The 72,089-nt window shown below is 40.0% G+C and overlaps 3 protein-coding genes and 1 long non-coding RNA gene across 4 annotated transcripts; 1 reads left to right on the top strand and 3 right to left on the bottom strand.

Annotated features, from left to right (window-relative positions):
• Positions 1 to 589: 589 nt before the first annotated feature.
• twist1b (twist family bHLH transcription factor 1b) lies at positions 590 to 2,366 on the bottom strand. Its single transcript, XM_058084700.1, has 2 exons — positions 1,681 to 2,366; positions 590 to 1,091 (listed from the first exon to the last, which is right to left on the bottom strand). Exon 1 carries the CDS (start codon positions 2,217 to 2,219, stop codon positions 1,707 to 1,709), a length of 513 nt encoding a protein of 170 aa, XP_057940683.1. The 5' UTR covers positions 2,220 to 2,366; the 3' UTR covers positions 590 to 1,091; positions 1,681 to 1,706.
• Positions 2,367 to 20,321: 17,955 nt separating this feature from the next.
• LOC131136823 (uncharacterized) lies at positions 20,322 to 49,475 on the top strand. The gene is made up of 4 exons (XR_009131815.1): positions 20,322 to 20,395; positions 30,742 to 30,794; positions 39,589 to 39,811; positions 48,750 to 49,475. It is a non-coding gene; the product is annotated as an uncharacterized LOC131136823 (long non-coding RNA).
• macc1 (MET transcriptional regulator MACC1) lies at positions 22,005 to 29,176 on the bottom strand. The gene is made up of 5 exons (XM_058084087.1): positions 29,066 to 29,176; positions 27,703 to 27,876; positions 25,594 to 27,614; positions 24,248 to 24,436; positions 22,005 to 23,221 (listed from the first exon to the last, which is right to left on the bottom strand). Exons 2-5 carry the CDS (start codon positions 27,815 to 27,817, stop codon positions 23,018 to 23,020), a joined length of 2,529 nt encoding a protein of 842 aa, XP_057940070.1. The 5' UTR covers positions 27,818 to 27,876; positions 29,066 to 29,176; the 3' UTR covers positions 22,005 to 23,017.
• Positions 31,632 to 34,879, bottom strand: sp8b (sp8 transcription factor b). Its single transcript, XM_058084088.1, has 2 exons — positions 34,806 to 34,879; positions 31,632 to 34,499 (listed from the first exon to the last, which is right to left on the bottom strand). Exons 1-2 carry the CDS (start codon positions 34,824 to 34,826, stop codon positions 33,174 to 33,176), a joined length of 1,347 nt encoding a protein of 448 aa, XP_057940071.1. The 5' UTR covers positions 34,827 to 34,879; the 3' UTR covers positions 31,632 to 33,173.
• Positions 49,476 to 72,089: the final 22,614 nt, after the last annotated feature.

The following is a 72,089-nucleotide window of genomic DNA, read 5'->3' as shown; positions in this document are numbered from 1 at the left end:
CAAACGGTCACGGCTTTCTTTTTGGACAGTGAGAAAAAAACTTTCCCACGTCACAGACGATCTCTCACAAGGCGATGACAGCACCCGTAGCCGTTCGCATCAAGAGCGCCCCAGAAGTCGGCTTTTATCATTTGGTCGAGGTTGGTTAATTAAATTTAAGTCGACTGTTATGACGTCAGCAGAGACGATGCCATGCTAGCATGCTAGCGTGCTAGCTTATTAAAGGAACAACAAAACAATCTGCAACGACGTCATTCTTATTCGGGATGCTGGTTTTTACTTCACTTTCCTAAAAACAGAAATGTTATAATCGTTTATTTATGAATTATGTAAATTTTAATTTAATTTTTACGTTTTTTAGCAGTGTATTTTCCCATCAGTATGCTAATCTAATTATGTCAATGTGATTTTATTATGTGAAGTACTGTATTAAAAACGGTATATTTTTCATTTTATTTTTCATTAGGTTATTCTTGTGTTTTGCCACAAAAAAGGTAAAAAAAAAATAGGCCAAATATTCTGGTTTTCTTTATTGCAAAAAATATATACAAACATTTACAAAAATTGATAATAAAAATAGGAATGTATTTGTATTTCAGACACAGGATGTAGTCCCTAAATGTACCATCAATAAATAAATAAATGTATTCTGAAAATATTTTTTTTTCTTGCACAGGTTGGATCCACAAAGAAGACAGCCATTTATAATGTGAGTTACACCAACACACTCACACTCACACACACACACACACACACACACACACACACACACACACACACACACACACACTGTCTCATTCCACTTAGGCAGAAATGAGTACAAATACATGGTGGTTTAAAAAAAAAAACAACAACTCTTCATCAACCGTGATATTTTCAACATTCGTCGTCAACAACGTTGTACAGACACCGTCGTCATCAGAGTGGGGGGGGGGGGTGTTTTGGAGGGGGGGGGGGGCTACAAAAACAATAAAAAAAAAATCCCCCGCAGCACCTCCGTGGTCTTTGCTTTAAATAGTGATCCCATGTATCCAGCATTGGACTCCAGATTTGTCCCGTCAAAATGTGAGAAGTATAGAATCAGCAGTCACCTGTAAAGTACACGCAATGATTCACTGTTAGTGGGATTTAAAAAAAAAGCAATGCATGCAGAAAATATGTTTTTTTTTTTTTTTTTGCAGTTTGCATTATATATTGTGGCTGGAAAAAAAAAACCAAAGGCCTGTTTGACATTTTGAATCTTGCATTTGAGCAAAAAAAACATATTTGAGCAATTGATACATGCATTTCAGCAAGGAAACTATTTATATTTTGACATTTTAACTGAAAAAAATACATTTGCATTTTGTATTGTTTATACTGCATTGTGTATGGTACATATTTTTGAATTTGCACCATGCCTTTTAGCTGAAAACTCATATTTGATATTTGGCATAGTTGAAAAAAACATATGCTGCAGTTTGCATGTGCATTGTAGATAAAAAAAGTTGTATATCCGGTTGTTTGTATCATGCATTTTTACTGTAAAACGATATATTTATAGTTTACATTTTGTATTTGGGTGTAAAAATATGTTTTGTTGTTTGGATTGGGTGTTTCAGGTGGAAAAAAGTATTTTTGACTATTTATATTATAGTTTTGGTAATAAAAAAAAAATCATAATAATAAACGGTTCCCTACCGTGTTGGGCTTAAGTCGTCCTGGTGCTAGTGAGATGTTGACATGGACCAGGCGCCCTCCATCCTCCACACGGAGAAGGCGTAGCTGAGCCTTTCGTGGGCCACATAGCTACAACTGGACATCTTGGAGTCCAGCTCGTCGCTCTGCAGCACCTGGCACAGGAAGTCGATGTACCTGGCGGCGAGTTTGAGCGTCTGTATTTTGCTCAGTTTATCCGAGGGCAGAGTAGGTATGATTTTTCTCAGGGCCGCGAACGCCTCATTGAGAGACTGTGTCCTCTGTCGCTCCCGCACGTTTGCCATGACTCTCTGACTCTGGAGGTCCTCCAGCGACTGCGGGCTTCCGCTGCTGCTCGATTTCTTGCCTCTTTTGCCCCCCCGCACGGGGCTGTCGGAGTCCTCGGCGTGTTTCCTACTCGGCCTCCGCTTCCTCGCGCTTCTCTTGGGCTGCGTGTCCGCCTCCCCCTCGCTGTTGCTCAGGCTGTCCACAGGGGAGACCGGGGAGCTGCTTGACTCTTCCCCCAAATTTTCCTCGGACATCTCCACTCTCAACACTGAAACAGTGCCCCCCCCTTCTAAAGAAGAGTCCCAGACCTTATATCCCTGTCATCAAGTCCACGGGTTAGTCCACCTGTAGGTCTGTGTGCTTCGAAGCCACCAAAGTATCCATAGATGGGCCTCCGGGAGGACAAGTCTTTTCTGACACTTGAGAAAGTTAGCGTGTTCTTATAGGCTGAAAACTTTGCGGGGAGGAATGCGATTGGTTGAGAAGGCGAGTGACGTCACACGAGGGATACTCTGTCTTCTTGCAAAAGGAACCCAGATAACGCTGCTGTATCATTACATCACAACAGAAAAAGATTATGCATTATTGTCATTAAACATGACTGATTGCATAATCTAATGATGCAATATAGGAGTTATTTATTAAAAATAATACATTTTATTGCTGTGTGTGTAGTTTGCAGTTCTATAAAGTAGACCTAAGACAACATTAGACTGTGGTGTGCTTTGGATTAGGGGTGCATAACAAAATGTAGCATAACCAAAAACCTATTTTAAAAAAAAAGTGAGATTACTCATATTTTTCTGTAGGTGGTTTAGCATGAGCAAATCAAACGCTCCTTTTCTGTAACATGCTCATAACTTCTCATGATCTCCATTGACAACACATCAAATCTTATCAACCACATGAAACCTCAACCGCCAGTTTCGCTACGATGCCCGGGGCTTGTTTCTATCGCTGCAGGGTTTGAAAAGTACAACAACATCGCCGAATGATAAGCCCTTTACCATTAATGAAGTTATACCTGCTTTTGTCATGTTTTGTTATGATATTTAAGGACAAAGTTACACAATCTAGTATTAGTATTTGTATCGTTCTTACAGGAACAGGAAGTTGGTACCAGTTTTGGCTCCGTACCATATGTTGTGGTATGCGTTGGATGGGGACCTGTTCTTTCTGATGTAAGATATTGTAGTATAGAAATAGAATTAATGTTGCATGTTATTATGTTTTATAGGAGTAAAATACGGACATATTATTCTTCCGCTGATTAATCCTCATTGAAGTTGCTGCACAAACCAAAAGAAAATACTAAAAAGGGAGAAAAAAAAGACTATTCTATTATGCAACCATGCATGCAACCCGCATGACGTTTGGTAATAATGTTTCCATAGTCTGACCTAAACCCAGTGAGATCAAACGCGCCTCATTATGCAACACATGAGCCCGAACTGACACATTTGTAATGCAGCCAGGGTTGCAGATTATCCAACTTTTCCCCCCCATGCTCTAATTATATCCCCCACAAGAGGGCATGTTTTGGTTATAAGCCACAAATGTAGTTTTAAACACATTATAAATCTTTGTCGGTGTATGAAACAATGTGTGCATCAGGGGCCTCCTGTTGGCTACTGCCAAGAGGTGAGGAGAAAGCGGCTTTGTGTGTGCGAGACCCTCCCGTATTTACTGGCACTGTGATACAATACCCATCTTGTTTAGTGGAGGATTACTTTGTTTAGTTTGAGGAGGCTGTAAGTCCACAGGAGCAGCATCTGGTTCAGGAAACAGGGGGGGGGGCAGTGGAGGTCAAAGGGCACAACACCAGCCGAACATCCATTTACATCTTCACGGGGGCCAGAGAGTGATGTATTGTTCCAAAGGGAGCACCTCCAGGTACCGACAACACACACAGGCTTGTTTAAGTGGCAATGGACTGTTTGTATGGTCACTAAGCAGTTCATATTTGAATTCTATTCCAGAGTACTACGGTCAATATGAGTTAATGAGCAGCTTGAGCCTTCTCAAGGTGAGCTTACCTGTGTGCTGTCCCTGTCCATGGTACTGATGCCAGCATGCATGTGAGTAACATTCATTCATTCATTTTCTACCACTTTTTCCTCACGAGGGTCACGGGGGGTGCTGGAGCCTATCCCAGCTGTCTTCGGGCGAGAGGTGGGGTACACCCTGGACTGGTCGCCATATAGACAAACAACCATTCACACTCACATTCATACCTATGGACAATTTGGAGTCGCCAATTTACCTAGCATGTTTTTGGAATGTGGGAGGAAACCGGAGTACCCAGAAAAAAAAACCCACGCATGCACGGGGAGAACATGCAAACACCACATACAGATGGCTGAAGGTGGGATTGAACTCGGGTCTGTGCGCTAACCACTCGCTCGACTTATAGTCCGGTATATATGTACATTTGTTGTGGATATTTTGATGTATAAAAACAACTTTGGTAACGAATGTGTAAATAATATTTTCAAATGGCCGAGGGTGGAATCGAACTCGGTTCTCCTAGCTGTGTGGCCTTCGTGTTAACCACATGCAGCCATCCCAAGGTCGTATTTAGGCAAAAAGAGGTGATGATGCAAATTCATAATAGAAAAGATCATGTTTAGTTTCGAATCATGTTTTTGTAACCGCCTGCATGGTGTGGAAGTGGTTAGCATGTTGGCTACACAGTCAGGAGATCGGGAAGACCTGGGTTCGACTCTCCGTTTGGACATCTCTGTGTGGTGTTTGTATGCTCTCCCCCTAGGTGCGGGCTCCGGTTTCCTCCCACATTCCAAAAACATGCTAGGTTAATTGGCGACTCCAAATTGTGCATAGGTATTAACCTAGCTTGTTTTTTGGAATGTGGGAGGAAACCGGAGTACCCGGAGAAAACCCACATGCAAACTCCACACAGTGATGGCCGAGGGTGGAATCGAACTCTGGTCCTCCTAGCTGTGAGGTCTGCGCGCTAACCACTCGACCACCGTGCCACCTAGTAACATTCATTTTACACATAAATACACCCCTGATGCAACTGTTAAGACCAGTGGAAAAACTGCTAATGTTATTCTACACGATGTGTTTTACTAAGTTTTTTTTAACACAGACTCCTACTGACATCACTGTAACCAGAACTTCCTTACATGGGCATGCCCAATTGCGCAATGACTCCCTTGTTGTTTACCTTTCCTAAAGAGGCAAGCATCAGGCAGAAGTGATTAGAGTTTCAGATTCCCAGCCAGCAAGAAAAAAATATGCTCATATGTTTAACAGCACAGCTTATTGGTTAGTGTGCAGGCCACAAAGCTAGGAGACCCTAGTTCGATTCCACTCTCGACCATCTCTTTGTGGAGTTTGCATGTTCAATTTTTCACAGGGCACATGTGCTGGAAGATACAGCCATCCCAAGGAGAGCGGACATTGTAAGTGTTGTCGCTGTGTAAGCATAAGTACTAGCATAAGTATGTGTATCGCTGCACCTAGGAAAGAAGTTTCGGTAGTGTTTTCAATCATCAAAATAGGGCAAGATACTGCAACGATTACATGTTATCATGCGTGTATATGTTAATGCATGATCACAGCATGGATATCAAACAATGCAACATTGTTGGAGGATTTTTTTACAGGTCTTCATAGTCAAAATAGGTGTGTCCCAATGACTTGCATTGTTAGCTAGCTCATATTAATTAGTTTTCTTCTGTTATAATGCACAGAAAAGTCCAATGAAAACATTCATTCATTCATTCATTTTCTACCGCTTATCCTCACAAGGGTTGCAGGGGGTGCTGGAGCCTATCCCAGCTGTGTTTGGGCAAGAGGCGGGGCACACCCTGGACAACAACCATTCACACTCACATTCATACCTATGGACAATTTGGAGTCGGCAATTAACCTAGCATGTTTTTGGAATGTGGGAGGAAAATGCAAACACCACACAGAGATAGCCGAGGGTGGAATTGAACTTGGGTCTCCTAGCTGTAAGGCCTGTGCGCTAACCACTCGTCCACCGTGCAGCCGTTTTACCAAGTTGTCATGTGAATATAGCTTCCTATGCCCTACTATTAGTTGTTTTGCTCCGTCACAATGACTGTTGTGAAAAAGGTCTCTAAAACAACAAAGCTCTTGGTGGCCTAAGACTCTTACTCTGCACTGTATGCACATTAAAAAAAATAGAAGCTTGCGTCCAGGCCCACTCTATATTTATAATCCTTGGCAGATTGTGCCACAGAGGTCAGTTCTTTGCTGCTGAAGTGACTCTGAGAAAACACAGCTGCTTCTCAGCTACATGATGTCAGCACCGGACAACTCCTCCAGTGTTGATCTTTAATAAAGACCTAACCTTCATCAGACTGTCAGGAAAGGACGCGTATGAAAGCAGAAATCGATGACGTGTGCCCACACTCGCCCATTTAAATCAAACCTTATCAATGAATTCCGCTGCGGTGCTTTACTACACACAGTCAGCCATGAGCGAGCGTCCTTAAGCACCTCTTCCTGAGGTCACATCAAGGCAGACAGAACTCAGATTCTCACTCACTATACCATCTAAACCAGGGGTCTCAAACTCAATTTACCTGGGGGCCACTGGAGCTAGGGTCTGGGCGAGGCTGGGCCGCATCAGGTTTTACAAAAAAAAAACAAAAAACAGAAAAATTAATAAACTTTGCTTTGGTTCCGATTTTCTACAATAAAAGCTCGGATAAAACATTCCACTGTTCTCAAATATCTTACTTTTTATTTTTCTACACAAAATAAGATGGAAAATAACAAGAATAAAGAAAATCAATCAATCATTAATAAATAAATAAATATAATAATAATAAAACGGCAAATAATTAAAAATTAAGAAACCACATATAGTTGGTGGGTAGACAAATTATTTTTTTCAGATTAAAATGAACAAAGCATTATTAGAGCCCTGTAGACATGACAAAACACGACTATAGTCACATTTATACTTTTTTTATTTACAACATATTGCGCAACTGCAGGGTCTTGAGACACATGCTAACTCGCAAACTAGAGCGCTAGCGACCTAAACGGTAGCCTCCAAGTTATTTCCTTTAAACTTAAAAAGCCAAAAACTTACCACTTCCACACGGATAGGGAGGATAATTATTAACAGTTATTTAAGCATCCATATCAAACTTGCGCGGGCCGCACTAACATTAAACTTTCCTATCAAGGCCGGGGCCTCAACCTAGTGTCCTGCGGGCCACATTTGGCCCGCGGGCCGCGTGTTTGAGACCCCCGATTTACAACACATTGCGCAACTGCAGGGTCTTGAGACACATGGTAACTCGCAAACTCGAGAGCTCGTGACCTAAATGGTAGCCTCCAAGTTATTTCCTTTAAACTTAAAAAGCCAAAAACTTACCACTTCCACACGGATAGGGAGGATAACTATTAACAGTTATTTAACCTTTAACATGAACATTAATCAAACGTAATCATTTTTTCTGGGTACATGATACCATACAGCATCCATATCAAACTTGCGCAGGCCGCACTAACATTAAACTTTCATATCAAGGCGGGGGCCTCAAAATAGTGTCCCGCGGGCCGCGTGTTTGAGACCACTGATCTAAACCCAAGCCAGATCCACAGAGACCTGTCTATTTTCTCTGCCGGGGGGCCTTTAAAGGCAGCATTTCTCTATCGGCCCACTCATATCTGCTGCAATAACAAACCACAGTCCCCCCACATGTACGAAGCTCCCACAGTTGCCTGTGATATCCGTGTTCACTCCATTTAAGCCGCCACCGCAGCCAGTCTGATGCCAGCTCGCCAAGATGGATCAGCTGCATGCTGTGAGGAACGACATGGCGCTTCAAAGAGAAGAAAGCGCCCAATCAACTTTGAGGGGGGGCTAATGAGGTCATGCAGCGTGGATGACAACATTTTTCCTTCGTAACAAAATGCGCCATTCAGTCGAGCAATCCATATCTTTCTTTTTTTTTTTTTTTATTCTGATACCAGCCGTCCTGTGAGAGTGACAGAGGAGTTGGGGTGTTGAGGAAGGAGGTGACTCTTTATAAGCTGTCTGGACATGGAGGAGCCAAGACTCCTGGACCAAGTAGTAAAAGAAAGCCTTTAAAGCAACAGGCTTTGATGTTGCACCTTCTCATCGGGCCTCAAGTCAGTATTCCTGTAGCACAGCTTCACTTTGTGGGAGAGGTCTGACCCAAAGCCTGTTGTCAGTCTCATAGTCGCAAACGGCATTTGGCACTTCATCGGTGGAATCCTAATTCAGAGGCTGCATTCAATTTATAGCTGATTATCATAATCCTAAAGTTTTTTTTTGCAGAATAGTACAGATTGTACTCTTAAGTAATAACTTTTGACAATTTGAATGTCTTCTGCCAAATGCTGCATTTCGTCAATAGCGTCCTCCGCCCTACCTAGAACTTCTTGATTGTTATCCACTTACAGGGTTTTTGAAGCTGCAGTGGTGGACAAGTAAAAATATATATATTTTTTGCTGTAGGGGTGTTCAGTTGCAAATTGTAAATAGTTCAAAATGGTTGTTTTCATGTAAAGCAACTATTTTTGTGTTGTTTATGTTGTGGTATTGATGTTTGGACATTTATATACATATCCATCCATCGCGGGGGTATGCTGGAGCCTATCCCAGCTGTCTCCGGGCGAGAGGCGGGGTACACCCTGGATTGGTGGCCAGCCAATCACAGGCCACATATAGACAAACAACCATTCACACTCACATTCATACCTATGGACAATTTGGAGTTGCCAATATAACTGCAATATAACTGCTATCTCCAATACTACTCCAGTTGATGAAATATTTCGGATTAAGTCAGGTCAAGTCAGGTCATAACAGTATTGCAATATAACGTCTACCCCCGACACTACTACACTTGATGAAATATTTCTAAACAAGTCAAGTCAGGTCCTAACAGTATTGCAATATAACTGCTACCCCCAATACTACTACACTTGATGAAATATTTCTGATCAAGTAAAGTCAAGTCACGTCATAACAGTATTGCAATATAATGTCTACCCCCAATACTACTCCACTTGATGAAATGTTTCTGATGAAGTCAAGTCAAGTCATAACAGTATTGCAATATAACTGCTACCTCTAATACTACTACACTTGATGAAATATTTCTGATCAAGTCAAGTCAGGTCATAACAGTATTGCAATATAATGTCTACCCCTAATACTACTACACTTGATGAAATATTTCGGATTAAGTCAAGTCATAAGAGTATTGCAATATAACTGCTACCCCCAATACTACTATACTTGATGAAATATTTCTGATCAAGACAAGTCAAGTCAGGTCATAACAGTATTGCAATATAACTGCTACCCCCAATACTACTACACTGAATTAAATATTTCTGGTCAAGTCAGGTCATAACAGTATTGCAATATAACTGCTACCCCCAATACTACTACACTTAATGAAATATTTCTGATCAAGACAAGTCAAGTCAGGTCATAACAGTATTGCAATATGACGTCTACCTCAAATACTACTACACTTGATGAAATATTTCTGATCAAGTCAAGTCAGGTCATAACAGTATTGCAATATAACGTCTACCCCTAATACTACTACACTTGATGAAATATTTCTGATCAAGTCAAGTCAGGTCATAACAGTACTGCAATATAACATCTACCCCCAATACTACCACACTTAATGAAATATTTCTGATCAAGTCAAGTCAGGTCATAATAGTATTGCAATATAACTGCTACCCCCAATACTACTACACTTGATGGAATATTTCTGATCAAGTAAAGTCAAGTCACGTCATAACAGTATTGCAATATAACTGCTACCTCCAATACTACTACACTTGATGAAATATTTCTGATCAAGTCAAGTCAAGCCAAGTCAACAACAAAAGATCCTCAAATAGCTTTGCAAGCTGGCAACAATAGACGATAGTACTACTGAAAGATACCATATCTTTATAACCAAAGAACATAATATTAAAAATGTCCAGTACTGAGAGGGACAGGTACTGTTCGGACTCCATGTGACAATGTCGAGGGTATCCACGCTTGAGCAGCAGCAATTCCTGCCTCCTTAGAACCTAAAACGTAATTTAAAAACCTCATGTTAGCATTACCAAGCTAATAAAGGTTAGGGTGGAAACTACACAGGAAATTCCTTCAAGGCGTGCCCTCATAGGTGTTATCTTCACAGGCAACGGGGTCTGGGTCCTCCGAAGGGTGTGTTTCATGTTCTGGTAAATCTGTTCATGTCATCCCAGTGACTCTTCGGGGGTGTGAGACAGCTAAAAGGGAACAATGACACCTTATTAGCCACAAAGACGCAACAAACCTACAGTATGTTTTCACAGCTTGGAAAGCGACACACACACACACACACACACACACACACAAAGTTTAGACTTTGTTCACCAAACATCGCAAATGATGCATGAATCAAAATCTCGCCCTGGTGTATCCCTGCATCTAAGCATCATGGAGTAACTTTTTCCATGGAAAGTCCGTTTGTGTATTTAGCTCCCCCTGGCCACTGCTAAATCCTAAAAACCTGGACACCACTGAGCCGTGCCTTCTGCTGTCTATAAAGCTTGCTGGCATCCAGCAGACCACACACGTGTTCACCCCGGCTGCTACGGCAAGCTGTCCGGTGCGGTGACCCACGCAATGAAAACGTCTGCTAGCAGAGTTCCAGTAGCTTTATCGTGACTCTCCTATAAACAGGTGCTGTGGTGGAGTTTAGAGAGTGCTGCGTTTGTGTTCAGCTTCTTAAGGAACTGTGTTGGAAGACTCTGGTTTATTGCAAACTGGGCCTTACGGGTGCAGCGGTACTATTTTTAAATGGCGGCTCAAAGTTGTGGTGCAATAAAACTTACAATGCACTATATTTGTGTGTATGCAGAAGGATTACATAAACACTACATGACATAGTATCTTCTTTTTGAAATAATGCTTTCTATAAAATATTAAAATACAGTAAAATCACATAGGGGTACTTTCCCCCATGTGGTGCAATAAAACTTACAATGCACTATATTTGTGTGTATGCAGAAGGATTACATAAACACTACATGACATAGTATCTTCTTCTATTGTATTGAAATAATGCTTTCTATAAAATATTAAAATACAGTAAAATCACATAGGGGTACTTTCCCCCATGTGGTGCTATAAAACTTACAATGCACTATATTTGTGTGTATGCAGAAGGATTACATAAACACTACATGACATAGTATCTTCTTCTATTGCATTGAAATAATGCTTTCTATAAAATATTAAAATACAGTAAAATCACATAGGGGTACTTTCCCCCATGTGGTGCTATAAAACTTACAATGCACTATATTTGTGTGTATGCAGAAGGATTACATAAACACTACATGACATAGTATCTTCTTCTATTGCATTGAAATAATGCTTTCTATAAAATATTAAAATACAGTAAAATCACATAGGGGTACTTTCCCCCATGTGGTGCAATAAAACTTACAATGCACTATATTTGTGTGTATGCAGAAGGATTACATAAACACTACATGACATGACATAGTATCTTCTTCTATTGCATTGAAATAATGCTTTCTATAAAATATTAAAATACAGTAAAATCACATAGGGGTACTTTCCCCCATGTGGTGCAATAAAACTTACAATGCACTATATTTGTGTGTATGCAGAAGGATTACATAAACACTACATGACATAGTATCTTCTTCTATTGTATTGAAATAATGCTTTCTATAAAATATTAAAATACAGTAAAATCACATAGGGGTACTTTCCCTCATGTGGTGCAACAAAACTTACAATGCACTATATTTGTGTGTATGCAGAAGGATTACATAAACACTACATGACATAGTATCTTCTTCTATTGCTTTGAAAAAATGCTTTCTATAAAGTATAAATTCAGTAAAAACACATAGGGGTACTTTCCCTCATATGGTGCAATAAAACTTACAATGCACTATATTTGTGTGTATGCAGAAGGATTACATAAACACTACATGACATAGTATCTTCTTCTATTGCATTGAAATAATGCTTTCTATAAAATATTAAAATACAGTAAAATCACATAGGGGTACTTCCCCCATGTGGTGCAATAAAACTTACAATGCACTATATTTGTGTGTATGCAGAAGGATTACATAAACACTACATGACATATTTTTATTAAACTTAACAATACCAACGCGCAGATACAAGTATTTATGTCCACCTTTTTCTCGTTACAGTCCACTTGCATTGCGGCCAAGTGGGGGAGTGACCATCCAGATCCAGCAGATACAGCCACACTCACAGAACCTTAGCCAAACTGTATGTATGGCTTTGGATTTCCATGTTAACAAGTCAATGAAGTGTATGGAGGATTTTACTTTTATGCGTATATTTTTATGCAAAACTATTGTCATTTTAGCTGCATAAGATTTGCAGTACAACAGATACCACGCTATTTTGTTGTGTAAAGAGGCAAGAATGAGATTTTAGTGGCGTCATAAATATAATGCAACAGCGCTATACAGGTTCCTGATGATAAATGACACAATTCATAATAGAAATAAAATACAAAGACTCAAAATGAGGCCAAGTGGTTAGCATGGCGGCCATACAGCTAGGAGACCCGAGTTCAATTCCACCCTTGGCAATCTCTGTGTGGAATTTGCATGTTCTCCCCGTGCATGCGTGGGTTTTCTCCGGGTACTCCGGTTTCCTCCCACATTCCAAAAACATGCTAGGTTAATTAGCGACTCCAAATTGTCCATAGGTATGAATGTGAGTGTGAATGGTTGTTTGTCTATATGTGCCCTGTGATTGGCTGGCCACCAGTCCAGTGTGTGCCCCACCTCTTGGCCGAAGACAGCTGGGATAGGCTCCAACACCCCCGCGACCCTCGTAAGGATAAGTGGCGGTAAATGAATGAATGAATGAATGTTTTCATTGGACTTTTCTGTGCATTATAACAAAAGAAAACTAATTAATATGAGCTAGCTAACAGTGCAAGTCATTTGGACTATTTTGACGATGAAGACCTGTAAAAAAAACCCTCTAACAACGTTGCATCGTGTGATATCCATGCTGTGATCATGCATTAACGTATACACTGATGATAACATGTAATCGTTGCAGTGTCTTGCCGCATTTTGAGGATTTAAAACACTACCGAAACTTCTTTCGGAGGTGCATTGATACACATACTTATGCTAGTTCCGTAAACAACAGCAGCATATGTAGATACAGCGACAACACCTACAAAGTCCGCTCTCATTGGGATGGCTGTATCTTCCAGCACAAGACATGTGCTCCAGCGATTAGCGACGCGTCGTGTTAGTCTGCCAGATAAAAATAGTTTTTCATGTTAGCTGCTACAATAATAATATCACTGTAGCTCGGTTAATATACAAATCAGATATGTAAATGGAACACCTGAACACTGTTGGTGGTTTTTTTTAGTTTTTTTGTGAGGGCTATAGTGTCTAAATAGGTACTTCCCATGACTTCCTTTGTTAGCTAGCTCATATTAACTGTTTTTCTGTTGCTACAATGCACAGAAAAGGGAAAGATACATGTGTCATGTTTCACATAAGGAATTATTCACCTATAATATTTGCACTGTCAAAATAAAATCAAGGACATGAGCTATTTTTGCTATCAGAAATAAAACAATAGCATACGCATTTGTATCCCGATGGAATGAACGTAGCAACCACATAGCACACAGGGACTATTTCATCAGGTGGAACAAAAACAAGCCAGTCAAATCAGTTGGTTGATTGCAAGGTCTGTGGACTGTCAAGAGTACGGAAAGGAAAGTCCCACTGCTGCCGAGTTTCGTGAAAGTCATTTGTCATTCTTGTGAGGCCTCGGGTGGGAAAGTATTGTATGCTAAGAGTGGTGGCTGGTTTGATTCCCAGCTGAGATCTGCGCTGTTCAAGTGTGCTAAGTAAGGGGCGTACCATACTGGACCCCTTGTCCTGGCCCCCCCACTGCACATTTGAGCCAATTTCTGTGACTTTGTGGAATATTTCCAGTCTTATTTACAGTCAGGAGATATATTTTGTCATTCAGCAATAATCGCATGAACCCGAGCGGGTTTGACTTTTGGATCATTTTGAGTCATTCATTCATTCATTCATTTTCTACCGCTTATCCTCATTAGGGTCGCAGAGGATGCTGGAGCCTATCCCAGCTGTCTTCAGGCGAGAGGCGAGGTACACCCTGGACTGGTGGCCAGCCAATCACAGGGCACATATAGACAAACAACCATTCACACTCACATTCATATCTATGGACAATTTGGAGTCGCTAATTAACCTAGCATGTTTTTGGAATGTGGGAGGAAACCGGAGTACCCGGGAAAAAAAAACACACATGCACGGAGAGAACATGCAAACTCCATACAGAGATAGCCGAGGGTGGAATCAAACTGGGGTGTCCTAGCTGTGTGGCCTGCGCACTAACCACTCGTCCACCGTGCAGTTCAGTTCAGTGTTGGTTATGACGTACCCCCCATTACTGTATCTATAGTGCACCTTATCAAAGTGATGAGTTTAATGTCAGTGGTACTTCCCGTTAACCACAAGTACATTGAAGTTCTGTATGAGGAGAGAGGAGGTCAAACAGAGTGCTCCAGCTGCATATGAGGATAAATAGCATGGGGGGGGGATGATGGGCAGAGGTGTGGGGGAGGGGTGTCAGGACCTGGGGAGTGATCATGGCGGAGGAGGGTGTCCCATCCCCGGCCAAGAACAACACAGGAGCAGTGCATAGGATCCCGCTGACTTCTATATTAAACAGCGAGGAATCTTATCTTCCATCATTTTTTTAATCAAGTCCGTCAGAGGTGTTCAAAACCCGACGCACGGATCGAAACGATGCGACACCGATGCCCCTCTGAACTGCAGCTGTGCTCTCATCTCTGCTCACCTTTGCTCATCCCGGAGTGTCAGTTGGAGGCGACCTCTTCCACAATGGGCTACCTTCTCCAGCTATGTTGTTTTTGGAACAGGAACCCTTCAGCCTTGCTTGTTCTCCCTCTTGGTTGACAGAAATTAGCTAAGACTTCCTCCAAGAGATTTACCCCCCACCCTTTTACCCCGTGGTCTCAGCTGATTGTAGATTTTGGTGTATTTGCTCTGAGGGGTTTTATTTGTTTGGACTCATCACTGAGGAAGTGGTGCAGTCTCCCAGATGGGGATTTTCACCGAAGCTTCACATCATTCTGCTTATATTCTTATAATATTTCCCATATAACTACTCTAGGAGTATATTTCATTTGTTCCAGGTTCTGTCCCCATCATAAAACCTTTTATTAACTGTACTGACACCGTTTACAGTTATTTTTAAAACGTGAGCCCTGGATTCAAGGACTTCAAGGGAGGTGCAGTAGCTTGAGAAAATGGTATAATATTCATATTCATTAATTTTCTACCACTTATCCTCACAAGGGTCGCGGGGGTGCTGGAGCCTATCCCAGCTGTCTAAATAGTCAAAATAGGTGTGTCCCAATGACTTGCATTGCTAGCTAGCTCATATTAATTAGTTTTCTTCTGTTATAATGCACAGAAAAGTCCATTCATTCATTTTCTACCTGTCGCGGGGGTGCTGGAGCCGATCCCAGCTGTCTTCGGGCGAGAGGCAGTGTATAGTAGTGCTTTCAGATTCGGTAGTGTTTACAATCATCAAAATAGGGCAAGATACTGCAACAATTACATGTTATCATGCGTGTATATGTTAATGCATGATCACAGCATGGATATCAAACAATGCAACGTTGTTAGACGTTTTTTTTTTACAGGCCATCATAGTCAAATAGGTGTGTCCCAATGACTTGCATTGTTAGCTAGCTCATATTAATTAGTTTTCTTCTGTTATAATGCACAGAAAAGTCCAATGAAAACATTCATTCATTCATTCATTTTCTACCGCTTATCCTCACGAGGGTCGCGGGGGGTGCTGGAGCCTATCCCAGCTGTCTTCGGCCGAGAGGCGGGGTACACCCTGGACTGGTGGCCAGCCAATCACAGGGCACATATAGACAAACAACCATTCACACTCACATTCATACCTATGGACAATTTGGAGTCGCTAATTAACCTAGCATGTTTTTGGAATGTGGGAGGAAACCGGAGCATGCAAACTCCAGACAGAGATGGCCGAGGGTGGAATTGAACTTGAGTCTCCTTAGCTGTGAGGCCTGCGCACTAACCACTCGCCTACCATGCAGCCTGTGTTATTATTATGATGACTAAATTCATGTTTTTGAGCTGCAATAAAAGCCTGTTGTTCTGGCGATCAAGTCAGGTGCTCATCTCACCGAACAATCACTGACACCTAGTGACCAATAGAGAATACTACATTCACTATTTCAATGTATTTTAGTTTGCTTTGACATTTTTATGCTTCAAAATACTCAATTTAGGCCAGAAATATATACAATTTCCTTAAAGATACATTTTTTTTCTTCGGGCAAGAGGCGGGGTACACCCTGGACTGGTGGCCAGCCAATCACAGGGCACATATAGACAAACAACCATTCACACTCACATTCATACCTATGGACAATTTGAGGTCGCTAATTAACCTAGCATGTTTTTGGAATGTGGGAGGAAACCGGAGTACCCGGAGAAAACCCACGCATGCACGGGGAGAACATGCAAACTCCAATATAATATTTATATATTCATGCTAATTCATGCTAAAAGCAAAAATGATCGTTTTTATGTCCACTGACTGGTACAGAATTAACCAGGGATGTCACAGTGAGGGGGAACTACCACTGTAGCTAAGTAGCTAAATATCCAATGTGGAAAGTGAAACAAACGCCTGCATGGTGGTGTTGTGTTTTCTTCTTTGGGCCAGTGGTGGGATTTGAGTGGAGTGGAGTGGGGCCCAGAGTTACGAACCTAATACGGCAACCGGATTGTCTCAATCTCGTGATGGAAGCCGATTTTATCCGCTCTTCAAAATACAGCGAATCGACAACTGATGCCGATTGTAAAATTCACAATAAATAATATGTTGTTTAACAATATCTGACGGCAGTGCCCCCGTCCCATGCAGGTTGGGAAAGGGGGGGGGCAAGGTGGCTATGAACATTTAACATGTATTATTGCTGTGCTCATTATCACAATGTGGAATCCTTCCCATTCCGCATTCCCAGCCCTTCTCCATCTGTTTTGTACATCATCGGTGGACTGGGAGTGTCACGGTTGGTATATCAGACCTGTCAGCAGCCACGCTCTCAACACCCCCCCCCCCTCCGGCCCCCCTCCCAACACCCATTATGGGACACCTGACTAAACTTACCACTTACCGCTACATAGGATGAGCACAATTAAAATAAGGTTTAATGTGCCTTAAAGCAATGATTCATATTTATGTCTTGATGGTCGTCATCTGTACAGCGGAACTCAAAGTCCCAAAAGTGGAGTTCGACATATTTTTTGTACCATTAACCATTAACTGAATACCAGTGACACACGGCTCCCCAATCCCACCAATTGACGTTCTCCTCTGATTTTGGATCAACATTTGTAATCGGATTCTTTTGTAATTTGATTTGATTTAGCCACCAGGCCTCACGTTCATTTTATTAATCCTATACCGCTTTCGTCCTCATTAGAGTCGTGGGGGTAAGAGATGAGGTACACCCTGGACTGGTGGCCAGCCAATCACAGGGCACATATAGACAAACAACCATTCACACTCACATTCATACCTATGGACAATTTGGAGTCGCTAATTAACCTAGCATGTTTTTGGAATGTGGGAGGAAACCGGAGTACCCGGAATAAAAAAAACCACGCATGCACGGGGAGAACATGCAAACTCCACACAGAGATGGCAGAGGGTGGAATTGAACCCTCGTCTCCTAGCTGTGAGGTCTACGCGCTAACCACTTGACCGCCGTGCTGCCCTTAAAGAGGAACTATTATGCTAATTTTCCGAACCTTTGTATTGAGTTGTCGACCCCTACAGAGCAGCTACATACAATAACCAGCTCAGAAAACTTTGTAGATCTTCCAGAATCTGCACCTATTCCAGCTGTATTTGTGTTTCCCGCCACCCATGGCCCACCTACGGGCACGCCCACCTCCGCTGTGATTGGTCACATGTGCAAAGTGCTTCCTAACCGTTCACCTGCCCGAGGAGGAGCACTCATTGTCGCAGACACTTTGTCAAAAGCACCACTAGTGCTGAGGAGCTCAGGAGAACTGGGACATGTGACCACTGCCTCCAATCTTGACTGCCCGAGGAGGAACACTCATTGTCGCAGACACTTTGTCAGAAGCACCGCTAGTGCTGTGGAGCTCAAGAGAACCGGAACATGTGGCCGCTGCCTCCAAAATGAAAATTAATGTCTGAAATTATTGAGTTGTTTGCGGCTTCAGCAACCATTTGGCGGATATTTCGCGTTCATGTTCACAAAAACAGTCCCGTGTAAAATACCGTTGACGGATTAAAATATTTTTCTCTTGCCCCAATAACCTGAGCTTCCCTCGTAAACCTTGTGTGTATCATGCCTATAGCCATGCCCATAAGGAACCCAGCTCCTCTGTGACATCACAAAGGAACAGTTTTGCAACGCCCTCTAAAACCGAGTATTTGGAGCCATCCCAAACCTCTTTTAGGGCTAACTTCCAAATGTGCAAATCTGAAACTTTGGCATCGTTTAACACGAGAACACAACATCACAACTTTCTGATTAATTACCCCCCCCCCCCAAAAAAAACTTGACTTTATACTGTAGCATCATAAAATTCATCTTCTTTGAGGCCGAATGGTGGAAAATGTGAGAGTAAAGCTAGGCGTCCAAGGATGTAGATTACGCACAAAGCTGCTCGAAACACTGCCAAAACACTTCACGTTGTCTTTTTTTTTTTTTTTCTTTCCTTAGTGAGTCATTTGGTAATGGAGCTTCCTCCTTCCCAGCGGTGGTCAAGGGAAGAGGCTCCAAGCAGGCTGTTACTCAGACGAAAGGCATGGAACACCTTGTAACGCCACAAATATGCCGCTTCAAAAATTGCCAACATAATATAGTATGTACTACTGTCAACTTCAGCCGTTAGTTTATATTCGTTGTTGTGTTGATGACCACTTTGTTTATTAAGGCTAGCATTAGTTGAAATTGCTGTTGTTTTACTCTCCAATCCGAGTGACTAAATCCCCATTGATAAATGACGTGCTGTCTTGTAAACTCTTGTTGTTTTTACCCTGACTTTCCTAATTAGCCAACAGTCTCAGCTTTCACATCATCCATTACTAAATTATTAGGGTGTAAAGTGAAAAAAGGGATGGGTTGAGGGGGGGGGGGGGGGTGTTGTGGTAGGAGTCACCATCAGGCCTCCGCAGTGAGCATAAATCAGCAGGCTAATAAATTGAAAGCCAAATGACTTCTTGCCCCCCAGCATATATCATGGAATCATGATCATGAAGCGTCGTACACCCAAGGGGGACAGAGGAATGCTTCTGTTCAAACAAGTGATTTGTGGGGGGGGGCTCCCGTGCTTGTTGGCTGCATACCTACACAAACTTCTGCGCTTATTTCAGGGCTGGTCGAGATGCAAATATTAAGGTATCGATCCGATGCCAAGTAAATACAGGTCAGTATTGCTGATACCGATATCGATACTTTTCAATTTTTAATTTGATTTTTTAATTTCAAACAGAATCACACACAGGACAACAAAAATATATATTAATCAGGAACAATTATTTATTATTATTATTATATTAATTAATATATTATATTATATTATTATTAAATTATTATTTTATATGATTATTTTTTTATTTTTTATTTTATTCTCTCAATTGGTATACAAGATAACTATAAATATATAACAATAAGAACAACATAAAAGCAACAAAAATCACACAAATATTTGTGAAAGTAACTTTCACTTTATTTGTTGTGTTTTGTTTTATTCAATTCATGCATCTTAATTATGGAACTTCAAAGATGTTGTTATCAATGCATTAGTAATAGTCTTAATGTGTTTTTTATATCAATTTAGACAATATTATTAACAGCTTGCATACGGTCCTTGGTAATTTGGGTTTTGTTGGTACAATTGCGTCGCCTACTGGCTGAAAACGGTCATGACATCTTTAGGTTCTTTTTAATGTTGGCCAAAGTAACAAAAACATATTAAAATCATATGAACTTAATAACATTACAGTGTCCTGCTAGGATTATACTTCACCAATCAACTTGCTAAAATTAATGACTTTAATCGCAGATAAAATTATAATCTGGTCGGTGGGACAGAGACGAACTCAACGAAAGGAAGGCGGAACCTTTATATGAAGGTCGTGTTGCGCTCGGCCACGTTTTCTACCTGTACAAACCCCGGAAGTGAAGGGAAAAGGCGGGCAATTTCGATTCTTCACTCCGGCCACCACGTCTAAAACACCGATTGTCAGGTCAGTACAAAAAAAGTAATGACAACCAGTTGTTGCCCAGTAAATAATGTCTGAATGTGATTATTTTCGGCTAAGAATATGGAACTCAGGTTTGTACTCAATAGGTTTACCATAAAGGTGAGTGGTCAAGCAAATGAACCCCTTTTCTTAACAGTTCTGTGTACTGGTTATGTCTTTCAATAACGCTCTCACATTTAAATAAAACTTCACACATGCTGATTTGGTTTTCATTCATAACAAGTCAAAGAACTGTAAAAAAACCCCAACCCTTTCTTGTGTATTTACAGTTTTACAGCGTCATAGTTGAAATTGGTATATCCCAATGACAGCATTGTATGCTAGCTCAAATTAACTAATTTTCTCGTGTTATAATGCACAGAAAAGGGAAGGAAATGTGTTCATGGTTCACATAAGGATTGTGAATGATGGGCAGTACCCTTTTAACACATCATAATGTCTGTGTAGCTTGTCGTTACAACTCCATGCAGTAGATGATATCATAGTGATTGACTTCTTAACACACCTCATACACACCTGGTTTGCCAGAGAATAAGAATATGTTGCAGGAGAGTTTGGTTTTGCCAGCTAAACAACATATTTGGTGAGTATCTAGACCCCCTTTAGGTTCATTCATTTTCTACCGCTTATCCTCACAAAAAATATATTATGGGGACATGACCTCAAATCACTGGCAGGCGGCTCTGTCTTCTATGTGACACAAAAAACCCCCAAAAAGAAGCAACAGAAGGAAGTTAATTTGTATTTCTGAATGTATTTGTTTTGCTTTTCATGGTTTGTCATGAATTTTTGTCATCCGGTTCTTTTCACTAAATGTGTAGCCATGTAAAGATTTAGCTCTTCTAAATATTAATGGAATGTAAACACTACACCCAAGGCAGGTACATCTTACAGCAACTACGTTTCACAGATGTTTTAGTGTCACATTTATTTCCATGAAGACTGAGAGCATGTAATTTTCTTTTGTGACCTGGAGCCGGAGCATAGCTCGCAGACTTGTCAACATCCGTGACATGCGTGTGTTAGTATGTTTGTGTTGCGAGTTAACGAGTCACCCGAGAGAAGGCATGTGCAACAAGATAGCATAGGTCTTCCTTGCAAATGCACACCGATGAGCCAATTCAAGAAACAATACAAGCAGTTGATGTTTGCTAAATACAAGGATGAAGAGTCTTGAACCAGTCATGATGTGCTATATATATCACTATATTGACACTTACTATGGTACACATTATGTCATTGGATGGTCATATCACCTCGTACTTTGGTATGTGACAATAAATAAATAAATAAAATAATAAAAATTTATTAAAAAAAATATAATAATAATAATTAAAAAAACTTAAATTATATGAGGAAAGCAGGAAGTGAACAAATGTAACTGTTACTGTCATTATGTCATTGTATGGTCATATCACCTCATACTTCGGTACGTGACAATCTCCCCCCCCCCAAAAAAAAAACTTAAATTATATTAGGAAAGCAGGAAGTGAACAAATGTAACAGTTACTGATTGTAAAAGTACCAGATGGAGGGGTAGGATTTAATAAGCTTTGCTTCTTCTTACTCGTTTTGGACATGTGGAACTGTGAACTGATTATGTGATGCATTCAATTGTAATCTGATAAAACCATTACCATTACCAAATATGTTTTCCAAACTAACAAGGCTCTATCTACTATCAATGCACGTATTAATACCAGCATTATTAATAATTGGCAGTGTAGTTCAGGCGAAACCTTCCTGTTCCTTCTCCATTTTATGTCTGTCCGGTGTATTTAAAGGGTGAGTAGTCTTACTTTGTAGTTTTATTGCACAGTGGTTAATATCTTTTTATACAAGTTGTGCATCAGGAGATGCTTGTGGCACCAGGGTGTCTGGGATTGACTTTTTTTTAGAGATTGAATCAGTTGGCTCTGTAATGTAGCCCTCTATACATTCCAGATCTATTTAAGTTAGCCTCCGGCGTCTTTCGTCAGTTTAAGTAAATTCAAAGTGTTCAGCATTGTCTGAAACAGAACACGAGGCGGCCCACGACTTAAGCTAAAAAAAAAAAAAAAAAAAAAACACTGTTAGCAAAGACAAATGTGAGAAAAATCTAATTCGTTTCAACGATACTATTATTTATTACAGTTCATATATGTACTAAATATAACACTTCAATTCAGTATAGCACATTACAAACTTGTATGGCACCACTCTAAACAACGATCTATATTGCAGTGAAGTATAAAATAATTTACCATGTCTATAAAATAATAAAATATCAGTCTAATATATTTCATTACAATTTAAAAAAAAAATCAGTAAATTGTCACTTTACAAGAGCTTTTAGGAAAATAGTGTATAAAAGTTGAAGGCAGTCAGTTTATCAGCAACATGATTAGTTTTTTCACATTTTTTTGGTGATGACTTCTATTATTAAAAAGACTCAAATTGTCTACAAAGTACATTTGAGTAGCAAAATATAATGCATTAACAAGTAATGACTACCTTCATCTTTGTCATTTTCTCGGATCTCACAGCTGCAGTTTAGAAGAAAGACTTCAGTCCCATCTTAAAACACTTATGCTTACTTCCTGTAGAAGTGCACCGACATTTTTCTTAGGTTTTTGGGAATGCCGATGCTCGAAAGACATCGAGGCAATTCACCGTAATGAGAGCGCCGGTCAGCTGTCTCCACTGTCTGGCGACGGGGTTCTTCATCTTATCTAGGATCAGGTGGAGATCCTGAATCATGTCTTTGTAACTGGATCCGTAACGCTGACTCCAGGAGAACAGGAAGTCGTAGGCAGGTTTCCACATTAACTGAAACAAGCAGTCGTAAACGTTTAAGGCAATGCGTTGAGAAGAAATCAACAGATTTATTGTAGCGTGTAGTCAATTTTAAGCACCAACCGTTTCCCAGCATGCACCACGATCAAAGGCCACTAATGTACCGTAGCGACCAAAAATATGTTCGAGTACGTACTACAAAGGATACATTTCTTAGCTCCTCAACAATTGTCGTGGCTTCATCAGTCCAAGTCACTAGTCTGTGTGCGTGTGAGTGATGGGAAGAAAAGCTGTGACTCAGAGTGAAGTTACTTGGCACAACTTAGTGGTTGGCATGCGACCCTAATGAGCACAAGCGGTAAAGAAAATGAATAAAAGAAGGAATGACTTTTCTAGCAAAAGTTGATCCAAAATCGGAGAACGTCAAAGTCAAGCAAGCAGGAAGGTTTAGTTGTGCCTAAAAAAAATCAATATCATCCATTCATTTTCTACTACTTGTCCTCATGAGGGTCGTGGGGGGTGCTGGAGCCTATCCCAGCTGTCTTCGGGCGAGAGGCGGGGTACACCCTGGACTGGTGGCCAGCCAATCACAGGGCACATATAGACAAACAACCATTCACACTCACATTCATACCTATAGACAATTTGGAGTCGCTAATTAACCTAGCATGTTTTTGGAATGTGGGAGGAAACCGGAGAACCATGCAAACTCCACACAGAGATGACCGAGGGTGGAATCGAACTCCGGTCTCCTTGCTGTGGGACCTGCGCGCTAACCACTCGATCACCGTATTTAATTGCTATCAATGTTGTCTCAATGTTGTGAGCATAACAAACAATCACATTATAGTATTACTGTTATGTTACTTTAAACTGAAACATACGTTCTGAAACAACGTTCTGCGGAAACATGAGTCCAATCTTTCTTTTGGTATGTTCCATATTTATATAGCCTGGAATAGGCTATATAAGTCATGCCTGGCTCGTGTATGATATTATCAGCGGTTGACTCTTCATAATTTTCCAAGAAAACATGTTAAAACGACTAGACCAACTAACCTGAGGCCCAACATCTCCAGTCTTCCCTCTGTGTGGCGCCTCATAGGCAGCTATCTGAGCGCTGGTCAGTTTTCCCACTTTTTCAGCGAGTTCCCGCCATCGAATCCCCAGCTCCACAGCAGTGGATAGGATGACTGTATTCTGAATCAGCTGGGCCACAAGATAGATGCTGTCCATCTTTAACAGGCCCTTGAAAGACAGGAACAAACAATAAGCTAGCGGTAGAAGAGTTGGTATGTAGGAAGAGTTTGTATGAAGTATTGTTTGACAACAAAATATTCACCCGCTAAATGTACTGCAAAAAAGGTCAGTAAGCATAATTCATAATGCCGCCTACAGAGAACATACCAACTCCTTATTTCTAAAATAACAAATACTTAAACTTGCTAATATAGTTAATCTTCAAACAGCTAAAATAATGCATAAGGCTAAAAATAACCAATTAGCTAAAAATGTCTTCCAATACTTCTCTACAAGAGAGGAGAAATATGATCTCAGGGAAGAACTACATTTGAAACACTTCTATGCTAGGACTACGTTAAAAAGCCATAGCATGACAAAAATAAATAAAAAAATTACAAAATTACAAAAAATAAATACATTTTATGAAAAAAAAAATAAATTATATAGAATAAAATTATATTGACTAAAATTAAATTATATAGAATTAAATTATATTATATTGTATAGAATCATATCATCATTATATTATATCAGAATGGTCATATCACCTCGTACTTCGGTATGTGACAAAAATAAATAAAAAATTACAAAAAATAAATACATTTTATGAAAAAATATATATATTAAATTATATTATATAGAATAAAATTATATAGAATAAATTAAATTATATAAATTTAAATTATATTATATTGCATAGAATCATATCATCATTATATTATATTAGAATGGTCATATCACCTCGTACTTCGGTACATGACAAAATAAATAAAAAATTACAAAAATAAATACATTTTATGAAGAAAAAAAAAATATATATATATTAAATTATATAGCATTATATTATATAGAATCATATCATCATCATTATATTATATTATAATGGTCATATCACTTGCTACTTCGGTACATGACAAAAAAAACCCCTTAAACTATATTAGGAAAGCAGGAAGTGAACAAATGTAACAGTTACTGATTGTAAAAGTACCAGATGGAGGGGTAGGATTTAATAAGCTTTGCTTCTTCCTACTCCTTTTGGACATGTGGAACTGTGAACTGATTATGTGATGCATTCAAGTGCAATCTGATGCATGTTCAAATGAAATAATACCATTACCATTACAAAAACGTGTTCCTCAAGCATGAGTCATTTATCTACTTACAACCATGAGCTCGTGAAGGAATTTCTTCCCGCTTTTTTCGGCATGGCAGTCTTCCTTCAGCTTTTCCAAGACGCATGCCACCTTATCAGCCTCTGTTTCAGCAAATCTACGAGTGATGGTATCCAGCGATAGATTCTTATAACCTAAAGCATTTGCAAAACTTCTCCAGCTTGTCACGTGTTCTGTGACCAGCGTCTGTATAGCGGAGTACATATACGTAAGCTTCTTAAAAGGTAGTGTCATGTTGTCCAGGAGCGTCTCTGTGGTCACGTGAATGCCGGTAAAGTCAATGACTTGATCGGACGTAATGAGCTTGATGTTTTTGCAGTGGACTAAACCAGTCCTGCCTCGGAGGAATCCAATGTACCATTCCTTTCCTCTTGAATTCCCCACGGATCTAACGGTCTGCTTGGATAGGAGAGCCACTGTATCCCCTTTGAAGTACTCCAGTAGGTAGTCCACACGTGGTTGACGGAGAACTGACTTCAGGGCTACACCGTACCATTTTAGGTTCACGGGTCGGTCGTTAAATTTGGGTAGATCTGGAATTTGTTCCTCGGGAATATGGGAATTTCCAGATATTTCAGCTTCTCTTTTTCTACTTATCTGTTTTGAAATTCGTTTTTCACATCGTACCGGTGCCACAGCAGGAGAAGAGACCCGGAAATGAGTAACATTTGAAGAATTGGACTCCGCCACTTGCAGCTCCGCCTGAAAAGACGTCATGTCTTTGCTGTTTTTACACAATAAGCCAACCGGTAGATGCAAAACTGAGCCGATTTTCAGTTGACTTTGCCTGACTTCTTTCACTTTGTCCTCATGTTGGATTTGAAATTTGGAGCCTATGAGGCTAACGGTGATAAACAGGTCACGCAGGTTGTCGGTTCCAAAGCGATGCATTCCCCAGAGCTGCAGCACCAGTGGAGGCAGATGCTTGTTTCCTCTGCAGATATCCGAAAAGGGAAGCTTCGGTGGTACGTCCTCGTGACAGCACACCACTATTACAACCTTAAAAGACGGGTGGATGTACCTGGGGCCGTAAACGGCAACCGTGATTTGGCGGTGAAGGTAATCCCAGACCGATGTCGCCGGATACTGGATAGCGGAGGCTTCAGCGACTGCTATCACGTAAAAATGCGTCTTCAAGTGCTGGAGCTTCATGTGCATCGTGTTTTTTAAAACATGGCAGTCGTCTACGCTGATATAAGGTCCTTCTCGTTTGCTAGACAAAAGTCCAATCACGGTGGTCATAACCTGGCTTAAGGGGTCACTCCGAACCTCTCCGGATAGCTTAATCCTTAGGGAAATCATACCCTTTGTGTTAATATTACTAAGCACCACTTCCAGAAGTGGACTCATTGTGGTTGTGTAGTTGTTGTTGAGTCCAGGAGGAGGTTCTAGCATCGCTTTCAGTGTTACTTCCTGTACTTCACCTTGAGGAACATGTCCCTCTGGGAAATGAATACTGATTTCAGAGTCTGGCAGCCGAACCGAGCCTCCGGAATGGCTGATCTTGCAGATGACTTGAAAATCTGTCGCTTGAGTCTGAGCCCATCCAGGACTTTGGCTCATCAGGTTTAGGTCCAAGCACGATCGGGTTAACTGCCTGTGGCTCAGCCAAGCCATCTTATAGGCTTCTCTGTCATTTTTTAGCCACTCGAAATCAGGATTTAAGACGGGTTGGGGTGGTTTGAAGCTGTTCACCCTCTTTGGTACCTTTCGTTCAAATTCATCCAGAATGTCAGTGGCGCTCCTCCATCTTCCAGATCTGTTGTTGGCTTTATTTTTCTTTTCCAGAAAGCTTCCCACATTGCCCTCATCTGATGATGTGCTAATGTTGTCTGCATTGTCTGTTTCCAGTTTTACAGTCCTTGGGAATGTCTTGGAAGAGTTGGAAATAAGCTTTTCCGTGTTGTTATGGACAATATCATCTAAGAAAGGATTAGATCCAGACAGTTTGTTCCAAAAAGGGTTTTTTGTTGACTTGTCATAGTTCTGAATCCCCTGAGACACATTTCCACCTATTAAAGAAGTCATACATTTATCAGTAACTGCGTGAAAAAAACATGTGAGATTGTATTGCTTACAATTTTCAAAGATTATGTTTACCTTTTGGAATTTCACCACACAATGTGTTTTCATCCAGATCAATCAGCGTACCCTCCGACCTGCTTCGAACCAGACTTCCCTTATGAGGGAAGCAGGTTTCTCTTCCAGTTGCCATATTTTCAACTGTAAATGCTAAAGATGGCAGGAAATCATCTTAAACGTCTTCCCGAAGTTCTGAAAGAGAAACAGACAAGCGGAAATGACGGCACTCCAAATTGTCCATAGGTATGAATGTGAGTGTGAATGGTTGTTTGTCTATATGTGCCCTGTGATTGGCTGGCCACCAGTCCAGGGTGTACCCCGCCTCTCGCCCGAAGACAACAGCTGGGATAGGCTCCAGCATCCCCCGCGATCCCAAAATTTGCGTGATACATATGAATGAAATGGGGCTGCACAGTGGTTGAGTGGTTAGCACGCAGGCCTCACAGCTAGGAAACCCGAGTTCAATCCCACTCTCGGGGATCTCTGTGTGTAGTTTTCCACGTGCATGCGTGGGTTTTCTCCGGGTACTCCGGTTTCCTCCCACATTCCAAAAACATGCTAGGTTAATTAGCGACTCCAAATTGTCCATAGGTATGAATGTGAGTGTGAATGGTTGTTTGTCTATATGTGCTCTGTGATTGGCTGGCAGATACAAAACTAGTAAATAAATAGCAATCAACATAATATAATGTCTTATACTTCTAATTTGTAGAAATAATCATCATTAGTCACAACAGTACTATACTCCTCTGAGCTATGGCCCTAAAATACTCCATTTCTAAGACTGTTTACATATGGCAACAACAAACCACCGCCATTATAATCCACTGTTCAAGTTATTGTTGCGTCAAAAGCATTTGTTTTTCAATACAGTGAACCTTTTGTGTGTCTTGCATGGAAAAACGGTGCTCACACGGAATAGTAGCCTGAGCCTTCAATCTGTCACTTGTTAGGTTCAAACCCCATTCATGACCTGTCACAGTGATTCAGTCATTGATAATGTGCTTTCTTTTTTTACACCAGTGCACAAAAACAGGTTTGTCTTGTCAGGCTTATGAAACACTTCCCTCTGTGCCAATCTTGTTGTGATACAAGTACTACTGTGACTTTCTAGTTTACAAAAAAAAAATACTAAAATCTAATACTTTTAATAGTAACACACTTGAATAATACATGATATCATCATAGTTGAAATCAGAGCAGCACAGATGTAGTCAATGTAGAGATAAGCTGAGCTACACTGACGTGGGTATCACTGTCACAACAGGTGTGTGTATGCAGTGGTTACACATTAATGACGCGTTAGCTAAACCGGCGCTTCCGGTGGTGACAATAAGTGTACAAAAATGATGGAATCGAATAAAAAAAAAACAGCTCTCACCGTCTTCATTGGGGATGTTTTGTAGGTTTGTCCACTCACACAGTCAGTAAAGGAGACAGACACTCATCCGCCTCCGCGCGTTGTTTGAAGTGGGGCAGAGCAACTCTGCTGGGAGGAGTGGCTATGGCTAGTTACGATAAGACACTACAACTCCCACAATGCACTTCTGTGTTTACGCGCGAGCGGTTACGACACCTGAAACCGAGCGGCGGTTTCGACCCCTGAAAGATAAGCAGTGGCGTGAGGTATTTGGATGACAAAAAGTAAATATAAAAAGAAGAAATAAACTAATAATTGGCTTACATTTTACGTTTACAAGAAACTACAACGAAACAAAGAGTGCTAATCTAGTAGCATCTACCATGGCTTATTGATTTTACTGTTTGGCCGAAGAGCAGTGTTAGCTGATCAAACTTAAGCTATCAGAGAGGTTAACTGGAGTTAATCACATCAAGGCCTGATGTCATGTCAGCTGATTAACCATTTACCCTGAAGGTTGTTTCATAAAACAGTTGTTACGATACTGCTACTCACTGTATGACCTAAACATCTAATTATTTTGTATTTAAACATTAAACATTTGAATTCTTCTGCCCCCCCCCGCCCTCAAAAATGCAGAAACAAAGCAGTTTTATTTAAATAAGGCAAATTCGTAACACCTATAGGTTCATTTTTGTTGATAGCAAACATTAATATTGTATTTTATTCTGAAGGCTCGTATTGACATTCCGCTTCCGGTACCTTGCTGACATTTGGCTGTAGGCCCGCAATGCTATTGCCATTATTATGCTGTGTTCACGTCCTGCTTCCGTTAATACGTCATTTTTACAGTATTTTGTTGCTTAAGCTATGAGTACAAGTACAACATCCATAATAAGTCATAATACGCCTTTATTTTTGGACTATTGTGTCGGTTTTTAGGTTACATGTAAAGAAAAAATCTATAAAATAAATGTTCATATACTTCTGAAGCTAGCTTTTTAGTGATGTATAATGTGTGATAATGATGTCATTACATATTTTAGCCGCTGAGTGGCGCCGTTTCTCTACCCTTCAGTTCGAATGGCTGTCTTCAAGCTAATAAGCACACTTTTATTTTGATACAAGCTGATATTTCATTATTTGGGTTTTCTATTTGGGTTTTTTTCACTCATGATTTTGACTGCTGAGGTCACAATATATACTAAAAATATTAAAAACTGCAAACTTGTCAGAGTTGGGGTGACTTGTTTTGATTGACACTCCATCCAATGGTACTGCTCTTGGTCGCTTTAACCACAAAACAGAGTCCATTTATCACAAGTGTGGCAACAAGTCTGATTTTCTTCTGTTGACTTGATTGAATTTCAACACAAGTGTGAAGGGATTGCACTTTCTTATTACAGTTGGTCGAGTCAGTGTGGCCTCTTTTTTTTCATCCATGATGGTCAAGCTCGGCTCTCTTATATATATCGTGTTTCTCCTCTTCTGTTCAAGTGAAGTGGCCGCAAAGCCCCTATTCAAGATACTTGAAATGCAATTACTGTCATGGTGTGGAGTAAATTGAACAAGAGGTTACATAAAGCCACACAGCTGTGATGCATTTGCAGACCATTCACTTTGGGGTGAATGTAACTTAAATGTAAGAGTGCTAATTGTACAAATAATGTTTTGTTATTCTCTGGTGTGTCTTGCAGATGTATTGGCTGCACCTTCAAGGAAAGGCCAGGAAGAAACCCCAAGTTCTCATGTAAGTATTGCACACAAGGTAATTATAACTTTATTTATATATATAATTGTTTAAAAGCCACTGTCCAAAGTTCTGAACAGGAGCAAAATGGGAAACTCTTTGATTAAAACTGGGGAAATGTACTTGTAAAGTATTCAAGGAGGTCTTTTTTTTTTGCTTAACATGGATGCCAGTCAAATATTTGAACACTAGAGGGCGCTGAGAGGTTGTGCATTATATGTTGAAACCGAGCCTCACCAAAGTTTACGGTTTGTTCTCCGAGAGCTTCAAATAATCCAATAAAAAAAATAATTTGTACAAATAACAATAAATATTTAACACATATCTTGATCGTTTCCAGTCTGGGAGAAAACATTTTGATGTTATTTTTGTAGACTTTCCCCAAACTTTCATCGATTTGAGTTGATTGCTGTGAAATGATGAACATGATTTCCAATAGAACACTTTTTTCTATAGTTATAGTGCAAAAACAAAAAAATAAATCTCCACTTCTACAGGTCATATCAGTCAATAAAAGGCTTTAGAAGTATTAAAAGGAATGATTTTGATAGTAAAGTTAAAAAAATCACCCCCAAAATTTTGGAAATATTTGTTAAAAATCATCACAACAATGTGTGCATGTATCAAAAATGAACAAAAATAACTATTATATGACATTATTCCAAATTATATCACATAGGGTAATATGTAAAATATAATGAAAAAGTTGGCAATGAGCTCATCCTTGAAGGACCGTTCACGATCAACAGGAAAAAAAACACCTTCATAATAAAAAAAATAACCATAATTCTATCCTAAATTGCAATATTGTATTTTATTACGTGTATTACCCTTCATACTTGATTTAATTCAATGAATGATCATTTTCAAAGAAGGCCCAGTTGATGGCCTTCACATAAAACTCTAAAAATGCCATAAATTCCTTACACTGAAATAACATCTTTATCATCAGCAAAAAAAAAAAAATAATAAAAAATAAAAAAAATGTTTAACCGACCCAACAAATTCTGAGTTTGAGTCCATAGTGACTTTATTGAGTGGCTCACATAAAAAGCCATTCTCATGAGGAGGAAACAAAACAAAACCAAAAAAAAGATATCATTGTAAAATTAAAATCACTTTACAACATGCTTACTTAAATAAAATAAAAAAAATTATAACAACAGCAGGTAAACAGTAACTCATTTCCAAAGTTTACAAATAAATTCAAAAAGTGCGCCTAATGATATAGACCCCTACATACAAGAAAAAGTCGTGGTTAAATATAGAACTCCCCCACAAATACGTTTTCATATCATGTCAAAGCAAAAAAAAAAAAAAGTACATCTCCGTATATTTTCAAATATTTACTAGAGTCCATATACAACTAGAAATAGCTATACAAAAAAAATCGTCTCCTGGACAAATACATTACTCACTTTTTTTTTGACATTAGGGCGTATATTCTAAGCTACACTTTTTAATATTTACAGAACATTTTTTGCCGTAATATCAGGAAACTATACCAACTTGTGGACTGGACAGAAAGTGTGTGTGTGTGTGTGTGTGTGAGATCTAATATGATCACGTCCATAACAAAAAGCATCTTATCATTTGACTCCATTTATTCAATATACCGAGTGTCCATCATCCATCCATCCGTCCATACATCTCCATTGCTCGGTAATAAAGTGCCAGAGTTCGTTCTCCTATGAACTGTATAATATTCCAAAAATATCAACAAATGGTGCCCCCTTTTTTTTTTTTTTTTTTTTTTAGTAGTGCTCTTACAACTTTTGACCACTTTTACACCTACAGGAATTATTTCTATCATGGAACAGCAACAGCATGACCTCTTTTTCTTTATATCAAAATAACATGATGCGTTATGTATTATGAAAACACTGTAAATCCTTACCCAAAATAATAATAACAGTACAGGCCTGTTTACTGAATGAACATGATAAAATATGTCCATTTTAGTGGACATATTTCTTCAATTAAACGATTTTATGGAGTAAAATAACCCTAACTGTAAAATTATTAAAGTTATTAAATGACATAAATAATGGGTGTACTGTACCTTTAAAAAAAATCACAAGCCTATTTTATTAATGAGTGGAGCCTTTATGCATACACTGATATCCTTTACAAATAAAAATCCCTGTTTGTTGACAAAATGTATATAGGACACATTTATTATATTTGGAAAAAAATGGCACGTGACACCCCAATGAAAATGATGCATATGATAAGAAAAGTGCATCCACTGTATGTCCTTATTGAGAAATGTATAGTAGACACTCATCATGGCGCATTAAATGCATACAGTACAGTATGTCCGCCGCCATTTTTCTTACCAAACTTATTTTTCTCGGGGGTTCACACGCTTTCTGGAGTTTACAGGCCGTTCATGCCGACACCCTGGCTCGTCTCCGCCGGGTGCAACAGGTCCGGGGAGTGGCACGGCGGGCTCCCCGGCGCGCTGTGCTCGCTGTCGGTATCGCTCCCTCTCTTGCCTCCGCTGCCCCCGGAGCCTGAACCCGCGGACCCCCCGGCGCTGTGAGTCTTTACGTGCTTACTCAGGTGATCGCTCCGCATGAACCTCTTGTTGCACACCGGGCAGGCGAACCTCTTCTCCCCGGTGTGAGTGCGCAAGTGTCGCTGGAGCTCGTCCGAGCGCGTGAACCTCTTGCCGCAAAAGAGCCAGTTGCACACGAACGGTCTCTCGCCGGTGTGCCACCGCAAGTGCGCCTTGAGGTGCGACGTTTTGCCGTACACTTTCCCGCAGCCGGGGATGTGGCAGCTGTGGAGGCCCTTCCTCCGGAGGCTGGCGCCGGCCGGTCCGAGTCTCTCCGCCTCCTGGCAGTTGGGACAGTCGCAGGTAGCTCTGCCGGAGTAGCGCCTGGCGGATGACCTCGGAGACCCCGCTAAAGTGGAGGGCGGACCCCCTGAGAGCATGGTCCCCCCTGCACCTGTCAACGGAGAGGGGGTCGTGTCCGGGTAAGAGGAGAGAACCGGTTTGAAACCGTCCATCAGGTGCTGGCCGGTGGTCAACAGGTGAGGAGAGGGATTCGAACTAAAGGCCGAGTGGCTTAAAGTGGAATAATCAGAATTATATCCGCCCAGAGGAGAATGCAAGGACGTCTGGAGTCCACCGGAATGTAGGGATGCTCCGTTCGGGTTTTGCACGTCAATCCACCCGGCCCCCACGTCCCACCAAGCGGATGCCCCAGTGGTTCCCACCTCTCCCGCAGGGATACCGGGATGAGAGGACTTGAACCAGGACTCGTACGGGTGCGCCACGCTCATCCTGGGATAGATGCCCTGCAGGCTGTCCACGGACGTGTGCACCTTGGAAATGAACACCGGCTGGTGACTCGACTCCTGGGAGCTGTTCGACACGGAGGCTTGGAACACGGAGTAGTCGTTTCCAAAGTGGGAACCGGACGAGGCGCCGGACGTGAGGGAAAAGGCGCTGGAGCCCGTGGAACCGTTGGAGGCGAAGGTGTCCGAGATCCCCGAGCCGTTGCGGGACACCCCGAAACCGGACAGTCCGGAGCCGAGACTGCAGCTGCTCGCTGCGGCTCTCTTCCACGGGTGGAAGCCTTTGCCGAAGGACGTGGAATTATCCGAAATGGTGGACGGCGAAGGGCTCGGACTCCCGATTTTGTTGCATGTTGCCGCTAACATGGCTAAAGGAGTCGATCCCAACCTCGGCTCCTCCTTGAGGGACAGAAAACACGCAAGTTAGTGGCCGGGGTTCACTTTTTTTTTCCACGCTGCGAATAATAAAAAAAACATTTCATCCAATACACACAACTCTTAATCTCGATCCTCCTACCTGGATAAACTTTTACAAGCAAAACACTTTTGCGCACCGACTTCTATCCCATCAAATGAAAATAGAAGCTAAACAAACTTTTCCACGCAGATTTTAAAGTTGAATCCCTCTCCACGCACGCAGAGAGTAGCAGCCAGTGACAAGAACTAATTGAAGCAGTAAGAAAGTCCTTTTTTTAGGAGACTCACCCCTAGAAGTGAAGTTGCCATCACACACAAAAAAACACAGCCCTCCTCTGAGGATCTTTTTATATTTATGAATCCGAGCAGTGTTTTTTTTTTTTTTTTTTTTTTTTTTTTTTAGAGGTGTGCAATACAATGATGCGTTCCGCCCATTCTTCCACGGTTGTGGGCTCCTCTCTTGGCTTTGAAGTGGCTCTGTGACACGGGCATCCAATCAGGGGCTCCGGCGCGCCGCGCGGCTAGCCGCACGGCCCTTCGTGAGGTCATCAATAGACAGGGATCTCCACCCCCCCATAAGCCGCCCCCTCCATAATAAAAGACAGCGGAAGGAAGGTAAAGTTAAATGAGAGTGAATAAGGAGGAAGGAATGGAAGGGGGGGGGGGGGTAGTTATTGAACATTTTTTAACTGAACATCACGTTCCATAAATTAAAAAAAACAATACAAAAAGTTGTCTATTTTAATAACAAGAAATGTACTTTTTAATTCAATTTCTATTAAATATTTTTATTAATTATTTATTTATTATTTATTTTTTTATTTATGTTTTTATTTATTATTTTTATTTATTATTATTTTATTTGTTATTTTATTTTATTTTTATTATACATTTTTACCCTGTTTGCAAGCATTTTCCTGTTATTTAATATAACTTAATATACACAAAGGCTGCTTTGTTCCTGACCTTTCTGATCCTAATCATATATATATATATGAAAATAACTTTCCCATAATTGAAGTCAATTATCTTGGCAATTTTGATTGAAAAAAAAAAACCCACTCGATGATTTCACAGGCGGATGATTCATTTTATGAGGAAGGTGAACTGGCTTTATTTCTGCCTCCAAATTTCAATAACTGTGATTTATTTATGAAACTAAGCGATCAAACCGGATTTTAAGAATCGAACCTGTTCATCAATTCGTTCACTGACATTTGGTTAAATCCACGCAAGAAGGTGTTGTTACGTAATAATAATAATAAGAAGAAGAAGTCGACTCCATACGTATTATACATTTGCATGCAAGCCCCCCCCCCCCGCACTGGAAGCATACATTTCATTTGAATTTCAAATTTAATAACGCGGGAGGTTTTTAATCATCCGCACTTTTTTTTATTTGTTTGATATTAACATGCTTATTGACCGGCTCTGTTGACCAGCTTGGTCATTACAGGACAGGGAAAAGTTAATTAAAACGACCAGGGATTATTCATCACATCATGTTGGCTTGGCCACGTCGCTTCCTTTATTACACAGGCTGATAGATGGGCTGCCTGATTAATTCTTGTGTTTCTACCATTGGACACAAGAGGTTTTTTTTTTTTTTTTTTTTTGGATGAGCTTACAGGTACTTTACTTTCACGTGCAAAAAAAACCAAAAAAATAAGATTTTTTTAATAGTGATACATTATTTTAATTTTACATTTTTTACATAATTTTATTTTATTTTACATTATTTTTATTATATTTTTTTATTGTGATACACAGGTGGGAATATGAATAAAAGTGTTGTTGTCACTTTATACACCTGTTGCTAATATTTCTTTAAATCATTAAAATTGTAAAATCCAAACATGCAAACCTTCATTTAATTATAAAAAATTAAAAATATTTTTTTAATTATTTATGAAAATTTAATTACGCATTTTTAAAAAGTGATCATAGGAACAATCAATTTATTTTTGCATGTAAATGAATGACTCAGGAAATAACAATAACAATACATTAAACTGAATGAACATTTTGCATGTTACAATAAATCAATAAATAAATAAAAAGGTGACTATCAGACTAGGGAATTGAACTATACACATACCGTCTTTTTCTGCAGTGCATGGATTTGGACCCTCGGTTTCTGCTCCCAGCACAACACAACACAACACGACCGGATACAAGCTGCATGCCGCTGCGACTGTGTTGTGCACGGTGCAGATAAATAATACACCTTTAATCCCATAGCTGTAAGTTCATGGGGTGGGGGTGGTGGTGGGGGGGGGCAGTCCACCCACCAAACTCACCTACATTACAATATATGTAATTTAGATTTATAACTATGCTTCATTTGAGTGATGTATATATATATATATTTTTTTTTTTATGCATGATTGTGATTTTTGCACATGTAAGCTCTGTGTGTGGGGATGTGGGGGTGGGGATGGGTGTGGGGGTGCATGCTGCCCCTTGGTGACAAATTAGCAAGTGATCATTGCAGCAAGCCAGAGGTGAAAGGTCAGTGTGACAGGCAGCATGTTGCTCCTGCTAAAAGACAACATATAAACGGAGGTGGGTGAGGATGTTGGGGGGGGGGGTCTTCTCTGATTCATTTTAGCGGCCTGTTGAGGTGTGTGTGTGTGTGTGTGTTCAGATGGTTCACAGGTTGCCCCGATATAGCTCTGTAACTGTAAGCCACACTGAACAGATGTCCCCCCCCCCTCCACCATTGAAGGCTTTCTCTGGGTTATATATATTACCATCATGGAATCAAACTCAAAACCTGTCCCCTTCTGCAGCCGTAATGACGCGACTTATTCTGGGACGCTGAGCACGAACAAAGTGGGTGCAATATTGCGTGCGGCACAATCACTACCCACACACACACACACACACACAAAACAACCGTGGGCCGTGGATGCAGACGCTACACTTTGATGGGTCGCTTCACCCTGGTTAGATTCTGGACGGTAAAAAAAATAAACACTTGTGACCTATATAATGTACGTTTTATTATGTACAAAATAAGGTTGCATGTGTATTATTCTGTTATTATTATGTAAAAGTATACACAGGAAATCATCCCGTCTGGATGCAGTAATTTACTAATCTGCCACAGTGTGGACGCACATTTTTTTTTTTAACATTAAAAAAAAATATCTCAGGATCTGTGGACGGGGCCGTAATACAAGAACCCATTTAATTTTGGTGCCAGATTTTGGTTTATTTTTTCTTTTCCCCCCCAATTTGAATTGCAATGTAATCCCCCTCCCCTACACACACATGTAAATGGTAGAGTCCCATCAGTCTAATCTAATCTAATGTTTTACATCATTCCATATGAACCAGGAAGTAGTACTGACAATAACTGACTTTTTTTCCACTGTTGGTAACCTTCTGAAACCTAGCAATGCATCAGTTTACTATTATTATTATTATTATTATTTGTCATGAAAAACTCAAAAAGTATCAATATGGTTTATTCGATGAGCTATCTTCGTAATATTGTTGAAGTATTTTACTTTTAAAAGTAAATAAATTCTTTAATGAATATTTTTCAAGTGGTTGTGGCAGTCATTTTTAAGATACTGAAGACATATTTTTCCATTGTCATTTAAGGTGGACATGTGGATTTATTATATATTCATATAAAATGATGAAGCTGGCTAATGCAACAAATGTATAATAGATTTGTTATCATTTTTATTCTTCTAAGACTCTTCTAAGAGTTACCAGAGTTAGATCCCGTTGTCCACTGCAAAGGACATAGTGTTAAAAAGCTTCTGACCCCCTCGAATAATTATTGTTTTCACCCAAGATGATTATAATTGATAATTATTATGATTATGTCATCCTCCATAAACCAAGAAGTGGAGTCCTAACAGTCAGACAAACAGAAATACTGAACGTTTACATACAGACAGACCATTGCTTTTTTCTATAGGAATACTCCATCAGAGTTTTAATGCTACCGTATTGGCCAATACCGATCACATCGATTAACCGTAATGGTTGCTATTAGCCAGAGATGTCATATAAGGGTGGGGGGATGTTAGCACAATCCCGAAAAAATACTTAAAAATTATTTAAAAAAAAATAAATAATGGGGCCCAGAATTCCTGGTTGTACCCGTCTTATTAAATTATATGGAAGATGGAAGCATAAAATCACCTTCATTCACACACAATTCATAACTTCTCACAGTCTGGGCTCCCAGTCAGAAATTAGTCGTCAAACCTTGTGTCTTCCATGTTCCAGAAAGTCTGGCGATCGAGTCCCATGAATTAATTTATTCTCACGGTTCTGACTGACAGGCACATCTTGAACCTTAAAAGGTCACCAAACTCCATCAGGTGTGTGTTCCTCAAATCATAAAGGAATAATTCATTCATTCATTTTCTACCGCTTATACTCACGAGGGTCGCGGGGGGGTGCTGGAGCCTATCCCAGGCGGGGTACACCCTGGACTGGTGGCCAGCCAATCACAGGGCACATATAGACAAACAACCATTCACACTCACATTCATACCTATGGACAATTTGGAGTCGCTAATTAACCTAGCATGTTTTTGGACTGCACGTGGGGGAACATGCAAACTCCACACAGAGATGGCCGAGGGTGGAATTGAACCCTGTGAGGTCTGTGTGCTAACCACTTCACCACTAAAGGAATAATCAATTCCTTAAATGAAGGCTTTTTAACATGGGTAGAAATGTATATCACCTTCACAAACAATAGGTAAGTTCCACATGGCAGACATGTTTGTTTTGGGTTTGGCACGTCTGTGGAGTGTGAAGGAAAGTGGGCGGGGGTGGAGGGGGGCATCGCTACAGGCTGGAGGCTGCAATAGTCAGAACCGGAACCTGATTGAACCTGATTTTTCCAATTTTTACTCCTCGGTCTTGGGCTTTCTCCAAGGTAGTAGCCTGACAAACAAAATCCCCCAATAAGTTCCCCCCCTGCCCAGGATGCAACATAGTACAGCCCTGTTATATATTTGTGTTATTGACATATATTTGTTATATGTGTATGCATAAAAAAATAATACTGTTGCATGTTGTTGTGCTTATCCACCAGGAGGTTCCGTCAGGGGGGTCCAGGGTGGGGGGGAAGAGCAGATGTCCATGTGCATATAGAGCTGCCAAGTGGTTCCAGAGCGCCGGAGCAGCCACATAGACACAAGGGTCCCCAAATGGTGTGACAAAGGATGTGCAGGAAGCCCCTCTCTGCCTGGGTGAGCCCCGGAGTTGGTGCCAGCCTGTTGGAACCCGAGCCTTGTGTTTCTCAGCGGGACCAAGAGGTGATACACGAATATTATGCACACAAATGAAAAGATGATGTTTTAAAAAAAATCTCAGTTTGTGTCACACTTTTGTGTTCGTGACATTATAGTTTACAGGAATATGATAGATCAGAACATATTAGACATAGAGCGTTGATCATTGAGTGTCACGGTTAGCTTTTAAATCAGCTGATCGTGATACCACATAACATCGGGTTATGTGGTAATTTTATCGGGTTATGACAGGGGTGGCCAAACTACGGCCCGGGGGCCACATGCGGCACACTAAGTGTTTGAATCCGGCCCGCTGGTTGCTTTCTAAATATTTCAATTTTTAACATACAAACTGGCAACATGACTTGCAAGTCGGGTGTCTTATTTTGTAAAAAAAACCAACAAAAAAAAAACTGTAAAATTAAATAACATAATTTGATGTTAAAAGTGCTCCTGAAAAACGGCACATGAGAAATCGGTTTATGCCAGGGGTGGGCAAACTACGGCCCGGGGGCCACATGCGGTCCACTAAGCGTTTGAATCCGACCCGCCGGTTGCTTTCTAAGTATTTCAACTTTTAACATACAAACTGGCAACATGACTTGCAAGTCGGATGTCTTATTTTGTAAAAAAAAAATAAAAATAGATAAAACTGTAAAATTAAATTACATAGTTTGATGTTTAAAGTGCTCCTGAAAAACGGGACATGAAAAATCGGTTTATGGCAGGGGTGGGCAAACTACGGCCCGGGGGCCACATGCGGTCCACCTTTTTAAGTATTTCAACTTTTAACATACAAACTGGCAACATGACTTGCAAGTCGGATGTCTTATTTAGTAAAAAAAAAAACAAAAAAAAAACCCACAACAAAACTGCAAAATTAAATTACATAGTTTGATGTTTAAAGTGGGGGTGCTGGAGCCTATCCCAGCTGTAGAAAATGAATGAATGAATGTTTAAAGTTCTCCTGAGTATAACACTTTTACAGATAAAATTAGACAAATAATTCAATGGAAAATTATAAGCATAAAATAGTGTGTGTGTTAAATTTAAGTTAATTTAAGTTAACTATAATATTAAAAAGTCTCCCCCAAAACTCCCCATTTATCATGAAATGAATTCTGGCAATTTAAATTCTTGCCATATTAAGTGTAAAATTAGTAAAAAAAATAAAAAAAAACCTGTAGTTAATAAAGTAGTTAATACTATCTGTTAAAATATCTACCACATATAAATCTAGCTATCGCCATCCATACGGCCGAACCAGGTAACCGTGTCACGAGGCGATGGAGGAGGGGCTGGGGGGGTCTTGACCGTGTTCCAAGCACAGGTGTGCGGCCCGGTCCAAAGAGAAAGGGGGGTGCAGTGAACCATAAACAATGATATAAATGTCTGACAAATAAAATGGCTAGTTAACAGTCTTTTGACTGCTCTAACCTCTCAGCCTTTGTCAGGTATCGATCAGCCAGCTGTTCCCGGCTTTGTGTGGCAAGACGGGAGCTTCTGGTTTCTCCTTGGTTCAATGAGAGCCGCCAAAACACTTTTCTCCTCCTCCTCCGCCTCCTCTCGAGTGAGCCCCATCCCAAACAAAGATCTAAATAGAGAGCTTGTGAGTAGATCACATATTTAATAAGCTGCTCCTCTGAGCTGCGTGAATGTTTTAAAGCAGGTCTTTCCAAAATGTGGCCTGCCTTTAGACAGTTTAATATGGCTTTAATATGGCTTCTCTATATTCCCAGAAAAGCTTATTTTATGGAGCATCATTTCCACTCATGTATTCTCTCACTGTAAGAACTAAAAAGGGAATCCATATGCCATAGCATTTCAGTATGTGGAATCAAACTATGGAATGGATTGAGTAAGACCCTCAAACAATGCACAACGATGAGCCAATTCAAGAAACAATACAAGCAGTTGATGTTTGCTAAATACAAGGATTAATTAAAAATTAAAATTAAAATTAAAATTAAAATTAAAATTAAAATTAAAATTAAAATTAAAATTAAAATTAAAATTAAAATTAAAATTAAAATTAAAATTAAAATTAAAATTAAAATTAAAATTAAAATTAAAATTAATTAATTAAAATTAAAATTAATTAATTAAAAATACAATTAGGAAAGCAGGAAGTGAACAAATGTAACAGTTACTGATTGTAAAAGTACCAGATGGAGGGGTAGGATTTAATAAGCTTTGCTTCTTCCTACTCCTTTTGGACATGTGGAACTGTGAACTGATTATGTGATGCATTCAATTGTAATCTGATGCATGTTCAAATGAAATATAACCATTACCATTTTGCTTTTAACTACCTGAATTTTAACTTAACAGGTTTGGAAAATGTATTTTGTGTACCCGCCTCTAAACCAAAGTCAGCTAGGATAGGCTCCAGCATACCCCCTTGCCACATTTTGTCAAGTCAGAACAAAAAAAAAAACAACTTGACTTCAACACAACTTGTTTCAGTGTTTCTTTATGCGTGAAGGGGAACTGTATTTATTTTGGGAGTGAATTTTGCCCATCATTCACAACCCTTATGTGAAACATGAACATATTTATTTCCCTCTTCTGTGCGTTATAACACCAGAAAACATGTTAATATTGGCTAGCTAACAATGCACATCACAAGGTCATGCCTATTTTGCCTATGTCGACATTCATTCTTTCTTCTTTAATGAATTTTGTGTCACGCGGTTCAGTCTGCGTTCCTGTTATTCCGACTTTTTTTTTTCACCCCCCCCCCCCCCCAAAAAAAAAAAAAAAATCCCATGAACCTTGGATTCAGGGCCTGAATGAATTTATTTTTCTCAAGCTGCTGCATTGGTCTAACATGGCAAGTCATGACTCACACAGGTTTATCGTCAGCTATTAATAGTGATTTGGCAACGTTTAGCGCCAAACATTAGCTATTGTCAATACTAACCACAAATTGAAGGTTGCTAAGTTTAACGTTGTGACACACATTCTTATATTTTTTGACCGAAGAGAGACATGCCGCTTTATCATCTGCTATACTGTATGTTTAGTCGCCATGGCGACTGCGTAACTGGTCACTTGGATGAGCATAATCTGTCTCCCGTATTAAGATAATGGCATGCTAATAGTGAACACGCTCGGAATTGAGGCGCGACCGGTCTTGTCACGCGACTATGTCGAGATAGGCCCGCTAATGATCCATCCCGGCTCTTGTCAATCAAAGCCCGGCGGCTGCAAGGCCTCGGCGCTGCCTCGGTGTTACAAATGATTCTTCTTCTATTAAGAAAATTAAATGTTTGGAATAATTTATGTGCGTGTTAGCCTGTTGGATGTTATGATCTGCTTTTCCCTTGTGATAGATGGCCGTGTTTGTTTATCATAAAGCCCGCTAACGGTGTGCGCTCCTTATTGACTTTCACTGAGGCCAACGTTGCACTTTGTCAGCAGCAGCAGCCTTGCAGCCTCGCAGACAGGCGGCGGAGGCCGTCACACAAAAGTGGAGTACTTTGGATTAGCATTAGCTCTTCAAGTTTCACTAATTATCCTCCCGGAGGCATTCTTTCTTTCTTTCCGCGGAGGATAATAATGGAAGTGCGGGTGTACGCCTGTCACCTCTCAAGTGTTGCTCATGGGTGGGTTGGCGAGGTGCGGAGACAGGGAGAGGGAGGGGAACAAGGCAGAGAAATGTTTGCTTTTCTGTTATGTCATCCGAGGAGCACAAGAGGAAGACAAACTGGTCGTGTTTGCTGAGCCCCGGCTGGAGCTTGCACACAAACACGCGTCTCCTTGGAATCCTTTCAACTGGGAAGGTGATGACAAAACAAAAGGGATTACCAAACTGTCATGCACGGCTGTTTCTCCGTAAGCAAATATGTCGACATGATGCTTGTGTTTGCTGAGAGATAATGTCATCTAAATGGTGATACATGCATTCCACAAGCTGTGAAAATGCGCTAATAATGATGCTCGTTTGATTGACGTTATCAGGGAGGCAGTGACGTGCCGTGGGGTCCATGACTGGTGACGCACTGATGCTTAAGCAGAAAATGTGCAACTTGACATCCAGAAAATACATTAATAACAGTTCACAATATTTATTTAGTTTTTATTTTATTTAGTTTTATTTAGTTTTTATTTAGTTAATTTTTTTTTGCGTCACAAGAAATAATTCAACAATGTTTATAATGGTTATTTCTGCCCTGCATCATGATGCAAAGAGCTGTTTGTCATATTTCACCCGCAGTATTCGGTTCAATTCCAAAAACCATTTTGGGGGTCAATTTAATGTAACAAAAAATTAATTCATTCATTTTCTACTGCTTATCCTCATGAGGGTCGCGGGGGATGCTGGAGCCTATCCCAGCTGTCTTCGGGCGAGAGGCGGGATACATCCTGGACTGGTGGCCAGCCAATCACAGGGCACATATAGACAAACAACCATTCACACTCTCATTCATACCTATGGACAATTTGGAGTCGCTAATTAACCTAGCATGTTTTTGGAATGTGGGAGGAAATCGGAGCATGCAAACTCCAGACAGAGATGGCCGAGGGTGGAATTGAACTTGGGTCTTCTAGCTGTGAGGCCTGCGTACTAACCACTCAGCCTGTGTTATTATTTTGATTACTAAATTCATGGTTTTGAGCTGCAATAAAAGCCTGTTGTTCTGGCGATCAAGTCAGGTGCTCATCTCACCGAACAATCACTGACACCTAGTGACCAATATAGAATACTACATTCACTATTTCAATGTATTTTAGTTTGCTTCAAAATACTCAATTTATGCCACAAATATGTACAATTTCCTTAAAGATACTTTTTTTTTTTCCTTCGGGCGAGAGGCGGGGTACCCCCTGGACTGGTGGCCAGCCAATCACAGGGCACATATAGACAAACAACCATTCACACTCACATTCATACCTATGGACAATTTAGAGTCGCTAATTAACCTAGCATGTTTTTATAATGCGGTAAAAAAACGGAGCATGCAAACTCCACACAGAGATGGCCGAGGGAGCAATTGAACTTGGGTCTCCTAGCTGTGAGGCCTGCATGCTAACCACTCAACCACCGTGCAGCCTATGACATTAAAATATGATAAATAAAAATGTACATCTCTGATAATGTTCATCAAAACATGTATGTTTGATAATTGTGGGTGCTGATTATTATCGGACTGATATCAGCATAAAAATGTGATATTGGTCAACATCTGTATCATGAAAATCGATAATAAGAACATGCTGTATACAACACACATGTATATATCCGTATCGGCGGATATCGGTGTTGGAAATTGAGAGTTGGACAATATCTCAATATTGTCCAAAATTATCTTTTTTGGACAAAATATTGGCCAATATCGGACATCCCTAATATTTTTGTTACAGTAGAATTCTTGATGCAACGCTTGTATTGTACAGTGTACAGTGTACTATGTCTTTCATACATGAATAGTTACTGTAATGTAACTCTAATGTTGTGGCCCTTGAGTATTTAGCGTCACTCCTAATTCAAAGATCATGTGATCATAACAAATGATTCTTTGTTCTTGTAGTTCCAGCTAAGTCCTATTCTGGTGCATGTTGGATGAGTATGGATCACCTTCTCGGGAGCAGAGAAAACAATGATTTAATTAAGAGTCGGTCCGATTTCCCCGAGGAGAGATTGTCGTCTTCCATTAACTTAGTTTATCATATAATAAAGAGGTTGCCTTGTCCTTCGTCACCCACACAATTGGTTTTAATCAGCCAGCAGGTCTTCCTTGGCTTATAATTTATGCTAAATTGATAAGAGTGGAGGATGTCAGCGAAAATCATTATGACGGGTGACTCTTGTCACCGCCTGTCACAATCTACTTTTAGCCTGTCTTCCCCGCTCAGGGCTGACAAGACGGACCCTGAAGCCGCATGTCGTCACAATTGTTATTTTAATATTAGGCACATTAACATGCATAGAAGTTGCATTGGACTACATCACGTAGTAAAATTCACATTTCCAAAACGGAGCAGGAGTCCTAAATCGCTGCATTTTTAGTGCGTTGTTTGAGTTCCTTACTCAATTCCGTTCCATAATTACATTCCACATAATGAAGGTTTTAAGCATTCTAATGTATGAGCGTGTTTAGTTAAAATCTTCCCTAAGGTCATATTTCTCCTCTCTTGCTGAGAACAATTGAATGACGTGTAATTCATAAATGACATGATCAGTGACAATTTAAGGCCTATTTTTAATCGAGAAATGACCTTTCACACCACAGTATGGAGACCGAGCCGAGCTCAGTAACATCCGCACAATGTGATGTAAACAAGTACAATAGGAGCGTAACAGTGTTACTTCATATCTACAGGGCTCTAATAATGTCAAAACCTGTATTTACAAAGTCATAAAGAGCCTTTTTATGCTCTAATTACAAAAATATTCTGTTTATTAGTATTGAAATTCATTTATCGCAGTCATGTCTGGAACCAATTAACCGCATGGCAAGCAAATGGAATGCTAACAGGGACATTTTGGGCTAAAAAAAAAAAAAAGAAAAAATTAAGAACACAGTTAGACTCACACTGTGTATTATTATTATTATTATTATTATCATTTTGAATGCAAACCGAGGCAAAATTGTGGCTTTAACCAAAAAAACATTCTAACCAGGGCGGACGCTAACCAAGGTTTTGAATTTTGAGGTATATTTTTTTGCGAAAAATCTTCAAATTGTATCACTTTAACAAGTTCCACCGTACCTGAAACAACATTTTATAACACGTAATGACAACAAGCACATAACACTAAACATGATCATGTTTTGACACTCTGCATATTTTGTTACTTTCTTTGTACTTTTTTAGCGAAGCTTTGCAAGTGTTAAAGTGCAAATTGCGACGTAAAGGTGATGGGGTGGTGGCGGTGGTGGGGTTGTGGCGTATTTGGATTTGCCGCATGTTGTCAAGTCAGAACATTCCTGATTGACAATCCTTATGTGAAACATGAACATATTTATTTCCCTCTTCTGTGCGTTATAACACCAGAAAACATGTTAATATTGGCTAGCTAACAATGCACATCACAAGGTCATGCCTATTTTGCCTATGTCGACATTGGTTCTTTCTTTTTTAATGGATTTTGTGTCACGTGGTTCAGTCTGCGTTCCTGTTGTTCCGACTTTTTTTTTTCAACTGCATATTTTGTTATTTTCTTTGTACTTTTTAGCAAAGTTTTGCAAGTGTTAAAGTGCAAATTGCAACGTAAAGGTGATGGGGTGGTGGCAGTGGTGGCGCATTTGGATGGCTCCTTGCCGCATGTTGTCAAGTCAGAACATTCCTTATTTAGAAACATGAACATATTTATTTCCCTGTTCTGTGCGTTATAACACCAGAAAACATGTTAATATTGGCTAGCTAACAATGCACATCACCAGGTCATGCCTATTTTGCCTATGTTGACATTGGTTCTTTCTTTTTTAATGGATTTTGTGTCACGTGGTTCAGTCTGCGTTCCTGTTGTTCCGACTTTTTTTTTTCAACTGCATATTTTGTTATTTTCTTTGTACTTTTTAGCAAAGCTTTGCAAGTGTTAAAGTGCAAATTGCGACATAAAAATGATGAGGTTGTGGTGGTGGTGTATTCGGATGGCATACACTCCGGGATAGGGGGAGCCGTGGCACACTTCTTTGCCGTGCAATTTAATCACTGTATAGCCAGGCGAGTATTGACAGTTGTCCTGTGGAAGCTATTAAAGTTGCTGTCCAAGGTTAAATGAAATTGCAGTTTATCAAGGCAGCATTGAGAAAATAAGGGAATCTGTTCGTGGCTGTTGATTTAATGTGGAGCGCGATCAACACAAGGGGTTCATTAAGCTATACATCACGGGGGTAATTTAACATGTCATTGCGCCTGCTGTCGCTCCCCTTTCGCACGTTTGGTGAAATGTGTGTACACTACGAGTGTGTTTGTTGTCGTGTTTACGAGATCTTGTTTACACCGTTTGGCTTCCCAAAAAAAAAAAAAAAGTGTCTTGTTGGAAGATGTTATTTTTAAACGCACGTTAGAATTCAATTAAGGTTTGCAACAAAGCACGTATGTGATTGGCGGTATTTTCATCGCTTGTAGTTTGACACGCATACACAGACTTATGCTAATCAGGCATCAGACCCTGGATCTGCAGCTGTCTTTTTTTTTTTTTTTTTTTTTCTTCTTGTGCTCGGTGGATTTGTTTGCCGGCGGATAATTGATGGTGCTTGAGGGACAGACGTGAGTCGGACATGAATCACGGGCGACATGGGCTCATGATAAGGAGCTGAAAGTCGCCTGTAATTAAGCCGGGCACTAGAGACCAATTGTTTGTAGAATGATTTGGTCGGGGGCTAATTGACACTAATTGTTTAATCAGATTTTCTTGCTAGCAGCACTTGACACCCGCCGCACACTGCTAGTCCGCCTCGCTTCTTGTTTATATTGTCTCAAATTGTAACATCCCAAAAGGGAAGCTCAACTTTTGAACATCCATTATTATGGATTATTATTATCAGCCAGTTCCTGTTTACATGCTTCATTCATTCATTCTTTTTCTACCGCATTTTCCTCACGAGGGTCGCGGGCATGCTGGAGCCTATCCCAGCTGTCTTCGGGGGGTTGCTGGAGCCTATCCCAGCTGTCTTCGGGCGAGAGGCGGGGTACACCCTGGACTGGTCGCCAGCCAATCACAGGGCACATATTTTCAAACAACCATTCACACTCACATTCATACCTATGGACAATTTGGAGTCGCTAATTAACCTAGCATGTTTTTGGAATGTGGGAGGAAACCGGAGTACCCGGAGAAAACCCACGCATGCACGGGGAGAACATGCAAACTCCACACAGAGGGTTTGTCGAGGGTGGAATCGAACCCTGGTCCTCCTAGCTGTGACCGCCATCTGTTTACATGCTTATATTTTATATTTATATTTATTTTATATTTATTTGCTGTTTTGTTCTCCTCTGTTTTCAGCCAACTTTACTTCACAATTTTCATCTGCATTGGGTCCACGCCTCCGCATCTTGGGGTCAGCCATGACGGGTTACGTTCCGAGCCTTCCAGCGAACAGCAAAAGAAGGTGAGATCATACACCCATAAAAATGTTTATACAAGGTTCCCTCGTTTATTGCGGGGATAAGCGACAGGTTCCCAAAATAGCCTGCAATACAATTATTATTATTATTATTATTATGTGTTTTAAGGCTGCAAAACACCTCACCATACAATTTATACAACTTTCTCACACCGGCATTGTTACACCCACAAATGTAATGAACCACAAACGTAATATCTTAAAAGGTTTTCTCCGGGTACTCCGATTTTCCTCCCACATTCCAAAAACATGCTAGGTTAATTAGCGACTCCAAATTGTCCATAGGTATGAATGTGAGTGTGAATGGTTGTTTGTCTATATGTGCCCTGTGATTGGCTGGCCACCAGTCCAGGGTGTACCCCGCCTCTTGCCCCAAGGAAAAAAAAAGTATCTTTAAGGAAATTGTACATATTTGTGGCCTAAATTGAGTATTTTGAAGCAAACTAAAATACATTCAAATTGTGAATGATTGATCGCCAGAACAACAGGCTTTTATTGCAGCTCAAAAACATGAATTTAGTAATCATAATAATAACACAGTCTGCATGGTAGGACGAGTGGTTAGTGCGCAGGCCTCACAGCTAGGAGACCCAAGTTCAATTCCACCCTCGGCCATCTCTGTCTGGAGTTTGCATGCTCCGATTTCCTCCTACATTACAAAAATATGCTAGGTTAATTGTGAATGGTTGTTTGTCTATATGCGCCCTGTGATTGGCTGGGCCACCAGTCCAGGGTGTACCCCACCTCTTGCCCGAAGGAAAAAAAAAAGTATCTTTAAGGAAATTGTACGTATTTGTGGCCTAAATTGAGTATTTTGAAGCAAACTAAAATACATTGAAATAGTGAATGTAGTATTCTATATTGGTCACTAGGTGTCAGTGATTGTTCGGTGAGATGAGCACCTGACTTGATCGCCAGAGCAACAGGCTTTTATTGCAGCTCAAAAACATGAATTTAGTCATCATAATAATAACACAGTCTGAGTGGTTAGTGCGCAGGCCTCACAGCTCGGAGACCCAAGTTCAATTCCACCCTCGGCCATCTCTGTCTGGAGTTTGCATGCTCCGATTTCCTCCCGCATTCCAAAAACATGCTAGGTTAATTAGCGACTCCAAATTGTCCATAGGTATGAATGTGAGTGTGAATGGTTGTTTGTCTATATGCGCCCTGTGATTGGCTGGGTGACCCTGCCTCTCGCCCGAAGAGACCTGGGATAGGCACAAGCTGTCGCTACCATAGCAACACATGCAGGAAAACAAAAACAAACGGTGCTCTGTGATTTTCATTTTTTATTTTTTTCTGGTTCACAGTTCAATCTTGGCAGATGTCTGTATTTTACTGGGTGCTATCGTAGGTAATCATCTTTTATTGAATGATGACATCACCTTAAAGCGTTCACTGGTGTTGCTGTTGCAGCAGCGGCAGCCGTGTCTGATGAGCGGCAGAAAAAGCACCAGATTTACGACATTTGTAGCGGGGGGGGGGATATAAATTAGTGCAGTAATACGTGTGATCCTCCCACACAGGAACTGTCCCATTTGGGTGTACTTTTGCACAACAGCTGGTTTGGAATTCTTTTGCAGTACAGAATAGAATCCCAATAGAATGCTGCAGGTTATTTTCATGCCTTGTTATGGGCATGAATGAAAATGTAAATATTTACAACTGGTAAACTAATTATTTTATTTGAGCATGAATATACTCATACATAAATACAGGAAAAGCCTAATGAGTAAACAAACTAAACAACACCATTTAATAACTGTATATGTATTGACAGACTAATATACAACAATATTTCATCATCCGGAGCCTGCAGCACACACGGGAAGCCGTTTTAAAAAAGATGAAATGATGAAGCAGAGCAGATAATTAGAGAGAAGAATTCCTTTTCCATCTGATTAAATCCCGCAAGTGTGGATAACGAGCCGGCGCTGGGCGGAACCGCAGAAACGCATGAACACGAGATCTAACATCATTATGTTTAATGGCAATTACGCTTTTTAATTAACACAAACTATGATGGGATATTAATGGTTATTAAATGTGGCCTGGCAGTGGGGACACATGGGATATCCCCTCACTGCATGTAAAGCATACTGAGTGGGGGGGGTGAAAAGTATACAAAGTATATAGTAGTTAAAGGGCAAGGATAGTCTGAAATTACAAGTTAATGCATTATAGATTAATTACGATAGGCATGTTATGCTTAGGAGGCTCCTTTCATCAGAGACTTTTATCGGCCATGGTGCAAAATCATAAAAAAGAAATTAAAAAAATAGAAAAAAATATTATAAAAAAAAATAAAAAAATAATAAAAAAAGAAAAAAATATTATAAAAAATTATTTAAAAAATAATAAAATTCTAATTCTACCAAGGCATTCATGCAGAGGAATAAGTAGAATATTCCGGAATGGCCATCTCAGTCCCCAGACCTGAATAGTACTGAAAATCTGTGGTGTGATTTAAAGCGGACTGCTCATGCTTGGAAACCATCAAACCTGACTCAGAGATGGAGATGTTTTGGAAAGTAGAATGGTCAAAAATATCTTCAACCCTCATTGGAATCTATTGGAAGTGTTTATTTCAGCAAAAGGAGGATCTGCAAAATATCTGGCCTTTTTTTAGTAGATTAATCACGATTGGCTGCTTTTGGGCAGCCATGATCAATCGTGATTAATCATTAAATTAATTAAAAATCGTGCAACCACGATTAATCGTGATTAATCGGCGAATCAATTAAACGATTAATTAATTTTGCCCAGCCACGATTAATTGCAATTGATCATGGCTGCCCCAAAGCAGCTGATTGTGATTAATCGCAAAATTAATTAAATGACCGATACATTTTCAGCACCTGCGATTAATAGCAATTAATCTTTGAATTAATTAAATGATTGATTAATTTTCCTCAGCCACGATTAATTGTGATTGAGCATGGCTGCCCAAAAGCAGCCGATTGTGATTAATTGTGGCTGAGGAAAATTAATTAATCATGATTAATAAAAATGTATTCATTTTAAAACGTGAGAGTAATCTGATTAAAATGAGTAGTCTTTTGACAGCGCTGGTATAAACATCAACATTCCTTATTATAGTTTTATCTCCATTAACTCCACAAATCTTAATACTGGACAGCGTTGCTAATGTCAAATAATCGCAAGTGGTTCCTTTCCGTCACGCAACACTTAATTAATATTGCTCTAAGTGTTTATTTTGTTCAGTATTCCACCTTATCCACATTCCAGTCAGTGTTTATCTAGTCTGTGTTGCTTTTCAATAAAGTTTTCTAATCTATCGCAGAAGGCTACCTTTACTTTGTGCTAATAATTGGATGCTATTGAAAGGATGAGTTTCATTGATTTTGTGGATGACTGGGAGCATTAGTGGCCCAGACCATAGATTGTCGGCAAGGTCTGCGGTGAGCCTCCGGGGGATCGATGCAGCTGAATCTTCACCCTCTGCTTTTTTTTTTTTTTTTTTTTTTTATTTACTCGTGTCTCCATTGATTGAAACATGCAATAGTTCAGGGGCTATTATCACACTGATGCTAAGTTTCTCTGTCTGCCCACTTGAAATAGCTCCCTGTGTTCCTGGTGCAATATCTCACTCTAGCAAGTGCTCGCATCTTTCCCTTTCTAACTAATGAGTTAAGAGTATTGCTATGACCTGTAAACATCAATCATGGCCAGCGAGGCAGACAGTGACTAACAGCGCCAAGCAGCCCCACAAACAAAATGAAATGAAAGTATACAATAAAAGAAGCATTGGGAAAATAAAAGAAAATGATACCAAAAGTCATTTTCTTTTAGTAGTAGTTGTTGTCGGTAAGTGAAAGCATCACGAGAGTACGGCGTTTTATATGGCTTTAATAGCAGGTGACTAATAAACAATTAGACTGCGTGTGCATTAAAAGAGGAGACAAAGAACTTGAAACTTTTTGTTCTCTCATTGTGCATTCAGTGGTGTGCTCTTAATCCAATTCAGTGCACTCAGACTTTGGGAGGGGAGCGAAGTAGGGTGGGGGGGGAGCCATGAATTCCTATTCAACTGTTAAAATTAAACTTTTTTTTTTTTAACTCCATTCCTCCAAATGGATCCCTTGCACAATACGCCTTGTAGTGTCTGCCGTGCTTGATTGTTTCCTCAATACAACATAGGGACCCTCCAGCATGAGTAGCGTTTACATATCTTATTTCCTGACAAGACGGCAGAAAGGTCAGCGTCCTATCCGACTGGGACAGCCGTGATTGAATGTAATCAGTATGTACTTGTTACTCCGAGTGCCGGGCCCTTTTCTTTTTTATTTGCTGGCCCAGAAGTTAATTTCCCTGGTGACCTTTTGTGTAATAAAACAGTATTATCTGTTGCTGGAGCCACAGCAAAGGAAGCAAATTAGCTTCCTCTGCGCTGTTTTGTGGCCCAGTCGATCCGTTATGAGTTTATTTGCTTTAATTACATTAAGGGTGCTGTAAAGACACGCTCCCGGGTGGGAATCATCATGTGTAGACATGTATTAGGGTAAGGAATCACATTTAGGAACTCAAACACTGAATGGATGGATTATACGGCATTGCAGTACATTTTTTTATTTGACGTTTTGACGTTTCCGACATTGGGTTTCATTAAAGGGAGGATCCCGAAACTGTTTTCAATAGATATCACTTTTGTGCTGATAATTATCACTTTTTATTGCTCTCTGGTTCTACCATATCTTACTTATTATGTGGAAATATGGGCTAATAACTATAAAAGCAATCTTGACTCGCTATATGTACTGCAAAAAAAGGCCAGTAAGGATAATTCATAATGCCGCCTACGGAGAACATACTAACTCCTTATTTCTAAAATCACTAATACTTCAACTTGCTGATATAGTTCATCTTCAAACAGCTAAAATAATGCATAAGGCTAAAAATAACCAATTAGCTAAAACGTCATCCAATACTTCTCTACAAGAGAGGAGAAATATGATCTCAGGGAAGAAGTACATTTGAAACACTTCTATGCTAGGACTACGTTAAAAAGCCATAGCATTTCAGTATGTGGAATCAAACTATGGAATGGATTGAGTAAGGAACTCAAACAATGCACAACGATGAGCCAATTCAAGAAACAATACAAGCAGTTGATGTTTGCTAAATACAAGGATGAAGAGTCTTGAACCAGTCATGATGTGCTATATAGTATATCACTATATTGACACTTACTATTGTACATATAATGTCATTGTATGGTCATATCATATGGTACATTATTTAAAAAAACACAAAAAAACCTTAAACTGTATTATGGAAAGCAGGAAGTGAGCAAATGTAACAGTTACTGATTGTAAAAGTACTAGATGGAGGGGTAGGATTTAATAAGCTTTGCTTCTTCCTACTCCTTTTGGACATGTGGAACTGTGAACTGATTATGTGATGCATTCAATTGTAATCTGATGCATGTTCATATGAAATAAAACCATTACCATAATTATTGATGCATTGTTTGAGGGTCTTACTCAATCCATTCCATAGTTTGATTCCACATAATGAAATGCAGTAACTGTAATTCAGTAACTGTTACATTTGTTCACTTCCTGCTTTCCTACTATAATTTAAGTTTTTTTTAATATAAATTTTTATTATTTTATTTATTTATTGACACATACTGAAGTACGAGGTGATATGACCATCCAATGACATAATGTGTACCATAGTAAGTGTCAATATAGTGATATGTATAGCACATCATGACTGGTTCAAGACTCTTCATCCTTGTATTTAGCAAACATCAACTGCTTGTATTGTTTCTTGAATTGGCTCATCGTTGTGCATTGTTTGAGTTCCTTACTCAATCCATTCCATAGTTTGCACGAAAAGTCAAGTTTTACTTGTGCTGAAAGGAACATAAGCGCCACCTAGCATTTTGTTCCTTTTGTTTGGATAGTTAGCCTTTGTTTTTATAGGAAAAAAGTGTTATTAATGACGGTTGTTTTCCTTTATTTGAAGTGCACAACAAGCAAAGCGGTGTTGATTTCTCACACTTTTGCACGAACATATGCCACTTGATACTGTGGAATTCCACTAATCCTTCCTCTACTTTTAGTGGGAGTGATGCTTTTCCTTTTGAACCGGATTCGTCTTTCTAACAAGCTCAGATCAACACCTCTGTATTTCCCCCCAAGGATAGCCTGTTAACAAAGACTGCATTCATTTTTTACAGTTTATTAAAATAAGTTCGAATTGTTTTGGGTTTATGTTTGGTCCTATATTTTCCATGTCAAATGTATCCCTTGTGTTTTAAGACTAAAGGTGAATGTGTGAGCGGTGGAGGCCAAAGTGAATGCAATGCTTTAGTGACCCGAGGAATCTCTTTTATTGTGGCCCTCTTTGTGCCTCTCCCTACGCTGCTCCATCAGCCCATTCAGACTCAGTGGCAGCCACCTACATTATATCCTGGATAGGCAGGACATTCATGCCTTTTTAACCCATTGTCCTTCCCCTTTGGGGTGAGGGCCCCGGAGCGGGATGTGAGAACCCCAGGCTCGGTATTGTGTCCCTCCTCGCGCTCTTCACACAACCCGGCGGGGGACTTCCTTTCTGGTGTCACCGAAACCTGTGTGGTGTAATCCGCGGCTCCCCCGCTGAGCAGGATGGGAAGGTTATTAAAAGTGCGTCTAATGTCTCGTTAATAAATCGCTTCCATTTTCCGCTTCATTTCGGAGTAATCGCGTTGAGGGGGGGGGCGGGGTGTGCATAGGCAGAAATGTGTGTAGCCCCTGTCGCCTTGTCTTTCTCTATCAAAGCAGCGCACAAATTAGCATTTTTTTTTAAATTCGCCTGGACACACGAGTACAGATCCATTAGTGACGTGACCCCCCCGCAGCAAGTATGTTCGCGGCGGTGCGATGGGGGTCAAGCAGCAAGGTGTTGATGCCGCTGTGATTACCAGTGGAGAGATATTTAAACGTAGCGAGGGTTTGGGTTAATGGCGCTCGGTGCGTTTAGCGCCATAAAAAGCAGCAGAGGTCAGTGCAGTTAGAGCCCCGCTTGTGTTAGGAGGTTAGAGAGCAGAGGTCCGTTCCCCCTCCTGACCCCCTCCTCCTCGGTGTGGTACCACAAGCACTCTTCATGATGCGTTAAGGATGCTGAGGCCTCTGATTGCCACAGTGGGACCTGGAGGTGAGCTTAGGGACCGCTTGGGTAATCCCATTAACTGTGACTCCTCTAGACCTCTCCCCCTGTGTGTGTGTGTGTGTGTGTGTGTGTGTGTGTGTAGGTGTGTGTGTATATGTGTGTGTGTGTGTTGAGTGCAAGTGAAGGAGACAGCGTCTGAGACATTAGCTTGCCCTACAGGGGTCATAGGACAGAGGATATTTAAATATATTTAAGCCATCCATCAAATATGAGCATCTGTCTTGTTCTCAGTTATCTCGTTGGTTTGAGTTATTACTTGTCACGACCCAACATGTTGCACTGACCACATTCGCCATCAACCCTTGAATGCACCATCTCAGAATGATCAGAAATTCTCACTTTACAATCATTATGCTCAGTTTTGGCGATCAAAATAATTATGATAAACTACAATAGCGAATATGTCAACTTGTGTTGCAAATCAGTACTCTTAATTCTTGATTCCTTGTCCTTTTATATTCAACAAACCCAGTAGATATCGGGCTGATAATTAATATAATAATCACAACGATGAGCCAATTTCAAGAAACAATAAAAGCAGTTGATGTTTGCTAAATACAAGGATGAAGAGTCTTGAACCAGTCATGATGTGCTATAAATATCACTATATTGACACTTACTATGGTACACATTATGTCATTGGATGCTCATATCACCTCATACTTTGGTACGGGACAAAAATAAAAAAAAAATAAAAAATAAAAAAACTTAAATAAAAAAATTATAAAAATAAGATCTATATTTATTTATTTTATTTATTTTTATTTTATTTTTAAAATAAAAATATTTATTTATTTATTTTTTTTTAAATTCAAAAAATATTTTTTTATTTAAAAAAAACTATATTAGGAAAGCAGGAGGTGAACAAATGTAACAGTTACTGATTGTAAAAGTACCACATATAGGGGTAGGATTTAATAAGCTTTGCTTCTTCCTACTCCTTTTGGACATGTGGAACTGTGAACTGATTATGGGATGCATTCAATTGTAATCTGATGCATGTTCAAATGAAATTAAAACCATTACCATAGTTATTGATGGCCGACACTATCGTAAAACTCTAACCATAAGTCGTCATTGGAATAACAACAGGCAATAATGTGGATTATGTTGAAGTGACTTCGAAAAATGTCTTATCTCTCGTCTGCTAGCCTCCGAAATCGGATAACAACATCAACATCAAACTAGCGACTCCAAATTGTCCATAGGTATGAATGTGAGTGTGAATGGTTGTTTGTCTATATGTGGCCTATGATTGGCTGGCCACCAGTCCAGCGTGTACTGCGCCTCTCGTCCGAAGACAGCTGGGATAGGCTCCAGCACCCGCCGCGACCCTCGTGAGGATAAGCGGTAGAAAATGAATGAATAAATGAATAACAGGAAGTTGATGGTGGTTGATCTTGTTGATGTATTTTGTTTTTGGGGACAGTCTGGTCATTTATCCCTTTCATTCGTCATTTATATGCATTTCTGCATGTAAAACTATAATTGTAAAACTATTAAAACCGGTTTTGTGTTTAAATCGATCACAACTGGACCGTTGAGGATTTCCAAGAAGATGTTACGCGTCTCATCAGGCTCAACATTATGTCAACAGTTTTAGCTAAATTGAATTTACATTATTTCTTATGGGAATAATTCAACTAGACTCTGTTTTCTGGAATGAAGTAATGACATTTGGAAATAACTTTCCCAGGCATCATTCTCCCAAACCACATGTTTTCATGCAGTGTTGCGGGTCATCAACACATTCGACTTGCTTTGTTGCTGCCTACATAGAAACACTCACACACTCATTTTGGTCTCCACAACAATTAGCTTGAGTTCTGTGGGGAAAAAAAAAAAAGTATATTTATTGGCATTCTTGACAGCTGCGTATGTCGCCATCGGGCAATTTAAAATGCATTGTTAAAGGCTCAACGATGGCGGTTATTACGTGCAATACACTGCTAAGGCTACTTGTATCACTACCAGGCAGGCGGTCAATGCAGGACCAAGTCTGTGGAAATATAAATCTGGCATTTATGGCAAACTAAAAGCAATCAGTGATTCTCAATAGAGGGAAAATACTAAAAGGGGGGGTCAAATGTCAATGACAGGGAGTAGGAGAGTGTTTGGCATTGTCAATAATGGATTCTCTAGAGGCTCCGATACTTGCATAGTGGTCAAGATGTGGTTGACCAGATGATAAGGAACTATAAACCATGTATTGCTCTACGGTAAAGCAAACCACACATCACCAGCGACTGCACTACAAAATATTCATGTTATTATATTCAATTGTGGCGGCACTTTCAGGTGAAAAATCACAACTTTGACCCACTTTAGACTTTAGTCCCTCGTTTATCACTGTTGATTGGTGATAAGTGAATTTCTCCTTATTTATATAAATGGAATATTTTCATAGGGGCTGCACGGCGGTCGAGTGGTTAGTGCACAGACCGTACAGCTAGGAGACCAGGGTTCATTCCACCCTCGGTCATCTCTGTGTGGAATTTGCATGTTCTCCTGGTTTTCACTGGGTACTCCGGTTTCCTCCCACATTCCAAAAACATGCTAGGTTAATTGGCGACTCCAAATTGTCCATAGGTATGAATGTGAGTGTGAATGGTTGTTTGTCGATATGTGCCCTGTGATTGGTTGGCCACCAGTCCAGGGTGTACCCCGCCTCTTGCCTGAAGACAGCTGGGATAGGCTCCAGCACCCCCGCCACCCTCGTGAGGAGTTTTTAACATTATATGAGCCCTCTAGACATGAACTAACACCCCTACAGTCACCTTTACACTGCAATTACTCAATACTGTAGACATCCCTATTATTATTTTTATATATTATATAGATGCATTTTCACTTTCCCCCAATTGTGAAAAAAATATTTTTTATATATTATATTATATATTTAGTATAAGAAATAAATCAATTTAGGCTGCAAAATATATAATATAATATATAATATATAAAAATTATATTTTGTATTATTTTTTAAATATTATATTATTTAATATTATATTATTTTTATATATTATATATATTAATAAATATATATATATATATATTATATATATTATTATATATTTTTTGCAGCCTAAATGGATGTATTTCTTGAACCACTGACACACAAAGCCATCCACAGCTAAGGTAGGGGTACATTTAATTATTTGACTGTAACTAATGCAGTTAAGACGGATACTGACAGATATTGGTATTTGGTACAATATAGTGAGTGTGTGTATTGATCAAACTCCAGTCTGTCGATAACAGTAGATGAATCTAATTATAGTTCTTCTCTGTCTACTCACTTAACTGTCAGCATGGGAGCCCTTAACCTGTATGTTCGGTATTAGTTCACTAACACACACACAACACACACAGCTTTTAGCACATTAGCACAGTGGGCTTAGACTCCCACCTCATTGCTTCTTGTTGAAGGATTCTACCAAAACATATATTCACATATAATTTATTTATTTCATTTCCTGTGTGACTTCCTTTGTACATTTCTGATATTCCACTTTTATAAGTTTATAAACTAACACAGAACAGTGTTAGAAAAATACAATATTCTCTTGTGCATTTGATGAATCAAGCAGAATTTCACATAGTGACTCTGTATTAAATATAAAACACATCCGAAAGAGACAGCACCTGCATCTGTTATGTCGGCATGGACGCTGCTCCAATCTGGCGATCTGGTGAACTGAGATTTTTCTTCTACATTGGCTTTAGGGGCAGTTATAAATAAACCCTATGATTTTCCGCCTAGCAACAAGTGACAGGATCACCTGTTGAACTGAAATCTAAGCAAGATGAAACAACTTAAATAACTTTATTTTTGCTATTTAATTCTAAAAAATAATTTTAAAAATGTAGTTATACATTTTTATAATTTTGAATGCTCGATCCCAACAATGTATTTATATGCCTTTTCTGTTTCTATGGACTAATGCATTTCGCTTCAGAGCAATTTCAAGCCATAATTAGCATTTGATAAGAGCTCGGGAGGAATCGTGTAGATGGAAAGATCACGCATGACAGCATGCAGAAGGTTACGAATATTAATTACATTTTAAAGCATGCAAACACACAATGTCAACATTGTAAATACTTACTGGTGTTATATTTGTGCATGTGTTATTTTGGTATAGTTGTTTATATAGTTGGACGGCGCGGCGCACGAGTGGTTAGCGCGCAGACCTCACAGCTAGGAGACCAGGGTTCAATTCCACCCTCGGCCATCTCTGTGTGGAGTTTGCATGTTCTCCCCGTGCATGCTTGGGTTTTCTCCGAGTACTCCGGTTTCCTCCCACATTCCAAAAACATGCTAGGTTAATTAGCGACTCCAAATTGTCCATAGGTATGAATGTGAGTGTGAATGGTTGTTTGTCTATATGTGCCCTGTGATTGGCTGGCCACCAGTCCAAGGTGTACCCCGCCTCTCTCGCCCCATGACAGCTGGGATAGGCTCCAGCATACCCCAGCGACCCTAGTGAGGATAAGCGGTATAGAAAATGGATGGAGTAATGAGTAATGTGAGTGCAAAGTCGACTATAGGGGTGTTAGTTCATGTCTAGAGGGCTCATATAATGTTAAAAACCGCATTTAGAAGGTCGCAAACTAAAATATTCATTCATTCATTCACTTTCTATCGCTTATGGTTGTTTGTCTATATGTGCCCTGTGATTGGCTGGCCACCAGTCCAGGGTGTACCCCGCCTCTTTCGCCCCATGGCAGCTGGGATGGGCTCCAGCACCCCCCGCTACTCTTGTGAGGAAAAAGTGGTAGAAAATGAATGAATGAATGTTTATATAGTTGAGCCAAAGTCAAAGTTACGCTTGAAATGTATCTTTTCACAAAAAAAATTTTTTTAGTCGGGAACAGATATTTACCTGAAACGTACTTACTGTACGTTCTACTGTCAATTACTAAAGAACGGAAAAATATGTTTTCTTTCTGATGGAAGACAGGAGTATAATCTTTCTTTTGGTATGTACCATGTTTACTTGAGGTGAGCAAATTGGTCTAATACCGTAAAAAAAAAAAAAAAAACAATTCCCTGCAAGTATTTTGGCCTTGTTGTCAAATATCTAATCTAACCAGTTGAGGTAGACAGTCCCTCAGCAAACCAATGTTGGTTTGTTAATAATTTGACAGTAATATACATATGACTAGTATGATTCTAGACTTGCTCCACGTGTAACCACCACGGCTGATGATGAATCCGTTCTTATGTACCCTACAAGACAACAAAGTACAAAGCAGAACTCTTAAGCTTCCATCTTTTTATTTACTCGTGTCACCTTAGTCAACCACTTGCAGCCGCTCGGGGGACTCCCCCGGGTTCCTTTCAAGCCAAAGTCGTTTGAGCCAGAAATCTTCCTCGGCGAGTCCAACACTTCATCAAGGGTGAAGACTCCCCCCCCCCGCTATCAGAGATGTATCTGTTGGTCTGATAAAAGCCCCCCTCGTGTGGTCCCCTGCACAGCTACATCCCATCATAAATAAAAGCAGCAGAAAAGAGGCCTTTGTCACTGTTTATCTGCACTGCTTTTCTTCCTCGCCCTTGATTTCCTCTTCAGAAAATTGATGCACCCTTAAATTGAAGCAGAGGGCATGACAGGTAATGGTTAGTGTGATAACTGCTCAGATTTCATCAGCCGTGGCTTTTTTTTTTTTTTTTTCTTTGTGTGCAATTGTTGGAACTTTCAGCTAGATTACCTGTCATCCAGTGCATCAGATAAAAATGCACGCTTGATGAGATACAGCCAATACACGAGCCGATAGCATGAAAAAGATCATGCCGTTCAATGTTGAGCACAGAGGAAGAGCGAGGACACAAATCTATATTTATCTGATGGCGTGCCAAATAAAACACATTACTATCGCAATCGCTGTTTGGGTTCCATAGAGATTTTTGCTTTGTATTATGCAATTTTAAATGCCCTATTTGTGGTTGCTGGTAAATATTTATTGCATTTAAATATACATTTCCACTAACATAGTTGAAGGTCTAGTCTTCTTCTAGCTGTCCATTAGTTAATAGCGCAATTTATATTTAATCAAATTTAATATATTTTTTTAGGCAAATTTTTTGTTGACTTTTTTTAAACCGTTTTTTAAGCTGTTTTTTGGGGGGATAGAAAGTGCATCTCATTTACCTTTGCCCATCATTCGTAATCCTTCCATGAAACATGAACACATATTTATTTCCCTTTTCTGTGCCTTATGGCGTGAGAAAACAAGTTAATATGAGCTAGCTAACAATGGATAAGTTAATATGAGCTACCAAACAACAGCTGTCAAGTTAATATGAGCTAGCTAACAACGGATGTCAAGTTAATATGAGCTAGCTAACAACGGATGTCAAGTTAATATGCGCTAGCTAACAATGGATGTCACATTAATATGAGCTAGCTAACAACGGATGTCAAGTTAATATGAGCTAGCAAACAATGGATGTCACGTTAATATGAGCTAGCTAACAACGGATGTCAAGTTAATATGAGCTAGCTAACAACGGATGTCAAGTTAATATGAGCTAGCTAACAACGGATGTCAAGTTAATATGAGCTAGCTAACAACGAATGTCAAGTTAATATGAGCTAGCTAACAACGGCTGTCACATTAATATGAGCTAGCTAACAACGGATATCAAGTTAATATGAGCTAGCTAACAACGGATGTCAAGTTAATATGAGCAAGCTAACAACGGATGTCAAGTTAATATGAGCTAGCTAACAACAAATGTCGAGTTAATATAAGCTAGCTAACAATGGATGTCAAGTTAATTTGAGCTAGCTAACAATGGATGTCAAGTTAATATGAGCTAGCTAACAGTGGATTTCAAGTTAATATGAGCTAGCTAACAATGGATGTCAAGTTAATATGAGCTAGCTAACAATGGATGTCAAGTTAATATGAGCTAGTTAACAAGGGATATCATGGTAAGTATCTATTTTTACGCTAAAGCCCTCACAAAAAACAAAACAAAAACAGACTTCTGGATTAACCACAGCGGTATTATTGTAGCAGTAAAATCAATGCACGTAGGAAATAAGTTTCGATAATGTTTTAAATCATCAAAATATGGCAAGATACTATAAGTATTACACAATATTATCAGTGTACTGTTTTTTCCGTTTTCTGTGCCTTCTAGCGTGAGAAAACAAGTTAATATGAGCTAGCTAACAATGGATGTCAAGTTAATATGAGCTAGCTAACAATGGATGTCAATTTAATATGAGCTAGCTAACAATGGATGTCAATTTAATATGAGCTAGCTAACAATGGATGTCATGGTAAGTACCTATTTTGACGCTAAAGCCCTCACAAAAAAACAGACATATATTATTGTACGAAAATACGAAAAATAATACGAAAAACTATATCTGGTGGACTAACATGACGCCTCGCTAGCTGCTAGTCTCAGCGTCACTCACAGACGCAAGAGAACAAGATGCTTGTTTTCTGGAGCAGACGTGTTGTGCTGGAAGATACGGCCATCTCAAAGAGAACACACTAAGTCAGTCCTTACCTTTTGAATTTCCCGTATAACCACTTCCACCCGTCTGGTAAGACTCTACAAATTATAGACTGCGTCTGTGGGAGCCATAGGAACACTTGTGAGGTCAGAGGTCACGAGAGATCTCTATTGTTCTAGTCCATCTGTCCGATCAACTGGAGATGTTTGATGCATGTATGCGGGAACACAAAAGGTCTTTCCCAAACCGGTCACACAAACTTGAACGTATACAGTTGTCCGCAATGTATCGACCGATTCATTATTTGACACGTATAGCCCGTATAGTATTTAGAATGGTCGCTTTGATTCATCACTGACTCTTCTCTATTCAATGCTTTATTGACTATTCCGCACTGAGCTCTTTTGCTCCATCGATATTATGCTGAAATCTTCTGGCAGATGTGTGGCAGCTATTTTTTTCTCAGCTATTTCTGCATTATAGACACTCCACCGGAGTTACATAAAACATGTATTTTTTTTTTTTTTTTTTTTTTGGACTGGGAAATTTTCCCGACGAAAGAAACAGCTGTGCTGGCCTTACAATGCATTAAGTATTTCATCCCTTTTTAGATGGTTAAATTGTGCATGAAATGTTGCTGGCGTCGGGCTTCTCCCGAGCTGGACTGATTAGGCAACATCTGTTACACTGGGAGAAATCTGTGTCGCTTCTAATTAGCTGTCAGGCTACAGCTACGTTGTGCCTGATGGCGCTGAGAATCTGCCACAGGTTCCTCTCCTCGTACTGTCACCTGCTTGCCGGGGGGGGGGGGTGGCTCTCCCCCTTCTTCCCTTTACTCTCCCTCACATCATGTGTAATTAGAGAGCCGGGTCCGTACAAAGGAGCGAGCTGGGAGTCGGGCTCAAGCCCCATCTGTGCTAAGACCGTCATCAGCAGGCTCGTAACTCCTCCAACGCTGGGGGACGCTCCTGAGCCAAGGGCCTCACAATGCTGATGCTGGTCATTTGGACAAACAATAAAACTTGTCCGCTTACTTGTAGGCTTTCAGGACCATTTTTTAAAAAAATGGCAATGAATAAAAATAGCTTTTGCCATTGATTCCATTCATTTGACTAACCAGAATTTTCCTGGCAGACACCGTGAAGGCCGGTATAGTTATGAAAATAATCATAATAATTAGAGATGCTCCGATCAAGATCTTCCGATACAGTTCGTCTATGAATGAGATCGGCCGATACCAATTCCGATAATATATGCTAAGACCGTCATCAGCAGGCTCGTAACTCCTCCAACGCTGGGGGACGCTCCTGAGTAAGGGCCTCAGAATGCTGATGCTGGTCATTTGGACAAACAATAAAACTTATGTCGTCTTGGCCGCTTACTTGTAGGCTTTCAGGACCATTAAAAAAAAATGACAATGAAAAAAAATGGCTTTTTCCATTGATTCCATTCATTTGACTAACCAGAATTTTCCTGGCAGACACAGTGAAGGCCGGTATTGTTATGAAAGTAATCATAATAATTAGAGATGCTCCGATCAAGATCTTCCGATACGATTTTTCTATGAATGAGATCGGCCGATACCAATTCCGATCATATATGCTAAGACCGTCATCAGCAGGCTCGTAACTCCTCCAACGCTGGGGGACGCTCCTGAGCCAAGGGCCTCAGAATGCTTATGCTGGTCATTTGGACAAACAATAAAACTTATGTTGTCTTGGCCGCTTACTTGTAGGCTTTCAGGGATTAAAAAAAAATGACAATGAATAAAAATAGCTTTTGCCATTGATTCCATTCATTTGACTAACCAGAATTTTCCTGGCAGACACTGTGAAGGCCAGTATTGTTATGAAAATAATCAATAATTAGAGATGCTCCGATCAAGATCTTTCGATACCGTTTGTCTATGAATGAGATCGGCCGATACCAATTCCGATCATATATGCTAAGACTCCTCCAACGCTGGGGGACGCTCCTGAGCCAAGGGCCTCAGAATGCTGATGCTGGTCATTTGGACAAACAATAAAACTTATGTCGTCTTGGCCGCTTACTTGTAGGCTTTCAGGACCATTAAAAAAAAAAATGACAATGAATAAAAATAGCTTTTTCCATTGATTCCATTCATTTGACTAACCAGAATTTTCCTGGCAGACACTGTGAAGGCCGGTATTGTTATGAAAATAATCATAATAATTAGAGATGCTCCGATCAAGATCTTCCGATACAGTTTGTCTATGAATGAGATCTTCCAATACCAATTCCGATCACATGGATTAGCTACCTTTTTCAGTTTATTTATGATGAGTGCTATTGGCCAGGGATACTGCTAGACAATTCTAAGGACACCTGGAAAATAGGTAATTATTAATTATTATAATAATTATAATTATTAAAGGGGACACCAAGGTGCGGAAAATGGATAAACCAAATTATTTCAGTAATCTGGCTAATTTAGTGCATGGAAACGTACCCTTTGTCGTACCCATTACGACGTCACCAACGGTTGACTCTGTAGTTCTTTGCTAACATGGTAATCACGGCCGCAAAAAAAACCCACAGTGGAGTCAAAGAAAGTTGCCAGTGACAGCATTTTGATAAGGAAGGCGAAAGACGCTATCGGTAAAACTACGGTGGTGTCCACGTTGATCTCGTTGCATCGTAACCAACAACAAAGTTTTTAATCAAAATAAAAGTCATGTTAAATGTAACATTTAGCTTGTTCAGTCATCATTTAAATGCATTTGAAATTGTTTTCTGTATGTAAAACTTGAGTTGCAAAACTATAAAAAAAAAAATCATATTTTTGTGCCGGAACATCCTATGGGAAATTGATTTGGTTAGAGTATGTTTTGGTTTAAGTCAGACTGTTGTACACTAACCGAGGTTCCGCTGTATTTCTTTTCCAAAGTGTCATTGCTCCCTTGGCATGCATACTGTATTACATCGTATTTTTGGTATACACCATATTTTGGTTAGAGTATGTTTTGGTTTAAGTCGGACTGTTGGACGCTAACCAAGGTTCCGCTGTATTTCTTTTCCAAAGTGTCATTGCTCCCTTGGCATGCATACTGTATTACACTGTATCTTTGGTATACACAATAACATAAACATACATATGCTTTTATGTAAGAATCAGTTAGCATGCATGTGTTGAGTATTTGTGGTTTGTGCCCTTTAAAAGCACAAAGAAAACATTTTCCCACTTTGTTATTGTGCATACATGCTAGCATTCATTTATTTGCCTTTCGTCTCTTGTCATTGCAAGGAAATCTATGACTTCCAGACTAATTAATCTTGCAATATTGATGCATGGATGATGGTAATTATTAAATACACAACAGGGAGGCTATTGACAAAACACAGCATTACGGGGATAGCATGAGCTTGAAATCCATATGGAGAAATTAACGCGTTACAAACATCAAAAAAGGTTGTGAAATTTAAGGTTCTTGTATCTTTCATTAAAACGCTCATTTTAAAAGATACAATATAAAAAGATACAATATATAGTCATTGATAGACTTTTATCACCGCATGATTCATTCAGTGTCATCACTAACCAACTGACAGAATATGCCATTACTAAAGGTCAACTCCCAAACGCATCACATTAGCCATCTGATGATTAATTTCACCATCTAATCATTAATGCCTGTTTGCATCTTCCACTCCAAATAAAAACAGCGTCATGCTTTAAAGGGATTGGTCAGATTTTTGGACTTGAATTTTTTTTACGTCCCCCATCAGCAGTGTAGTGTATCAACGTCCCGTGAGCTGAGTTCTGGTCCATTTCCGTTGCGTAGGAAAGTAGTTCCTGCTTGTTGCTCGGGTCTCTTGAGTTTTCGATTAGTGCCAAAACAAAACAATAATTGAATGATAAACACCTCCAGAGTCATTTACCCTTCCTATTCTGTGTATTGAAGGTGACCAATCTTCATCTCCATGCCTTAAGGCTTAAGTCCTTGTTCTGCAAGTTCTCTATTTCATCTCCAAATGCTTCTTCCTCCTCGAAAACCATTGATCACTCAAATCTTCACTGATAATCACTGTAAACATCCTCTGTTTTGTATTACGCCATGTTTGTCATGGTAATGGTAATGGTTTTATTTCATTTGAACATGCATCAGATTACAATTGAATGCATCACATAATCAGTTCACAGTTCCACATGTCCAAAAGGAGTACGAAGAAGCACAGCTTATTAAATCCTACCCCTCTGGTGCTTTTACAATCAGTAACTGGTACATTTGTTCACTTCCTGCTTTCCATAATACGGTTTAAGTTTTTTTTTTTTTTAATAATACACCTTGTACTTCGGTACGAGGTGATATGACCATCCAATGACATAATGGGTACCATAGTAAGTGTCAATATAGTTATATATATAGAACATCAAGACTCTTCATCCTTGTATTTAGCAAACATCTGAACATTTGTTCACTTCCTGCTTGCCTAATATAATTTTTTTTTTTTACTTGACTTGACTTTTTAAATTTAATTTAATTTAATTAAATTTGTTGGTCATGTACCAAAGTACAAGGTGATATGACCATACAATGACATTTGTTCACTTCCTGCTTTCCTAATATAAGTTAAGTTTTGTTTTACTTGACTTGACTTTTTAAATTTAATTTAATTTAATTAAATTTTTTGGTCATGTACCAAAGTACAAGGTGATATGACCATACAATGACATTTGTTCACTTCCTGCTTTCCTAATATAATTTAAGTTTTGTTTTACTTGACTTGACTTTTTTAATTTAATTTAATTTTTTGGTCACGTACCGAAGTACGAGGTGATATGACCATACAATGACATTTGTTCACTTCCTGCTTTCCTAATATAATTTAAGTTTTGTTTTACTTGACTTGACTTTTTTAATTTAATTTTTTGGTACCGAAGTACGAGGTGATATGACCATCCAATGACATAATGGGTACCATAGTAAGTGTCAATATAGTGATATATATAGCACATCATGACTGGTTCAAGACTCTTCATCCTTGTATTTAGCTAACAACTGAAAATTTGTTCACTTCCTGCTTTCCTAATATAATTAAAGTTTTGTTTTACTTGACTTGACTTTACAAACACTTTAAACCATATGGAAACAAAGTGTCAGACACCGTTTAAATAAATTTGATGTTATTTTTATATTTAACCGAGCAGACAGTTTTTTTGTTTGGAATATCTGAGTTTTATCATCCATTGCTCGGATGCTAAAAACGCTTTGCCGATTGTGCCCAACGTGTATCCTTTCACATTTTGGTCCGAAGTAACCACAGCTTAAGTCTTGAGAAAACCATTGCAGAAGAACTGTTTTCCAGTGTCGGGTCCTTCTGATGATGATTTCCATTTAAAGAAGGAAGTGGCAGGTCATCATGGAGTCCACAATCTTTGCTTGCCATTTATGTGTGTTTTTCAGAAAACCTCATGAATCGAAATGAACAAGTACATAAGCCGGGGCCTGACCCCGAGATACATTATCCTCATTGTCAGCTGTGTAATGACGAAGTTAAGTGGGGGTAGCTGGTGTTGGTGAGTGGGGGGTTTGGGGGGGCGGGGGGGGTTAGTCTTGCTCGGCTTTTGCGATTGCTTGAGCAGCAAATCAAGTCAGAGTGGAAACACAGTCTGCGACCAAGAGTGACAGGCCTGAGAGAATGTCAGAGCAATTGTGGGGGCCATCACTGGCGAAGAGATAGTGTCTGATTGCTCGCCGTTTGCTCGGCGAGTCCATCCTGCAGGACGCCGCCGTGCACCCACTCGCACATCTGCGGTCCCCCCCTTGCAAGCCTTTGCTGCTGACATTTAAAGTGTTGATTTTGGAGCACTTATGCTAATTGTTGTAATTTTCCTGATGAAGCGCCATTCTGATACCTCGATGCGGGCCAAGATAGTTTTACATTTTCCTGCGCGCCGCGCTCGTTTGCCATTTGCACCGTGTCGTGTCAGCTGTTGAGGGCTACTGAAAGCCGACAAAATTGCAAGCAAATTGCATCAGATTGCCAACATTGTGAAAAGGTAAATTGCTTGCAAATCTATTTAAACCACTGGCCTATTTTCATCAGCTATAGTGCTTGCTATTCATGATTGCTTAATTGGCGACCTTTTCTATTGTGTAGTGCTTTATGGTGTGATGGAAAACGATCTTTACCAAACCAATTACACCCTTTTTTTTCTCCCCCCCCTCTCCTCGCCACTGCATTAGAGCTGTGATTGAAACAGCTCATCCTTTGTGAAGGAACTTTCCAGACGCACAAAATAGAAAAGTGTCATTTGTTTTGATATGTTGTTGTATAGCCTTTTTTTTTTCTTCCTATTTTTAAGTCTTTTAACAAAAGCAGGCGGGTTTGTTATACTCCGTCCGTGTGACAGTAATCATAATAGTGTAACGATTACTTTAATAACCGATTAATCGGTTAATAATTTTTTGGGGATTAATTGATGAATCGGATTAAAAAAAAAAACGCTTGACTTGTCTGTTAAATTTGTGTTAAATAGAATAATTTAATATAAAATAATAATAGAGCTGCACAGTGTTCGAGTGGTTAGCACGCAGACCTCACACCTAGGAGACCCGAGTTCAATTCCACCCTCGGCCACATCTGTGTAGAGTTTGCAATTAACATGCTAGGTTAATTGGCGACTCCAAATTGTCCATAGGTATGAATGTGAGTGTGAATGGTTGTTTGTCTATATGTGCCCTGTGATTGGCTGGCCACCAGTCCAGGGTGTACCCCGCCTCTCGCCCGAAGACAGCTGGGATAGGCTCCAGCACCTCCCGCGACCCTTGTGAGGAAAAGCGGTAGAAAATGAATGAATGAATAATCTTATGTGGGCTGCACGGTGGGGGAGTCGTTAGCACGCAGGCCACACAACAAAGAGACCGAAGTTCGATTCCACCCTTGTCCATCTCTTGTACTAAATTTGTGTTAAATAGAATAATATAACATGAAATAATAATAGGGCTGCACAGCGGTCAAGTGGTTAGCGTGCAGACCTCACAGCTAGGAGACCCGAGTTCAATTCCACCCTCGGCCATCTCAGTGTGGAGTTTGCTTGTTCTCCCCGTGCATGCGTGGGTTTTCTCCGGGTACTCCGGTTTCCTGCCACATTCCAAAAACATGCTAGGTTAATTAGCGACTCCAAATTGTCCATAGGTATGAATGTGAGTGTGAATGGTTGTTTGTCTATATGTGCCCTGTGATTGGCTGGCCACCAGTCCAGGGTGTACCCCGCCTCTCGCCCAAAGACAGCTGGGATACGCTCCAGCACCTCCCGCGACCCTTGTGAGGAAAAGTGGTAGAAAATGAATGAATGAATAATCTTATGTGGGCTGCACGGTGGTCGAGTGGTTAGCACGCAGGCCACACAACAAAGAGACCGAAGTTCAATTCCACCCTTGTCCATCTCTTGCACTAAATTTGTGTTAAATAGAATAATATAATATGAAATAATAATAGGGCTGCACAGTGGTCAAGTGGTTAGCGCGCAGACCTCACAACTAGGAGACCCGAGTTCAATTCCACCCTCGGCCATCTCTGTGTGGAGTTTGCATGTTCTCCCCATGCATGCGTGGGTTTTCTTCCGGGTACTCCGGTTTCCTCCCACATTCCAAAAACATGCTAGGTTAATTAGCGACTCCAAATTGTCCATAGGTATGAATGTGAGTGTGAATGGTTGTTTGTCTATATGTGCCCTGTGATTGGCTGGCCACCAGTCCAGAGTGTAACAGCTGGGATAGGCTCCCGCATACCCCAGTGACCCTCGTGAGGATAAGCGGTATATAGAAAATGGATGGAGTAATGAGTAATGGGAGTGTAAAGTTGACTATAGGGGTGTTAGTTCATGTCTAGAGGGCTCATATAATGTTGAAAACCGCATTTAGAAGGTCGCAAACATGTCTATATGTGCCCTGTGATTGGCTGGCCACCAGTCCAGGGTGGGATAGGCTCCAGCAACCCCCGCGGTAGAAAATGAATGAATGAATGAATGCAACCACAGCACTGCAAATGTGTATTTTTTCTAAATGATGTGTTCAGGGTTACCTTATGTTGTGAAGGGGGGTAGTGTGGGGGGTCATATACCAGTAGGTCATCCTGCCATTTCACCAAAGCACAGGTCAGCGAGATTGGGAGGGGGGTGGCGATGGTGGTGGTGGGGGGTTCAGGCCAAAAGCTGATTGATCTCTGATTGTAAAATCAATAAGACGACACCGTCATTTTTTATAAAAGAAAAGTCGAAGGCAGAAAATAAATTAAGATGTGCACTCACATTAATAATTCCATTCGCTCGGTATTTCGGTAGCGTGGCATCCACGGCGTCAATCTGGTAGCCGCCGAGCAACGGCGTCTTCTACCGGCATACCCGTTATTATTAAACTATGTATATTTCATGGCAGCCGTGCGGAGAAATCGCACACTTGCCCTTGCACCTTCTCCGTGTCATCATTTCTGATGAATCTATTTAGTTATTTTCTCAAGTGCATCATCCCTGAGGGTTGATTAAATCAAGAAGTGAGAGCCATTGTCTGTCTTGCATGTCCCTTATCAGAAGCA

Source organism: Doryrhamphus excisus, chromosome 10, assembly GCF_030265055.1.
Source record: "Doryrhamphus excisus isolate RoL2022-K1 chromosome 10, RoL_Dexc_1.0, whole genome shotgun sequence".
Lineage (NCBI taxonomy): Eukaryota > Metazoa > Chordata > Actinopteri > Syngnathiformes > Syngnathidae > Doryrhamphus > Doryrhamphus excisus.
This window is presented reverse-complemented; position numbering and strand designations above follow the sequence as displayed.

What these genes read in the sequence shown, in the direction of transcription:
- twist1b (XM_058084700.1), bottom strand. Translation starts at nt 2,219, where the DNA reads ATGTCCGAGGAAAATTTGGGGGAAGAGTCAAGCAGCTCCCCGGTCTCC.
- macc1 (XM_058084087.1), bottom strand. Translation starts at nt 27,817, where the DNA reads ATGGCAACTGGAAGAGAAACCTGCTTCCCTCATAAGGGAAGTCTGGTT. An exon ending in GTGTGGTGAAATTCCAAAAG is followed by an intron (nt 27,615 to 27,702) that starts GTAAACATAATC and finishes CTTCTTTAATAG; the next exon opens with GTGGAAATGTGTCTCAGGGG. An exon ending in CTGGAGATGTTGGGCCTCAG is followed by an intron (nt 23,222 to 24,247) that starts GTTAGTTGGTCT and finishes TGCTTGTTTCAG; the next exon opens with TTAATGTGGAAACCTGCCTA.
- sp8b (XM_058084088.1), bottom strand. Translation starts at nt 34,826, where the DNA reads ATGGCAACTTCACTTCTAGGG. An exon ending in TGGCAACTTCACTTCTAGGG is followed by an intron (nt 34,500 to 34,805) that starts GTGAGTCTCCTA and finishes CTGTCCCTCAAG; the next exon opens with GAGGAGCCGAGGTTGGGATC.